At 39.5% G+C, this 72,089-nt stretch overlaps 2 non-coding genes across 2 annotated transcripts; one reads left to right on the top strand and one right to left on the bottom strand.

The window, feature by feature from the left end:
* Positions 1 to 30,817: 30,817 nt before the first annotated feature.
* On the top strand, positions 30,818 to 30,923 carry LOC121993381. Its single transcript, XR_006115242.1, has one exon. It is a non-coding gene; the product is annotated as a small nucleolar RNA R71 (small nucleolar RNA).
* A 6,935-nt stretch (positions 30,924 to 37,858) lies between these two features.
* On the bottom strand, positions 37,859 to 37,965 carry LOC121993851. Its single transcript, XR_006115443.1, has one exon. It is a non-coding gene; the product is annotated as a small nucleolar RNA R71 (small nucleolar RNA).
* Positions 37,966 to 72,089: the final 34,124 nt, after the last annotated feature.

The raw sequence follows: 72,089 nt of genomic DNA, 5'->3' as shown, positions 1-72,089 counted from the left end.
TTAGTCCGACATGATAATAAGGTTGAGTGGTACTACTCTTGGACTTAGATATTAATTAAATGAGTTGTCAGTAACTCACTTAATTAGTGGACATTCGATATCTTAAACACAGGGAGACTAACACACTCATAATAAGAAGGAGCCCAAAAATGTAATTTGGGATTGATGCGGTAGTTCAATGATAGTTCTCTAGTGGAATGAATTATACTTGATAAAATTAAGTTGTGTGTTCCCGGCGACCATGGGCTGCTTAATTTTATCGACCGACCCAAAACAATTCCTCCTCTCGGTCCCTATCGTAGCCTCTTATTTCTAGAGTACTATACCCACATATACCCACCTTCATACCCACCTAAGGGGCCGGCCAAGCTAGCTTGGGAACCAAGCTAGGGCCGGCCTAGGTTTAAGGTGGCCGGCCCTAGCTGAACCCAAGCTAGTAGGGCCGCCATAATTAATTAAAAAGAAAATTTAATTTTAATGTTTATTATTATGTGGAAGATTTAATTTAAAGAGAATTAAAATTAAAATATCTCTCTTGTAAAAGATTTACAAAGATTAAAGAAAGAGATTAGATCTCTTTCCTTATTTGTAGATTGGAGAGATGTTTTATTTTCTCTTTAAAATTATTCACATGTTAATAAAATTAAAATTATAGATATTTCCTTTTATTAACCATGAAGAGATTTTAAAGAGAAATTTTATTTTTTAAAATTTCCGGAAACAAATAAGGAAAGTTTTAATTGTTGATTGAAACTTGTCCAATTTGCTTCCTATTGATTTGGCCGGCCATCATTGTTTAATTGGGGAAATATTATTTTATTTTTCTCAATTAAATCATGTCAAGGAAATTAAGGAAAATTTATTATAATTAAATTTCCTAATTTACCTAGGCCAAGGAATATAAAAGAAGGGGTGAGGGTGCCTTCACAAGACACAACATCTATTATTTCTCTCCCTCTTTTGTTCCTTGGTGTGGCCGGCCAACCTTTTCTTCTCTTCCTCTTGTGGTGGCCGAACCCTACTCTTCTATTGGAGCTCTTGTGGTGGCCGGATACTACTCGGAGAAGAAGAAGAAGAAGGAGAGAAAGCTAGCATCTCTTGGAGCTTGGTTAGTATTTTGTTTTTCTTCCTTGGTGAAGCTTCCTTTTTGTTGGCCGAACCTAGCTAGGAGGAGAAGAAGGTGATTGGTGGTTTCTCGTCTCGGAAGATCGTTGCCCACACAACGTCCAAGGTTAGAAGGGGAATACGGTAGAAGATCAAGAGGTTTTTCTACAAGGTATAACTAGTAAATTTTATTTCCGCATCATGCTAGTTATTTATGGAAATAATACCAAATTCAAGAGGCTTACGTTCTAGAATTTCGAATATGTTTTTACGAAGTTATGTTCTTTTGTTTCTTTCTTTTCCTTGTGATTTGATTGTTCTCTTTGGTTAACCTAAAGTTATTTTAGGAAATTAAATATTAGCTTTCTATTAAAGGTTTTGTCTAGTCGGTGGTGGTTGCTCCCATATCCAAGAAGGTCATGTGCCTCGCCACGTCAGTACTGGGAACCTTTTATGGAAATTAATATTTAATGGATTTAATAACTTAAGGAGACTTGGGTCGAACGTGTTAAGTTCCGCAGGAGATCCAAGTCAAAACCTAAAAGAACAAATAGATTAAGTTTTGGATCAAACGTGTTAAGTTCCGCAGGCGATCCAAAATTTAATTTAAAAGAACACATGGTAGCTAGGAAAAGGTTCAGACCTTTGTACAAAATTTTTGTACAGTGGAACCTATAGGTTTTCTGAGTAGCAACCAACAATTGGTATCAGAGCTAGGGTTTTGCCTCTGTGTATTTGGTATTAGTTTAATTATGCACATGTCATATATAATTTAGGCAGGTTAATAGTAGGATGTGCTAACTTTGTGGATGCAGGATCCAACTATTATGGCTTTTAGTTATTATGTGTGTGATTGGACCCTTGGACATGTCAAGGGCATTTATCTGTGTGTGCATGATTGTATTAAAATACAGCAGGAGCTGTATTTAGTTTTATTAGGATTTTATTTTTGATCTAGATATATGTACATTCCTTTTATGGAATATAGGATCAAAATGTAAAATTCTATGTATGTCGCGGATCGAATCTTGCAAAGCGTGGAACCTTCTAAGGACCAGAGGCGCAGCGGAACTAGTAGCAAGATGGATGCGACAGCTAGACCCGGTGGCGGTGGCCAAATATGGCAGCAGCTTGGGATGACAACACACGGAGGACAACTAGAGATAAAAGCCATAATAGTTGAAAATTAGATTTTCTATTTATTGCTTTTATATTGTGCTGTGTGTGCATGTTAGTATACATGACTAGTAGACTAGCATAGTTAAAATTCCTCGTTTATAAATAACTAAGTGGGAGAGGATTTTTAAATAAATACCATGGTCTCCATTACTGGTTTGTAAGTGATGCAAACAAGCTTGCGTTGGCTCTGAGTGCCTTCCTCCATAACGGATGAGCTTGTTTGTGGATCACTAGAACAGACTTCCATTTTGGATGACTATAGGAAGTTAATTAAGAGCGTGTGATCTTCCCCAACGGAAGGGGCATAATCTTATTAATGGACTTAGTGTCAAGTAATGGTATACACTTAGACACATCTAATAGTATCCTCCCCATCGGAGTCACTGCTATTATTTGTGTGACCAAATGAAACCAACTATTAATTTGTCATAAAACTAGGTTGACAAGATAATAAAATTAAAGGGTTAAAACCCCTCTTACAAATGATTGATTTTGTATACGTCCACACTAACGTGGCATACAAAATTAACGGTGTTTGAGATAATTGTATTTGTCATAAAGATACGTTGACAAGATAGTTAATGGGTAAAACCCTCCTTTTACAAATGTTGAATTTGTATACGTCCACACTAACGTGGCATGCAAAATTCACGGTGTTTGAGGTGTTGGTGAATTTAAATAATATTGTTTGAGGAATCAATATTTTATTTTAAATTCAAAGAGTTTTGACCAAATATTTGATCAAAGACAGATCAACTATTAATTTTATTCGTCATAAAGTAAAGTTGACGAGATAATAAAATTAATGAATAAAATCTCTTCTTCGATTTTGTATACACAAAATTCATGGAGATTTTAAGGAGTTGATCTTGACCAAATATTTTTGTGATTCTTAGGATGTTTGTCAATCCCTAGTTGTTATACTATAGAAAAGACTTAGTAGTCCCAATTGTAATGATTGGAAATAGGACTTGGACATTAAGGTAGACTGTCTTCTTAGAACTAAGAACAACATAGGTGTATTTAATTCATTAGTTGAAACATGTTTAGTGGTGTTATCTACCAGAACCTGGAATTTAGATACAGATGCCATTAATCATGTCCTCAATTCATTGCAGGGTTCCAGGAAATCCGACAACTAAATGAAAAGTAAATCACCGTCCACATGGGCACTACTGTAAAAGTGGTAGCTGTTGCAGTGGGAGATATTTATCCTTTGATAAGAATAAAATATGGATTATAAGTAATTGTCTTTACGTACCAAGTTTAGAAAGAACCTGATTTCAGTTTCTAAACTATTATAGAATAGATATTGTGACTATTTTGATAACAAAGTTGTTATCAAGAAAAATAGGGAAGTTATCTATTCTGATGGTTGACAATTTATAATCCAATAACTCCCACGATGCAACAAATGGAAATTAGTAACACATCTTCTAATTTTAAGAGAAAGCAACCTTCGGAATTGAACCAATTATATCTTTGGCATCTAAAGCTAGGTTATATTAACTTAAGTAGGATTCATTGGTAGCTGATGAACTTTTGGGTTCATTAGTAGTGGAAATCTTTCCAACCTACGAGTCTTACTTGGAAGGAAAAATAACCAAGAAGCTTTTAAGTCTAAGGGGTATGGAATCAAAGATATATTGGAATTGGTTCATTCTGATTTGTGTGATCCTATAAGCATCCAGGCAAGAGGTTGTTTCAAGTATTTCGTCTATTTTATAGACAACTATTTGAGATACGGATATATTTACTTGATGTGCCGCAAGTCTAAGTGCTTTGATTAGTTCAAAGAGTACGAGGCTGATGTGGAGAAACATCAAAAGTAAAAGTATCAAGACACTACGGTGAGAATGTAGTAGCAAATACCTCTTGGGAGAATTTAGGAGTCATTTATCAGAAGTAGGGATTCAATCCCAACTAACTGCACCTGGTACACCCCAACAGAATGGTGTAGAAAAAGGAAGGTATAGGACTCTTATGGAAATAAGTAGATTGATGAGTTATTTAGAATATTACCAAAATCATTTTAAGGATATACTCTGGAAACGGAAGTGAATATAGTACCTTCCAAAGTCAGAACCCTCTACTCATATAGAATTGCTGAATAGGCGTAAGCCTATTTCGAAGCATATTCGGATTCGGGTAGTCCAGCACATATGCAGAAGAGAGACAATGATAAGTTGGACAGGAATTCACTTGTTTGTGGGTTATCCTAGTGAAATGAAAGTAGATTTATAGTCTTAAAAATCAGAAGGTCATTGTTAGCATCAATGATCGATTTTTAGAAAAGGACTATGTAATAAACCATGTGCCCATAAGAAAATTTGTTCTTAAGGAAATAATAAAAGACATGTCTAATCTAGTACCAACTGTACAAGATGAGATACCACAAGGAAACTGCAACACGTATCACAAATGATACACAATTACAGAAAGTGCCTTGATGTAGTGGGAGGGTTGTTAGGCAACCTAAATAGGTTCATGTTTTGGGAGAGTTTTTGGACTCGATCCCTGGAGGACATGAACTTGATCTCCGGTCATATAATGAAGCACTCCAAGATAAAGATGCAGCATCTTGGCAAAGAGTAATGAATAACAGAATTAGAATATTTGTATTCTAATAAAATCTGGAAGCTTGTAGAATCACCAAATGGTGTAAAAGCCGTTGGGTGTAAAAAGGTCTATAATAGGGAAAGAGGGATAGACAGGAAGATAGTAACTTTCAAAGCAAGGCTTGATGAAAAAGGTAACATTTTCGCTGGTGGCCATGCTTAAGTCTATCCGGATTCTTTTATCTATTTGGCAAGTGGATGTCAAGACAGCATTCCTTAATGGAAGTCTTGAAGAAAGCATCCATATAAAGCAACCAGAAGGGTTCATTGCAAAGGGCTAAGAGCATCTTGTATGCAAGCTCAATCAGTCTATGGACTGAGGCAAAGCTTCAAGGCCTTAGAACATCCGGTTTATCAAATTCTATGGATTTAGTAATCGGATAAGTCTTGTGTATACAAAAGGTGTGATAGAAGCGTGGTGGTATTTCTTGTACTATACGTAGATAACATTTTTGATAGTTGGAAACAATATCAAAATGTTGTCAGAAGTAGGGGTATGGTTGTCAAAATAATTCGATATAAAGGACTTGGGAGAATGTATATATTTTTTAAGATCAAAGTAATAAGGGATCACAAGAAAAAATATATTTATTCCAAGCTTGATACATCGAAAAAATCCTTGCTCGTTTTAAGCATGCAAAACTCCTCAAAAGGTTTCTTACCTTTTAAGCATGGAGTGTCTTTATCTAAAGAGATGTCTCCGATGACATTAAAGGAGATTGAGGACATGTAGGCAGTTCTTTATGCTTCGGCAGTTAGACAACCTAATGAATGCTATGCACGAGATCAGAAATCTGTTTTGCTAAGAGCATAGTTAGCAGATATCAAAGTAACCCTAGACAAGGACATTGGGTAAAGTATATATTAAAGTACCTTAGAGGCACTAAAGATTATATGCTAGCTTACAAGGCAGTTAATTTGGTTCCTATGGGTTGTATGGATTTTGACCTCCAATCGGATAGGGACAATAATAAGTCAACCTCAGGGTTTTTGTGTTTATTTTAGGAGGTAAAGTCATAACTATGGAAGAGTGATAAGCATAGGTGTTTTTCTGGACTCCACCATAGAAGCTTAGCATATGGCAAGCCTCCGAGGTAGCCATTAAAATGGATGACTCAATAACCTCAAGATAGACTTAGATATGATTTCGGTTTGTCCAAAGATTATTACAATTTATTGTAATAATGTTGGTGCGATAGCAAAGAAAACCATAAGTCTATAAGGCAAGTAAACACAATAGAGCGTAAGTACCACCAATACGAGAAATCGTATAAGCGAGGAGAAGTTGTTGCCGCCTAGATTGCATCGGTGATGACCTATTGATCCTTCCACCGAGGTCCTTAAGGCAAGAGATTTTGATGGGCATGTTGAAGGGTTAGGAATCGGATGTATGGCAGCATATAGCGACTTAGTCTTTTAGTATAAGTGGGAGATTGTTGGGTGTATACTAAAAGCCTAACTTTTGGTATAAACATTTATCTAGAAATAAGAATCACATTGGTCGAATGTCTACATTTATGATAAATGTAGTTGTTCAATTAATTTATATTGTAGATGACATGGTGTGTGGTGTCACACACAGAAGATCATGTTATCAGTACCTTATAAATTATAAACAGTAGCTCACGACCATGATGGAAAGGAACAAACCATTGGAAGGTCGTAGTGTAATTAGGTATTAGTTTATCTTGACTATATAATTACACTAGTACACTCAGAGTGTATTGAGTAGGACCATTTGAGGTCGTTTCTTTTATACTGACTTTATAAAGAAACAAAGACCTCGGTTATTATGGAAGTGTGTGCTCTTAATCCTAATGTAATAACAAGCACATATATTTGATATTTATTTCTTTAATTTATCAATGGGTGAGATTTAGTTCGTTGAATCAATAAACCCGATAAGTTGGGAAATGGTATCACTTATAGTGTGTGTTGTTGATTATAGAAGGAAAGCGTGTCCTAGAGATACTAGGTTGATAATGTCCTCAAGAGGAGCTCATAAAGATTGTCATGTTAAACCCTGCAGTGGACTTAGTCCGACATGATAATAAGGTTGAGTGGTACTACTCTTGGACTTAGATATTAATTAAATGAGTTGTCAATAACTCACTTAATTAGTGGACATTTGATATCTTAAACACAGGAGACTAACACACTCATAATAAGAAGGAGCCCAAAATGTAATTTGGGATTGGTGCGGTAGTTCAATGATAGTTCTCTAGTGGAATGAATTATCATTGATAAAATTAAGTTGTGTGTTCGGGCGAACATGGGATGCTTAATTTTATCGGAGACCAAAACCAATTCCTCCTCTCGGTCCCTATCGTAGCCTCTTATTTATAGAGTACTATACCCACATATACCCACCTTCTATACCCACCTAAGGGGGCCGGCCAAGCTAGCTTGGGAACCAAGCTAGGGCCGGCCTAAGCTTTTAAGGTGGCCGGCCCTAGCTTGAACCCAAGCTAGTAGGGCCTGCCATAATTAATTAAAAAGAAAATTTAATTTTAATGTTTATTATTATGTGGAAGATTTAATTTAAAAGAGAATTAAAATTAAAATATCTCTCTTGTAAAAGATTTACAAAAGATTAAAGAAAGAGATTAGATCTCTTTCCTTATTTGTAGATTGGAGAGATGTTTTATTTTCTCTTTAAAATTATTCACATGTTAATAAAATTAAAATTATAGATATTTCCTTTTATTAACCATGAAGAGATTTTAAAGAGAAATTTTATTTTTTAAAATTTCCGGAAACAAATAAGGAAAGTTTTAATTGTTGATTGAAACTTGTCCAATTTGCTTCCTATTGATTTGGCCGGCCATCATTGTTTAATTGGGGAAATATTATTTTATTTTTCTCAATTAAATCATGTCAAGGAAATTAAGGAAAATTTATTATAATTAAATTTCCTAATTTACCTAGGCCAAGGAATATAAAAGAAGGGGTGAGGGTGCCTTCACAAGACACAACATCTATTATTTCTCTCCCTCTTTTGTTCCTTGGTGTGGCTGGCCAACCTTTTCTTCTCTTCCTCTTGTGGTGGTCGAACCCTACTCTTCTATTGGAGCTCTTGTGGTGGCCGGATACTACTCGGAGAAGAAGAAGAAGAAGAAGGAGAGAAAGCTAGCATCTCTTGGAGCTTGGTTAGTATTTTGTTTTTCTTCCTTGGTGAAGCTTCCTTTTTGTTGGCCGAACCTAGCTAGGAGGAGAAGAAGGTGATTGGTGGTTTCTCGTCTCGGAAGATCGTTGCCCACACAATGTCCGAGGTTAGAAGGGGAATACGGTAGAAGATCAAGAGGTTTTTCTACAAGGTATAACTAGTAAATTTTATTTCCGCATCATGCTAGTTATTTATGGAAATAATACCAAATACAAGAGGCTTACGTTCTAGAATTTCGAATATGTTTTTACGAAGTTGTGTTCTTTTGTTTCTTTCTTTTCCTTGTGATTTGATTGTTCTCTTTGGTTAACCTAAAGTTATTTTAGGAAATTAAATATTAGCTTTCTATTAAAGGTTTTGTCTAGTCGGTGGTGGTTGCTCCCATATCCAAGAAGGCCATGTGCCTCGCCACGTCAGTACTGGGAACCTTTTATGGAAATTAATATTTAATGGATTTAATAACTTAAGGAGACTTGGGTCGAACGTGTTAAGTTCCGCAGGAGATCCAAGTCAAAACCTAAAAGAACAAATAGATTAAGTTTTGGATCAAACGTGTTAAGTTCCGCAGGCGATCCAAAATTTAATTTAAAAGAACACATGGTAGCTAGGAAAAGGTTCAGACCTTTGTACAAAATTTTTGTACAGTGGAACCTATAGGTTTTCTGAGTAGCAACCAACACTTGATCCTCGCGTGGAGCTGATTCGTTGTTTCTCCTTCCTGCATTTTTATATTAAAATTTTTATTTAAAAGCAGGTCTCGTTTTGTTACCTTAGCGTCGCTCGTTCCCTCGTGCAGCTCGATCAATTTGTCCCACAGTTCTTTAGCGTTTTTGTGTGGACCGACTCTGTTTAGTTCTTCTCTTGTTAGTCCGCACTGTAGAGTGTTGATCGCTTTATTTTCTGTTGACGCCTTCTTCTTTAAGTCAGCTGTCCAGTCTTCAGGATCCAGTATATTCCCGGCGGTGTTTGCTGGAATTTTGTAGGGTCTCGTAATGCTCATCCACTGGTCGAAGTCTGTTTTGAGGTAGACCTCCATGCGCTTCTTCTAGTATGGAAAGTCGTCCCCGTTGAAGAGTGGAGGTCGTACTGTGCTGAATCCTTCTTGTTGGGACATTCTGTGCACAGGTAAATAATCAAAAAAAAAATATCCCAAGACTTGGTCTTGGATTAGTAGTGCGGGAAGAAAAAATAGTAGAAAAAATCTAGATTGGTGTTGCACCAATTTAGCTCTAATTAAAAAAATGATAAACCAGTTTGGAGTTTGAGTGTAAAACTGAAGACCGAAAAAAAAGAATTTCACCCCCAGTCTGATTGGTGGTTGCACCAAATCAGAGCGGTACCAGCTCTGATACCACTTGTAGGACCGTTAGATTCGATAGAGGGGGGGGTGAATATCGATTCGAAAATTTAGAGTATAAACACAGCGGAAAAGTAAAATAGACACAAAAGGTTTTTTACTTCGTTCGGAGCCTGTGACGACTCCTACTCGAAGGCCCGTGGTCCTTGACCACTTTCGTTGGGCAATCACTAACAATTCGAATATAATTACAAAAATGAACACAGGAACTGCTAGTGAAAGTAAAGCAATACCGACAAGGAAATTAAATAAAAACCGAAGGAGCACTTTGTCGGAGCTTTGTTGGCGTCGCACTGAACGTCGAGCAGCAAGACCAGCAGTAAAAGAGTTCTCAAATTGATTGATGATGAAGCTCCTGTCTGGGGCTTCTTTTATATGCTGTTCCGGATGCCTGGAATGTGACGTAGCTGCACAAACCATGATGCTCCACGTGGCGACGACTCGGCTGGATATAATTTGCCTTCCGGGCGCCCGGATCCCTTCCGGGCGCCCGGACCACCTTGTTCCAGAAAACTCCCTTTTCCTTCAAAACAAAGTTAGTCCGAGGCAATATATAACCTGCAACATAAATTTTTAGCACATTTTATAATAGTATGAATTAGTGCAAGTTAGTATGACTTAGATTCCATCTTTCCGAGACCGGAATCTATTCACGATCTCGACTTAGATATCCGAAATGGATCTAAGCCGGATCGACGCCTAATGTTCCCTTCCCGGGAACGCGTCCTCACAGTCACTCCCTTCCAGTGACTTACCTTACTTACCTGCCAGACGTCCGGTCAGCCCGTCAACCCGTCTGGACTTCTCGCCAAGCGTCCGGTCAACCCGTCGACCCGCTTGGACTTCTCGCCAGCTATCCGGTCAGCCCGTCGACCTAGCTAGACTTCTCGCCAAGCGTCCGGTCAGCCCGTCGACCCGCTTGGACTTCTCGCCAGCTATCCAGTCAGCCCGTCGACCTAGCTGGACTTCGTGCCAGACATCCGGTCAGCCCGTCGACCTGTCTGGACTTCTCCTGCACACTTGATCAAAGTGTCCGATAACAACAAAAACTAACTTAACCTATTTGTCATTCATCAAAACCTGGGTTAGACCGTTAGTGCTACCTGCACCAACAGAGGCAATGTGAGATCTCGGAAAATTTAAATAAATATGGTTATTTGGGAAATAGCCTTATAGAATTTTTCCGGAATTTTTAGAAATTTTCTGGGAATTTTTCGGAGCTCGTACGGAGGGTTTTGAGGGGATCAATTTTGGGTTCGGATAAAGCCTGTTTAGGATACCCGTTTAAGTGAGGAAATGTGTTAATATATAAATTCATTTCCTTTATTTCTTTTCTCCCCCAAACCCCATCGTCGATCCTTCTCTTTCCCCGATCTCCTCCCCTCTCTGCCCCGACGCGATCCCGATCTCCCCTCTCTTCCTTCTCTGCTCTCTCTCTCGCGGACGAATCGGAGGCGATGGGAGTGGAGCTTCTCCTTTGGCGATCCTTCCTCTGCCGGCATCGACACCACAAGCTCAGATCCGGTCTTCAGACTGTAATCGGCCGAGGAGTTGCTGTTCGGTGGATCTTGCGGCCGATCACCGAAGGGGCTGCGGCTAGGGCACGGTAAGGGACCAGATCTCGCGTCGACTCCCATCCAATCGTCCACCGAAGCTTGGAGAGGTGCCCTAGTCCGGATTGGTGCCACTCGATCGCCGGCGTGGGTAAGCTAGCCTTAACCGAAAACCCCTCTTCCCGATTTGCCTCTTGATTCATCACTGGACACTTGTTGATTCAAGGGTCTAGCTAGATTAGGGTTCTTCTTTCAGCATTGTCTTCGGTCGATTGACCCTTCGCTCTTTCATCTTGAGCTATTCACAGAACAATCGGTGTCTCCTCTGGTTGGATCAAATTGGGCGACTTCTGGAGACAACCGATTGAAGGTAAGATTTGGTTTCATGAATTAGGTTGTTGAATTTGGAATGCTTGGTTGATCTGTGATCTCCTCATCTTGATCCGATCCAGTAGGTGATGAGGTTATGTTCTGTGGTGTTCTTGATCTCACCTTGAACCGATTGAGTAGGGAAGGATTTCAGGAGGATTATATTTTGTGGAATCAGTGAGGTGAATCCAGTGAGGATTTGTGAAGGTAATTTTGGTGTCCAGCAACATTTCTAGTTTTGGCAGCAACCTCATCTAGCAGATTGCTTGGTTTCAGCAATCTACAGCACCTTGATCGAGGTAAGGTGTGTAGGTTTTTGTTCTTTGTTTTAGATATGATGTGTTGATGAATTAGATTCATGTATTGGATTAGGAATGATTGGGGTTAGGGTAATTAACCCTAATCAACTATTGGATTTAATTTAGGTTAGGATTACTAATCTATTGGTGATTAGGGATTAGGTAACTAACCCTAATTGACCGTTAGATTTAATTAGGTAGGTTGAGATTGTATGGATTAGGGTTTTGCCCTAATTTAGTTTAGGGATTTTATTTAGCTATTCATTTGGATTTAGCTAAATAAAATATATATATTGTTTGATACAGGACTTTGATTCGAGACAGGCGTCTCGACGTTGGATTTGGCGTGATACTGTACCTTCTATTTGAAGCGGGTACCCTTTGACTTATCTCTTGATAGTGTCTTATGATATGTGCAGTTTATATATACTTACTAGTGATTGGTAGATTTATCACTTCCCTGGTTATAGTTTATTCGATACCTGCAGGCGGGTACCCTTTGACTTATCTCTTGATAGTGTCTTATGATATGTGCAGTTTATATATACTTACTAGTGATTGGTAGATTTATCACTTCCCTGGTTATAGTTTATTCGCTACCTGCAGGCGGGTACCCTTTGACTTATCTTTTGATACTGTCTTATGATATGTATAGTTTATATATAATTACTAGTGGTAGATGGTGGATTTATCTCTTACCTGGTCTTAGCTTAGTTGACACCTATCACATGCTTCTTCTATTAGTTGCTTTACTTTAGAACTGGATGCTTTTATCTTTTGCCATGTGTACATATGCTCATAGAGATGGATATTTATGATGCTTATCTACACTTGATTAGTTGCTGGAGATACTTGTTATATGTTGTTGGATTTGCATTGCTTATATCATTCTTATACATATGCGTTTGTTTTATTGGCACCTATGCATATGGAGGAGGATATGTTCAGGTATGACATACTGTAGCCGCACGCACCATATCGCATGATTGCATGCTGGGCGATTGACGACTCCATTGTTGTTGAGCTCGTCGGCCGGCTACATGGGCCTGCACACAACGTGACCACTGCATGGGTAGTGGCACAGCACTCAGGGTGTGTATGGCAGGTTGTCGGTGGTGCACCGCCGTGGTGCTCATGGGTAGCACGATACAGCGGGGTTGCAGCCGGGATCCCTCCCCGTCATCGTGTACCGGGAGTTGAGAGCATTGCGCTCCCTCACTATGTTTAAGGTAGGAGGATAGGTGTACTCCGACAGCATCCCGTCCACTCGGTCACTCTTCTGGGGTAGTGATGGCAGAGTGCACGGTGTCACAGCCCTACCCACTCGGTCTCACCATTGTGTGTGAGATGGCTGACTGGTTGATAGGGGTGACCATGTCATATTGCATCATATGCACAGATTGCATTTATTGTGATTGTTGCATATTGGATGATGCACTTGGGTGATTGCATATGATTGACATGCATACAGGATACATGCTTATTTGCTCTGACTATCTTTGTCTGTGTATGTCCACAGTCATTTGTCCAAGCCTCGCAGGTGAGTACAGTTTATTTCAGTTATGCATTTTCTTATTATTCTTGCTATAGACTGTACTTTATGCCTATTGCTGGTTATTACAGTTTATTTCAGCTATGCATATCTGTTATACTGTTAGGAGACCGTACCGTAGGTTGTACTGTTAGGAGACTGTACTGTAGGCTCTATGATTTAGTGTACTATACCATAGGATGTTACTGGTGGTTATATGTTGCTGTACATATCTATTGGATTACCTGCTGAGTTCTTTGAACTCACCCCGTTGTTACTATTTTTCAGGTTGAGGCCGTCGGGAGATATTCCAGTCGCTAGCCCCATTATCGCAAGGATTTTCTTTGTCGGATTATATTTTGCTTTTGCATCTTATATACTTGTATTGTGGGTTTGTATTGTGGACTTTATATCGAACATTCGGGCTTGTTACTTTGTTTTTCGCTGCGAATATTCCATTACTTCGTGGATTTCGTTTCTTTGTTGTAGTGGAGTAGGATGTGTACGTATATCTTCGTTGATTTCTATATCATCTTTTCTTTATACAACTGCGTGGATTGTTCATATTATATTTATGTAGAAATGTTGAATATAACTGCGTGGATTGTTTACTATTTGTGTGTATTGTTCCGGCCGAGTGTGGCCGAGGTATAGATATATGTATTCTGGTTTCATATTGTCACCCGTACAGGGGAGATGCTGCCAAAATTTCTTCGGACAGGGACTACCTGGGGCGTGACAATATTTTTGGTATCAGAGCTTGGCTCCGATTTCGGATTTTTGTTTTCTGGAGTTTGCGAGCGTATTTGGATATTTTTGGATTGTACCGATTTCCGTCGATTTTATCGTTTCGGAATTCCGAGGTATTTTGACGAGGTTCTTTATGGGGCTAAGCAGCGACAGGATATCTCTAGACGGCAAATAGGTAAATTAGGTTACTTTATAGTTTTTATACCTGTAGTGATATCTGGGTAACATTTTGTTTACAGATATGACACGTGCAAGTGTTCCGGTACCGAGACGTTGTCGTCCCCGTAAGAGGGCGATAGATTCTCCGGAGACATAGTCTCCAGAGAGGTCGGCTAGGGTCGAGCCTGTCCGTCAGGGACAGACTCGTCAGGATATTATAGGCACGTCGGATTATAAGATCCCGACGGATCTGACTTCAGAGGTATATACCTCGATTATACCATTAGTGGTATCACCTTCAGTATACCCGACCCCCTCCAGTCGTGCCTATTACTGCGTACTTGAGGTACGAGATGAGGCAGAGATCTGGTGGGACACGGAATTTAATCGGTTGGCTAGATTCTATCCTGAGTTAGTTGCCGAGGGAAGATCTCGTATGCTCTAGTTTGTCCAGGGACTGGACGGGCATCTTCAGGTGAAGATTGCCGATTTTGGTATTGCATTATACACAGAGACATTGGATAGAGCTCTTATGATTGAGTCTACTCATCAGAGAGTGAACGCAGACAAGAAGAGGAAGCAGACTGATTGGACTTCCGGACAGACCTAGCAGCCACAGACTACTGGACAGCAGCAGAGCAGTCACCCTCAGATGGGTCAGAGTACTTCTGGGTCATCTGGACGACCCCAGAAGTCAGGACGATCTTCATCTAGACGTTCCCGGTCCTCTTAGCAGAACCGGAAACAGTCCACCGATGACTCGCACTGCAACCCTCTGCATGTACTCTGGGACAGTCAGTTTGCTATTATTGCAAACTGCCTGATCACATGAGTCGAAACTGTTCACTGAAGGCTCGGCATGTAGCTTCTGGGATTTCTATTCCGGGAGGACAGTTTGGTCAGTCCGGGACTCAGCGAGGAGGGCCGAAAGCCCAATCTTCGCATCGTCAGCAGAGGACAACTCCTCCTGCAGAAGCTGCATATGGCATGCACGGGCAAGAGCATTCCGGTGTCCTTATGGAGAACCCCACGATATGCCGTCTTAGGATTCTCCTGTACTATTCGTCAAGAAGAAGGATGGTACTCTGAGGTTGTGCATCGATTATAGGCAGCTGAATGCAGTGACTATCAGAAATAAGTACCCCTTGCCACGGATTGAGGATTTATTTGATCAGCTCAGAGATACATCATTGTATTCTAAGATTGATCTGCGGTCTGGATATCATCAGCTGAGAGTTAGAGATTCTGATATTCAGAAGACAGCATTTCGCACCAGATACGGACATTACGAGTTTTTGGTAATGTCATTTGGGCTTACCAATGCTCCAGCAGTATTTATGGATTTGATGAACCGTATCTTTCTGGAGTATCTAGATCAGTTCGTTATTGTATTTATCGATGACATATTGATCTATTCACGTTCCGAGGAGGAACATGCGCAGCACCTTCGCATAGTCTTGGAGACTCTTCGACGACATCATCTGTATGCGAAGTTCAGCAAGTGTGCATTTTGGCTTTCCTCAGTTGGTTTTCTAGGACAGGTGGTGTCTAGCCGAGGTATTTCAGTAGATCCACAGAAGATCGAGGCTATTACTAGCTGGGAGCAGCCGAAGTCAGTCCAGGAGATCCGCAGTTTCTTGGGACTTGCTGGATATTACAGACGATTCGTAGAGGGTTTCTCCAGTATTGCTATGCCGTTGACACGTCTGACTAGGAAAGGCGTGAAGTTCACGTGGTCAGAGGCTTGTGAGACCAGCTTCCAGGAGATGAAGCGGAGATTAGTATCAGCACCAGTTTTGGTTTTACCTTCTGGTGATGACGGATTCGTACTTTACACAGATGCATCTCTTCAGGGCTTGGGCGCGGTTTTGATGCAACACGGTAGGGTGGTCTCCTATGCTTCTCGTCAGTTGAAGGAGCATGAGAAGAACTACCCAGTACATGATTTGGAGCTAGCCGCTATTATCTTTGCTTTGAAGATTTGGCGGCATCATCTTTATGGTATTACTTTTGAGATTCTTAGTGATCATAAGAGTCTCAAATATATTTTCACACAGAAGGAACTCAATCTCCGACAGAGGAGATGGATGGAGTTCCTGAAGGATTATGATTGTACTATTAGCTACCATCCGAGTAAAGCTAATGTGGTCGCTGATGCACTTAGCAGGAAGTCCAGAGGGACTTTAGCTTGTCATCGAGTTTTAGTCACGGACTTGATTCAGGGATTCTCCGAGCTGGGCCTTGAGGAGCAGGGACGGACAGAGCAGGGTATTCTGGTTACCATGGTTGCTCAGTCGTCGATCAGGATGAGGATTCGAGAGGCCCAGGCCGGAGATCAGCATTTACAGTTCATTAGCAGCCAGATAGCTTCCGGACAGCAGACCGAGTTTACACGAGATGAAGAGGGTATTGTTTATCTCCGAGGTAGATTATGTGTACCTCAGTCTCACCCGGTCATGGAGGAGTTACTTCAGGAGGCCCATCGTTCTAGATTTGCTATCCACCCAGGTGGGACCAGTATGTATCGGGATTTGAGGCGTTCCTATTGGTGGAACGGTATGAAGAAGGACATCGCGGAGTTTGTTGCTAGATGTCTTATCTGTCAGCAGGTGAAGGCTGAGCACCAGAGACCTGCTGGGTTACTTCAGAGGATCCCTATTCCAGAGTGGAAGTGGGAGCATATTACTATGGATTTTGTGGTAGGACTGCCTAGGACTCGACGAGGCCATGATGCGATTTGGGTAATCGTTGATCGATTAACCAAATCCGCACACTTTTTAGCGATCCGGAAGACTGATTCTCTGGATCGATTAGCAGAGTTATACTGTCGTGAGATTATTAGATTACATGGTGTTCCTTTGAGCATCATATCAGATAGAGACCCACGGTTCACGTCCCGATTCTGGCAGAGTCTGCAGCAGGCCTTGGGCACACAGCTTCGTTTCAGTACGGCATTCCATCCGCAGACAGATGGGCAGTCAGAGCGGACCATTCAGACTTTGGAGGACTTGCTGAGGTCTTGCGTTATGGATTTCGGAGGCAGTTGGGAGGACCACCTGCCATTAGTGGAGTTCGCCTACAACAACAGCTATCATTCGGCTATCCAGATGGCACCGTTTGAGGCGTTGTATGGTAGGCCTTGTCGGACACCCATCCTCTGGGAAGAGGTTGGGGAGGCCCAGTTGGTAGGACCTCAGAGAGCTCAGCAAGATGCAGAGTTAGTTCGCACTATCAGACGGAGGATGTCAGAGGCTCAGGACCGTCAGAAGAGTTATGCTGATCAGAGACGGAGACCCCTAGAGTTCTCCATTGGTGATCATGTATTTCTTAGAGTTTCACCCACGAAAGGGGTGAAGAGATTTGGTCTTCGAGGTAAGTTAGCTCCACGATATATTGGATCATTCCAGATCTTGGAGAGGATTGGAGCAGTAGCTTACCGTCTGGCGCTACCGCCATCTCTAGCTGGCAATCACAATGTATTCCATGTATCTATGCTGAGGAGATACGTATCCGATCCGGCACATGTTCTGTCAGATATATCAGTTCCCGTTCAGCCTGACGTTACTTACGAGGAGGTTCCGGTATGGATTCTGGACCATAGAGAGCGTCAGTTGCGGAACAAGACTGTCCGGCTTGTTAAAGTCGGATGGCAGCATCATTCTGACGAGGAGGCTACTTGGGAGCTGGAGGATACGATCCGAGCTCGATACCCTCATTTGTTTACTTGAGGTATGTGAGTTAGAGTTCCTTTCAGCATTTATACTGTTTGGTTATATTCTAGTGTTTGCTGTTGGTTATAGCGAAATTTGGGGACCAAATTTTTATTAGTAGGGGAGGATGTGAGATCTCGGAAAATTTAAATAAATAAGGTTATTTGGGAAATAGCCTTATAGAATTTTTTTCGGAATTTTTAAAATTTTCTGGGAATTTTTCGGAGCTCGTACGGAGGGTTTTGAGGGGATCAATTTTGGGTTCGGATAAAGCCTGTTTAGGATACCCGTTTAAGTGAGGAAATGTGTTAATATATAAATTCATTTCCTTTATTTCTTTTCTCCCCCAAACCCCATCGCCGATCCTTGTCTTTCCCCGATCTCCTCCCCTCTCTGCCCCGACGCGATCCCGATCTCCCCTCTCTTCCTTCTCTGCTCTCTCTCTCGCGGACGAATCGGAGGCGATGGGAGTGGAGCTTCTCCTTTGGCGATCCTTCCTCTGCCGGCATCGACACCACAAGCTCAGATCCGGTCGATGTTTCTCCTCTCCAGACTGTAATCGGCCGAGGAGTTGCTGTTCGGCGGATCTTGCGGCCGATCACCGAAGGGGCTGCGGCTAGGGCACGGTGAGGGACCAGATCTCGCGTCGACTCCCATCCAATCGTCCACCGAAGCTTGAAGAGGTGCCCTAGTCCGGATTGGTGCCACTCGATCACCGGCGTGGGTAAGCTAGCCTTAACCGAAAACCCCTCTTCCCGATTTGCCTCTTGATTCATCACTGGACACTTGTTGATTCAAGGGTCTAGCTAGATTAGGGTTCTTCTTTCAGCATTGTCTTCGGTAGATTGACCCTTCGCTCTTTCTTCTTGAGCTATTCACAGAACAATCTGTGTCTCCTCTGGTTGGATCAAATTGGGCGACTTCTGGAGACAACCGATTGAAGGTAAGATTTGGTTTCATGAATTAGGTTGTTGAATTTGGAATGCTTGGTTGATCTGTGATCTCCTCATCTTGATCCGATCCAGTAGGTGATGAGGTTATGTTCTGTGGTGTTCTTGATCTCACCTTGAACCGATTGAGTAGGGAAGGATTTCAGGAGGATTATATTTTGTGGAATCAGTGAGGTGAATCTAGTGAGGATTTGTGAAGGTAATTTTGGTGTCCAGCAACATTTCTAGTTTTGGCAGCAACCTCATCTAGCAGATTGCTTGGTTTCAGCAATCTACAGCACCTTGATCGAGGTAAGGTGTGTAGGTTTTTGTTCTTTGTTTTAGATATGATGTGTTGATGAATTAGATTCATGTATTGGATTAGGAATGATTGGGGTTAGGGTAATTAACCCTAATCAACTATTGGATTTAATTTAGGTTAGGATTACTAATCTATTGGTGATTAGGGATTAGGTAACTAACCCTAATTGACAGTTAGATTTAATTAGGTAGGTTGAGATTGCATGGATTAGGGTTTTGCCCTAATTTAGTTTAGGGATTTTATTTAGTTATTCATTTGGATTTAGCTAAATAAAATATATATATTGTTTGATACAGGACTTTGATTCGAGACAGGCGTCTCGACGTTGGATTTGGCGTGATACTGTACCTTCTATTTGAGACGGGTACCCTTTGACTTATCTCTTGATAGTGTCTTATGATATGTGCAGTTTATATATACTTACTAGTGATTGATAGATTTATCACTTCCCTGGTTATAGTTTATTCGATACCTGCAGGCAGGTACCCTTTGACTTATCTCTTGATAGTGTCTTATGATATGTGCAGTTTATATATACTTACTAGTGATTGGTAGATTTATCACTTCCCTGGTTATAGTTTATTCGATACCTGCAGGCGGGTACCCTTTGACTTATCTTTTGATACTGTCTTATGATATGTATAGTTTATATATAATTACTAGTGGTAGATGGTAGATTTATCTCTTACCTGGTCTTAGCTTAGTTGACACCTATCACATGCTTCTACTATTAGTTGTTTTACTTTAGAACTGGATGCTTTTATCTTTTGCCATGTGTACATATGTTCATAGAGATGGATATTTATGATGCTTATCTACACTTGATTAGTTGCTGGAGATACTTGTTATATGTTGTTGGATTTGCATTGCTTATATCATTGTTATACATATGGGTTTGTTTTATTGGCACCTACGCATATGGAGGAGGATATGTTCAGGTATGACATACTGTAGCTGCACGCACCATATCGCATGATTGCATGCTGGGCGATTGACGACTCCATTGTTGTTGAGCTCGTCGGCCGGCTACATGGACCACTACATGGGTAGTGGCACAGCACTCAGGGTGTGTATGGCAGGTTGCTCGATGGTGCACCGCCGGGGTGCTCATGGGTAGCACGATACAGCGGGGTTGCAGCCGGGATCCCTCCCCGTCATCGCGTACCGGGAGTTGAGAGCATTGCACTCCCTCACTATGTTTGAGGTAGGAGGATAGGTGTACTCCGACAGCATCCCGTCCACTCGGTCACTCTTCAGGGGTAGTGATGGCAGAGTGCACGGTGTCACAGCCCTACCCACTCGGTCTCACCATTATGTGTGAGATGGCTGACTGGTTGACAGGGGTGACCATGTCATATTGCATCATATGCACAGATTGCATTTATTGTGATTGTTGCATATTGGATGATGCACTTGGGTGACTGCATATGATTGACATGTATACAGGATACATGCTTATTTGCTCTGACTATCTTTGTCTGTGTATGTCCACAGTCATTTGTCCAAGCCTCGCAGGTGAGTACAGTTTATTTCAGTTATGCATTTTCTTATTATTCTTGCTATAGACTGTACTTTATGCCTATTGCTGGTTATTACAGTTTATTTCAGCTATGCATATCTGTTATACTGTTAGGAGACCGTACCGTAGGTTGTACTGTTAGGAGACTGTACTGTAGGCTCTATGATTTAGTGTACTGTACCATAGGATGTTACTGGTGGTTATATGTTGCTGTACATATCTATTGGATTACCTGCTGAGTTCTTTGAACTCACCCCGTTGTTACTATTTTTCAGGTTGAGGCCGTCGGGAGATATTCCAGTCGCTAGCCCCATTATCGCGAGGATTTTCTTTGTCGGATTATATTTTGCTTTTGCATCTTATATACAGTATTGTGGGTTTGTATTGTGGACTTTATATCGAACATTCGGGCTTGTTACTTTGTTTTCCGCTGCGAATATTTCATTACTTCGTGGATTTCGTTTCTTCGTTGTAGTGGAGTAGGATGTGTACGTATATCTTCGTTGATTTCTATATCATCTTTTCTTTATACAACTGCGTGGATTGTTCATATTATATTTGTGTAGAAATGTTGAATATAACTGCGTGGATTGTTTACTATTTGTGTGTATTGTTCCGGCCGAGTGTGCCCGAGGAATAGATATATGTATTCTGGTTTCATATTGTCACCCGTACAGGGGAGATGCTGCCGAAATTTCTTCGGACAGGGACTACTTGGGGCGTGACATGCAATGTGAGGAAAAGGGACAGTAGAAGCAGGAGGAGCAGAGTGGGAACTAGAGGGAATAGAAGGTAGTAGTGTAGGAGGGGTTGTTACAATTGTGGAAACACTAACGGCTGAAGGGCTGACAATGGGAGAAGATCTCCGGCAAGGTGTTCGTTTTGCTCGAGGCCTATAAGCCAAGGGAGGCAAGGTCAATGCCAAGGATGTAGAAGGCACAGGAGAGATAGCGGCCATCTCAGAGGCAGGAGCAAGAGAAGCTGAAACAATAGAAGAAGAAGAGATAAGCAGACCAGTCCTCATCATTCGAAGAGCAGGATTGGAGATGATATTGGTGGGAGTCATCGGTGCCTTACCTCTTTCAAAAGAAATAGGCGCCGGAACAAGAGGAGTTTGTACAAAAGTACCAAAGAAATCACCAAAGGGAGAATCCTTGGTAAGATTTGGCTTTTTAACTAAAGTAACAAAAGACTCTTCTTCTTCCTCTTCCATGAGTGCGACACCCTCTGCTTGTCGTTCTTCTTCGGAAAGCAAGCCCAAGGTAGAGGGATTGGAATCGGATTGGCGAGCCAGTAACCATTTATCTCCAAGATTATTGATAAAGGACTTGGTCATAGCAGAATTCCTGTACATAAAAGCCGGAAGAATAGCATCGGCTGAAAAGCAGAGTATAAACATCATTGTTATAGAGATATACTAACCAGCAAAGGTGGAGTAACATAATTATACTCACCAAAGGAACTATCCAAAGGAGTGTTAATGTTGCCTATCCCGAAGGGAAACATTAAGCCCTCTTCAATTAGGTGTGGCAAACTGAATTTTGCTCCCCGCAATTTAGGTAAGGCAGAGGCAACAGAGGGATCATTGAGAAGACCTTGAGTGTTAAGAAGCGGGGGCATATCATGTAACCATTGGATGGGAAATGGAGGTGGAGGAGGTAGACGCATATAGAAAAATGTATGATACCATTCGCCTTGAGGAGGAATGCGGTTAAATAGAATGGCCTTAGGACGAGACTGAAATTTGAAAACACCCACATCTACTCGGCGAGGAATGAAGAAGTGATGAAAAAGACGTGGAGACAAGGGGAAATCCAACAGTTTTGATACCCCAATGAAACCCATTAGAATAGAAAAGGATTGAGGGACGAACTGGTTGAGCGGGATAGCAAAATACCGGCTAACCTCACAAAAGAAAGGGTGAAGAGGGAATCTGAAACCTTGCAAGACTTGGTCCCTAAAGATGGAGATACATCCTAAGGGAGGAAGGTGAGGACCCTCATGAGGAGCAGGACGGACAATGTAAGAGGGAAAACCATAGGTTTCCTGTAAGTCCACTTCTTCTGTATCTGTGAGGTCGGAAGAACATGAGAGGAACCAGGCCGGAGAAGAAATCGCCATGAAGAGAGAAGGTTAGAAGAAAAGGAATTGAGAAGCGAAAAGATGGACGGAGGGAAGCAGAATAAGACTCCGTAAACCCTTGTCCCTTTTCTAGTCCTGTGCTAAAACCTCTAAACACAAGAGACGAAAGGGAAATAAAAGGTGCTCAGGATGTCAATCGTCATAAAAGGTAATAATATCATAGAATAAAATCAAGGGAAAGAGATGAAGTCAAATAAGCTACCTCAGAAAAGACGTAAAATTTCCTTAGAAATAATTTTTGAAGAAACTTGATGAGACAAAACAAAAATTAGTACTACAAATATAGATTCAAAGCACGGGTCAAGCCTTGAATATTGATTAATGGAAGCAACCTGGTTAAATCGAACCATCCTAATAAATCGACCGATAATTGGGAGTACTCTCGAAATATCAGACGGTACTTACCAATATTTTTACTTATATTGGCCGAGTCAATGGAGAATGGGGGTAATTGGAAGTATCTTCGAAGTATCGGACGATACCTACCAATGCTTATACATATATCGACCGGGTCAATGAAGAATGGGGAGAATCGGTCGATTAAGATAAATCGATCGATATCGGAAGTCCCATCGAAATATCGAACGGTACTTATATATCGACCGGGTTACTGAAGAGTGAGTCATAGGGAAAGATTGAGCATTGAGAAGCCAAGTGACATTTGGTACATTTACATGAAACCGACAAATTATCCAAAGATAAAGTAAGATTAGCAATCCAGAGATACCATTCAAAAACACATAAGTTTGCTGGAGGATCATGGCAAAGTCTCGATCCCCCTTTTCTACAATAACCGAAAATTAAGTTAGAGTTAGCTTTGGGTACAAATCAGGAGGTCTTTCTTCAATGAGTCTGCGACGATTTAGGAAATTGAGAGGAGGAACGCGCGCTAAGTAGCCCTCCTCTTCCAATTGTCGAATTGCTCCTTTGGCCCCTGCCGTAAAAGCAGACAAGATGGATCTCACAATCGGCCGGTTGAACTCAGTAGACTCAATCATGGCGTTAGCTCGTTCTTTGTACCGAACATCTTCGTGCTCCTTATAAACCACTAACGCCATCTGAGAGGTTTTTAGTTCATTCTCCCTAGCAGTGACTTCGCTTTTTGTTAAATCGAGTGAATTGGTTAAAGAGGCCACCTCATTTTCTTTTAGTTGCAAGGCCTTCAACTTTTCGCTCAATTCTGCTTCATAATTCTCTTTGAGTTCGCCAAGTTTTGAGGTCAGCTCTTGATTAAGGTCCGTAACCAATTTGAATCGGGCCTCAAGACTCTCAATTTGAGTTTCAAATTACTTCTTGGCGGCCGCAGAAAACTCAGCAGAAGACAGTTCGGTAACTTGCTGTCGCAACCCTTTGTTCTCCGATTTCAACTTTTCGTTCTCAGTGTATAAGATGTGTAATAGTCGGGAGAAACCCATATTCTCGAGCCACCGCTGGGAGCATATTCAAAACTGTGAGAGGATATCTCAAAAACAGAAGGCAGGAGTATATAAGCATACCTTATTCTCTTTATGAGAAAAGCGGTCAATTGCTTCAGGAATGGAAAGTCCCTCGAAAAGGGGACGAACCTCATCCCAAGAACTAGCAAAAGAACCCCCCCAGCAATATGGGGAGAACAGGAATGGCAGAAGAGCCAGCTGAGAAGGAAGAAGTAGGGATAGATGGTGGAGCAAAAACCAAGTAAGAAGAAGGCGGAGAGGGTAGAGATCCTGAAGTCGGAATAGACAAAGGAAAAGTAAAAGAAACGTCATCAGAAGTACTAGTTTTAGGAAAAGGAGAGATGGGAAAATTCAAGGAAGGATAAAGTTCTGCTAATGTGGGCTCATCGGAAAGAAGATCAGGTGACACAAAATCTGCTGAAGTTAGCTCCTCGGCAGAGAGAATGAGCCTCCTCTTTGGAGGAGGAGCCCTGGTTAGCTTGCGTCCCGGACGCTTGCCCGCAGAAATCTCAGTTAGGGGTTTATCAAAGCTACCAGGGGATGTAAGCTCAATAAGAGGAATAGAGGCAGATGGAGAGACAGTGACAGTTGCGGGAGACGTAATAGCGGGAGCAGGATCGAGGAGGATCTGCGCAGCAGGATCCCTAGAAGAACCTCCTGGAGTCTCATGAAGCCCAGAAGAGATAGGTATTTCGGCTAAGGGAGCCATCCCTTCAATTGACGGTGGAGGGGCGATAGCGGCCAGAAATTCGGCCTCCTTGGCTCGAAGCAATTCTTCTTCCACGCGTATTTCTTCATCAATCAAAGCATCATAAAAACTCTCCACTGTATAGAACAGAGAAATAATTTAGGCAGTTATAAGCAAAAAGAAAGGAACAAGACGTTACCTAAGGAAATGTGAGTATCGGGTTTGACGGGGCTTAAACCAAATAGGTATAGAAGCTCGACCTTCAACCATCTCTGGATCGAGAGCCGGTGACCTAATAACCTCTCACAATAAATAGGAAAAGTAGGAAGGAGATGAAACTCTCTAACATAGGGTAAGGGAGGCAAGAAAGATTTCCAAGCATGAGACCAAGGAATAGGCCCCGGAAACTTTAAAAAGAAAAAACGAGATTTCCAGGCTTTAAGAGACGATGGCATATCTTCAAAGAGGACCATTTTAGTTCTCGACTGGAATAAGAAGACACCGGGTTCCGAGAGCTTGGGGTAGGAAAACATGAAGAAATTTTGAGGAATAGGAGGAATATCTCATAGACGAAACAACATATAAGTACCGCATAGATAACGAAATGCATTGGGAGCAAATTGTTGCAAAGGAATATTAAAATATCGACTTATTTCAATTAAGAAAGTGGGAATGGGGAACCTTAAGCCCCCTATCAACTGGTCCCTGAAAAAAGTCACGCAGTTATCAGGGGGATGATGAGGTCGATCATTCGGTGTTGGGAGTATGATTTTATATTCCTTAGGAATTTCATATTGGCGACGGATGGATACTCTAGCATTCTTATCAAAGATAGAAGACATATGGACATACCAAGGAGCAATTGCTTCTTCAGCCATGGACAAAGGTATGGGCTAGAGCAATAATGGATTACTTACTGAAGACAAGAAAGGGGATCGTCGTAGAACGGCGAGCACGAGGACTGGTTGAAGACAACAACAGGAAGAGAGCTCTAGAGAAGGAAAAAGGAAGGACGAGGTTTAAAGAGGAGACGAAAGGTTTAGGGTTTGAAAAACGCAAGACGGTCGTCAGATTAGGACGTTGGTATCTCAACAGACGCTGAGGATCGCAATAGAAAGGCAAAAGGCTTATGTGACGTGGCGGCCAGCAAAGGTAAGTGTCAGAACATCATAAAAAGGAGAGTAGGTACATCGGATGGGACAAATCGGATCGCGAGGGGATTGGTAATGCTTCGAACATTCTCTCACCCGAGGGAAAGCCAATCACCGATTAGAAAATTTTGAAAGAAGACGTGATCAGCTGGGCCTAATAAAATAGAAAGGACATAACTTTTTGACCATACGCAGGCTAAAGACAAGAATATTTTAAGAGTAAAAGGTTTAGAAGAGTGATAAATGTTAAGCTATCCGTGCAGAATATAACTTGGTATTTGTTCGCTCTCCGCAAGTGTACGGAAATGTCGCAAGTAATATAAAAGATTATCGTATCCACAGGGACTGGAATAAGCACTAGAAATGTCTCAATGCGAATTAGCCAAACAACTATCCAATCGTTTCAAAAGCAAAGTAAGGTAAACAAATCTAATCTTAAAGATCAACAAACAAGAGTTTAGTGTTTTGGGTTATGATAAAGGGAGATTCTAGGAGTTTCGGTTTCTTTGTAGGATTTCTCGAATGTAAATGGTTCACCAATTCTTATCCCTCAATTGCCAAACATGTAGAAAGTTGCCAGTTCTCTCTTGCAATAGACAACCGGCTAAGGACTGAGAAATGTATCTACATAGGATTAATTAGACATGAACCTATGTTGTCCTTACACAGAAGTGCACCTATTACTATGCCTTCCTCGGATATCAACGTAGAAGCCCACGACTTATCAATCTATCAAGATACAAGAAACTAATCACAAAATCCATCCTACTCTCTTGAATATTCCTATTTCCTCTTCAAGATTGTCTCTCAAACGTCCTTACACGGGCTTGCACCTGTCACGTGGATCCCTCGGATGATCGAGTGAGAGTTTATCTTTACAAAGTCCATAAGAAATTCAAACAATTAATCAAGAATGAGAATTAAGCACGAATCATCTTTAATCGTTCAAGATCTAATTGATACAAGCAAGATAATGTCATTGAAACAAGAGAATGGCAAATCCATAAGAGATTACATCAATCCATCATACAAATACTCCCTTCATCCTAGAATACAAGATCTACTCCATGAATCGAGGAAGAAAACCCGAAGAAATAGAGAATACAAGCATTCCTTAAATCCCCAATCCAAGAAACCAAGAAAAGGGGGAAAGAGAAAACTTATCTACGAAGAAGCTTCGTCTTCGGATCCAATCCTCGCTCCGGAGCCGGAATCGCCAAGAACTCCCCTTGAATCGCCCAGAAATCCTCCCAAGAATGGGAGGAAACCACCAAATCTTGCCTTCTCCCAAAGGGGGAGAGATCCCCTTTCAATTCATGAAGGAGGGTTTAAATAGAGGAGGGAATCGGGCGCCACACGGCCCCGTGACACGGCCGTGTGAGATTCACACGACCATGTCCAGTTCCTTCTCTGCCAAAACTGCACGGCCGTGTGGTGCACACGGCCACAGCCTGCTTAGTCTCTGGAAATGCTACACGGCCGTGTGGTGCACACGGCCACAGCCTGCTTAGTCTCTGGAAATGCTACACGGTAAGGCTTCTACTCTGGTTGGCTTCAAATCTTGACACGGCCGTGTGAAGTTCACACGGCCATGTCATTCTCCACTTCTGTTGGTGCCAAACTCCACACGGCCCGAGCTCCATACCAGTGCAGGGCCGTGTGAGGTACACGGCCCGGTGCTTTCTCCCTTTGTTTCCTCCAATGCTTGCCCAAGGATGTAGATTCTTCACCAAATCGACTCCTGTGTACAGAAAATGCACAAAAAGCATATCTCCGAACCAAAAGAGTAAATATGCTAAAAGGAAAGCTGGAAGTATAAAAATGCATAGATCAAGCATGCTCAAAGTATGTAAATGTGCGTAAAAACATGCATAAAAGAGTATATAATCTACGCACATCACACCCCCAGACTTAAACCTTTGCTTGTCCTCAAGCAAAATGCCGCAGTCTAAATTCATATGTTCTACAATACATTCATAAAACCTAGTGCACTTTCCTAACTCTATCAAAAAGTTTCATTAGAAAGCATGATCATAAAAACAAGTAAAGTATGGTTCAAGCATAAGAATCTTGTGCACAGTGTAAAAGTAACTCAACACTCTTCAAGTTTCAATCTATGTCCTAGTCAAGTCGTCATCAAATTTGAATTCCTAGTGTTTCCAGTGAAAGACAAGTAACCAGTGATAGGCACTTACTCACCATTCACTTGGTTCATATTTCTCAACTAACCCAAGGTCTCAAAGGTGTGCTCAATCTCAAGAGAAGCTAAACAGTCATTTCCCCAGTAACCTAACTCGGTCTCAAAGGGGTGACTTGCTAGATTCCACTCATTACAACTGTTTTTTATATCCCTTATTTCCTTTTTTTTTTTTATAAGTGTTTGCATTGTGCAAAACTTATTCACAAATGTAATTTTTAGCACACATGTTGGGATATTTTGATTTTTCCAAATGAGCTTTAATGATTTGAGCCTCATCCAGTAACCAAAATGAAAATTGAGAAATCACCATGGAAACCAAGTACTAAGCAAACAAGATGAATCATGACTATTTCAATGACATCAACTATTCAAGCATCAAGCACAAGTGTAGTGAAGATAAAATCCTTAAGGTTGAACCAAAACTAAAACTCATCACCATAAGATTCTTAGCTTGTTTCATGCTACCCAAGATAGAGAAAAGAAGTACATAAAGTTTACTACTAGCATCATTCGAACATCATGAATCAAGACAATAATCGTGCTAACATTTCACTTGAATCCAAGAAAGCATATAAGTGAAGATTTGATGTTCTCAAAAAAAAAAATTTTTTGCCATGATTATTTCAAAAACAAGCAAAATAAAGCAACAAGCAATGAAAATAAGAACCAACATGAAAAACTAACAAAAACAAAAAACTGAAAATGAAAACCAAACTAAACAGTACATGACACCCCCCCAGACTTAAACTTTTCATCGTCCCGATGAAATCTAAAAACAATGTGGAGGAGATTTTAAGAGAAGTTACCAAGTGATGAGCTCCAAATGGTTGACATTCATGTTTTTAAAGATACTCCTTCATTCAATACTCACATTCCTCCACAACTTTGAATTCTACAACAATAAGATAGATAAGAAAAATTAAGTAGAGGATACATGTTTATTATAAAGAGAGAACTAAAGACATAAAAGAAAATAAGGAAAATGAACTTGGGTTGCCTCCCAAGAAGCGCTTGTTTAAAGTCATTAGCTCGACCACCTCATTAGATTCATCTAAATCTTGCTCTTGGAGGGGTAAGATATTTCAGAACCCTCCTACCAAGGGCTCTTATTATGAAGAGAGCTTTCATCAAAGGAGCTACAAAGTAAAGTATAACTCTCTCCATCTTCGTCTTCTTGGAAATTTTTTCAAGTGGTCGAAGACGGTTCAGATTGAGCTTCCAATTATTGGCCCATGTGAAATCTGCACATCCAAAAGAAAAACAAATCTCCCACAAGCATGTTATATAGTATAGAGCTAGAACCATATCAAGATAAGATGAATAAGTAATAAAAACTGAATCACATCCAACAAAGTCAATGATAGGTACCTCTATAAAATTTTTCAAAAGATCACAAGAAATACTAACCTTACTTTGCTGAGAGATACTTGAAATTTCTAAACATGTAGATGTGACTTCCTCTGAATCAAATGATGGTTCTAACTCTGGCTCAAGTGTTGATGATATCAATGATGGTGATTCTTGAGACTCTGCTAGCTCTGCAAAAGTCCCTACACATTGTTCCACAACATGATCAATTCTTACAACCTCTAAGGGTTTTGTGGACAAAAGTGGTGATCCTTGAGATGCTGCTTCCACAACACAGCTCCCTACATATTCTTCCATATCATCATCATCAACACATACATCAAAAAATAAACCAACATCTATATCCTCAATAGGAGAATCAATAACAAGAGGATCAATAACTTCACTTGCAGTTTTAAATTGATCTACCACATTACATTCATCATCTGAAAATTTAATGTCACTATAACACCCTATAAAATTTAAAGGCAGATCTGAAAACTTATTTACCACTACATTATCAATAAAATCCTCATCTGAAAAATCTTCATCTTCATATATATTCAAATATCTACACTCAACCATATTAGTGTCACAAGATTTGCCGAAGTCTTTATTTTCATTGACCCCCACTAACCTTTGTGGAAAAGGAACCCTTAGTGAAGGTCCTGGGAAAGACTGAACTCCCTTTTTCCCAAATTCCCTTTGAGCTTTTGGAGGAGGTCCAACTTGCTTATCTAATGTTGGTGTGATTAATCGTTGAGGGAAAGGTACTTCTGGCCTTTGGGAACTTCCTAGAGAAATGGAATTGAGTTCTTGTGATCTTCTATTATTCTTCTCCTCAATTCTAAACATGTCATTCTTCAGAAGTTCTTCATGATTTTTGCCACTTCTCAACCCAACATCATCACACTTTTCATTGGATCTTGACTGTGAAGGAGGGGGATCTTCTTTAAACCATTTTGAAACAATACTATCAAGCTTTGCCCCCAAATGTGTGAACTCCTCACTCTGTGACTTGTGAATTTCAACATTTTTAGGTGGTTGAATTTCATTTTGTTTGACAGGCTCTCTTACATTTATGGCTTGCACTTTTTGAATATCTGAGGGAAATTCCATCCTACTTTTGTTCGAACATTCATGGAGGTTCAATGTCACTTGATCAATTAATGAATAAGCTTCATCTACACTTTTGTCCATAAAAGAACCTCCAGCTGATGAATCCAATAAACTCTTGTCTGAGAAAGAAATTCCCCCATAGAATATGTGCAAAATCAACCATTTTTCAAAACCATGATGAGGGCACTGTCTTTGAAGACTCTTGAATCTATCCCATGCTTCAAATAATGATTCTCCATATGCCTGAGAAAAATTTGTTATGCAATTCCTCATATACACCGTTCTACTTGGAGGGAAAAAATGATTCAGAAATTGCTTCTCCAATTGTTCCCAACTTGTGATGCTTTGAGGACAGAGAGAATATAGCCAAGTCCTTGCTTTATCCTTGATACTGAAAGGAAATGTCATCAATCGAACTGCATTTGCTGATACTCCTTCACATTTCACCAAATCACAAATCTCTAAAAATGTTTCAAGATGCAGATAAGGACTTTCTGATACTTCTCCTCCAAATTTGTGACCTTGTATCATGAAAATTATCTCTGGGTCTAGTTGGAAACTTTCTGCTTCAATTTGAGGTTGCACAATGGGAGATAAAAATCTTGCAGAAAAGGGTGTAGAAAAATTTCTCATGGTCCTGCTTGACATGTTAGTGCTCATGGATATTCAAGAAGAAAAATAAAATTATCAAGAATCAAAAACAAGAAATAAAATGCAATATGAAAAGCAAGAAAGCAAATGCAGAATTTAAATTTCAAGAAAGAAAGTGCATAATGAAAACAAGAAAGAAAAGATAAAAGGAAAAAGAAAAATGTCTAGAATAATTCATATGCTAAAAATTGCAAGATATGTTTACAAAAGAAAAGAAGAAAGAAACAAGATCAAAAGAGAAAACAGAGAAAAGTTAGATTAGAGTACTAGAAATCAAGAATGCAAAGTTAGAATTAGAATTAGAATTGCAACAAAAAGAGTTGTCAAGAATGTTATTCAAGAAAGGAAAAACTTACGAAAACAGAATTCTAACAATTAGTTATAACTATGCAAATCAAAGGAAAAAAAAGGAAAAGTTATGTTTAGTCTAACTCAATTGATAATTCCTAATGTTATAGCGCAGTCCCCGGCAACGGCGCCAAAAACTTGTTCGCTCTCCGCAAGTGTACGGAAATGTCGCAAGTAATATAAAAGATTATCGTATCCACAGGGACTGGAATAAGCACTAGAAATGTCTCAATGCGAATTAGCCAAACAACTATCCAATCGTTTCAAAAGCAAAGTAAGGTAAACAAATCTAATCTTAAAGATCAACAAACAAGAGTTTAGTGTTTTGGGTTATGATAAAGGGAGATTCTAGGAGTTTCGGTTTCTTTGTAGGATTTCTCGAATGTAAATGGTTCACCAATTCTTATCCCTCAATTGCCAAACATGTAGAAAGTTGCCAGTTCTCTCTTGCAATAGACAACCGGCTAAGGACTGAGAAATGTATCTACATAGGATTAATTAGACATGAACCTATGTTGTCCTTACACAGAAGTGCACCTATTACTATGCCTTCCTCGGATATCAACGTAGAAGCCCACGACTTATCAATCTATCAAGATACAAGAAACTAATCACAAAATCCATCCTACTCTCTTGAATATTCCTATTTCCTCTTCAAGATTGTCTCTCAAACGTCCTTACACGGGCTTGCACCTGTCACGTGGATCCCTCGGATGATCGAGTGAGAGTTTATCTTTACAAAGTCCATAAGAAATTCAAACAATTAATCAAGAATGAGAATTAAGCACGAATCATCTTTAATCGTTCAAGATCTAATTGATACAAGCAAGATAATGTCATTGAAACAAGAGAATGGCAAATCCATAAGGGATTACATCAATCCATCATACAAATACTCCCTTCATCCTAGAATACAAGATCTACTCCATGAATCGAGGAAGAAAACCCGAAGAAATAGAGAATACAAGCATTCCTTAAATCCCCAATCCAAGAAACCAAGAAAAGGGGGAAAGAGAAAACTTATCTACGAAGAAGCTTCGTCTTCGGATCCAATCCTCGCTCCGGAGCCGGAATCGCCAAGAACTCCCCTTGAATCGCCCAGAAATCCTCCCAAGAATGGGAGGAAACCACCAAATCTTGCCTTCTCCCAAAGGGGGAGAGATCCCTTCAATTCATGAAGGAGGGTTTAAATAGAGGAGGAATCGGGCGCCACACTGTGAGATTCACAGCCATGTCCAGATTCCTTCTCTACCAAACCGCACTACTGTGGTTCACACGCCACACCGCTTAGTCTCTGGAATGCTACACGGTGTGGTGCACACGCCACACCGCTTAGTCTCGGAAACCTCACACTACTGTAGATCCACACGGCCATGTAAGGCTTCTGCTGGTTGGCTTCAAATCTTGACACGTCCGTGAGTTCACACGGCCATGTCATTCTCCACTTCTGTTGGTGCCAAACTCCACACGGCCTGAGCTCCATACCAGTGCAGGGCCGTGTGAGGTACACGGCCCGGTGCTTTCTCCCTTTGTTTCCTCCAATGCTTGCCCAAGGATGTAGATTCTTCACCAAATCGACTCCTGTATACAGAAAATGCACAAAAAGCATATCTCCGAACCAAAAAAGTAAATATGCTAAAAGGAAAGCTGGAAGTATAAAAATACATAGATCAAGCATGCTCAAAGTATGTAAATGTGCGTAAAAACATGCATAAAAGAGTATATAATCTACGCACATCAGTATTTATTGAAAATATTTTTATTAATGAGGGCAATTGTGGTTATGTTAGATAAATATTGTGGTTATAATATCAAACTATACTAATAGTTAAGATAACCTTAGCTATGATAAATGATACATAGAATACATGAAGAAATGATGAACACAACACCACATTGTAAATGATAGAGGGATTCAATAAAAGCCTTTGATTAGATACAAAATTTTGTCTTTACACTTAGAATCTGATCAAATACATAGTGTCACATTTCCTCAGGAACAGCAGACCTCAAATAGATAACAAATATTACAAGCATAAGCTCTTAGGGCACTCAAAAAATTTTAGTCCCACTGGATTCAAACTTACCATGGAGCAGAGATAGAAATAGCCCACTTCGTCCGAGCTTGTCAAGGCTCATAAGAGGCAATATTTTGCCCGAGACGAAGAAAGCAACAAAAAACAAAAGCTCAAGGGCAACAAGACAGGGAAACATTGATTCATTCCATGATGGAAAAATAAATGTGAAAACCACTTCCACTCTCAAGCCGTATGAGCTCAGCAAGTGGAGCAACCAATCTTAGCCCAAGGGTATCATGTGCTGTGCCCTTCACACAACACCCATGGGTCATTTGGCTACCCCCCTATAAGTAGAAAAAAATTCTCTGAAGTTTCTTGGGTCCTTCAGAGCGCCTGCATCTTTGGATACAAGATATGAACCGTGAAGCTTCATCTCTTAAGACGATCCCTTGAACCCCTGAAGTAGCCGGAGCAAAAATCCCAATAAAATCATATATAGATCTCACCTGGTCCAACAAAAGTTGCCACCAAAAAGGAGGATCCACGACCATGGCCTTAGCAACAAAAAGTGGTAAGGAGGAAAAAGAACTGAGAGGGGTTGTGGGTGAAGAGAAGGTTGTAGCCCTATTTAAAGGCGAAAAAGGCTTACAGTATGGCCACACTTAATTTATTAAGATAGTGGTACACAAAATCTGTGAGGTCATTTCAAAATCTAGAGCAGATTCACGGGTAGGAAAAGACAAGATCATACTTATGTCTAGTCAGTCGTCTACACCTCCTTCGACTAGACTTGAAGGGAAGTCTAGTGATATGGGTTAGGTTTTGTGGGTCTTCAGATGAGGAAAGAAAAGGAAGAAAGAGTCAAAGGAGGTAGGCCAATATCGGTCGATACAGGCTTGCCGTATGAAGGTAGGCCAATATCGGTCGATACATGCCTGTCGAACGAAGGTAAGCCAATATCGGTCCATACATGCTTGCTGTATGGAGGTAAGTTAATAACGACCGATGCACACTCCAGAGCAAGGATAACCCAAAATCGGTCGATACATGCCTGCCGAACGAAGGTAGGCCAATATCGGTCGATACATGCCTGCCGAATGAAGGTAGGCCAATATCGATCGATACATGCTGGCCGTATGAAGGTAAGTTAATAACGACCGATGCACACTCTAGAGCAGAGATAACCCAATATCGGTCGATACATGCCTGCCGAACGAAGGTAGGGCAATATCGGTCGATACATGCCTGCCAAACGAATGTAGACCAATATCGGTCGATACATGCCTACCGAACGAAGGTAGGCCAATATCGGTCGATACATGCCTGCCGAACGAATGTAGGCCAAAATCGGTCGATACATACCTGCCGAACGAAGGTAGGCCAATATCGGTCAATACATGCTTGCCGTATCAAGGTAAGTTAATAACGACTGATACATACTCCAGAGCAAAAGTAGACTAATATCGGCCAAAAGGGTTAACGAATACCTCAGAAACATGTTGGATAAAATATTATTACAAATAGAAGTCACATGAAGAAGAATCATACATGAATATATCGAATAGAATAATTCATGATGGAGAATATATATTTTGGCGGGAAATATGCTTTCAGATTGTCTTGCAGGCGCTAAATGACAAAGAAGGTACATCTGGGGTACAAAAAAGATTCCTTAAAAATCATCTTCCCCAAGTACGCAGCTGATGTCATAACGAACTCTAACAAACCGGGGTCCACTTCATGACTACGGAGGTTATATGAAGTGGTATAAAAGGGGGAATCCTCTCCGTTGGCTAGGTAAGTTCACCAGTTCACAAGTTCACATCCCTAATTTTCTGGCTACTGTTCATCTTCTTCCTTCCTGGACATCAAGCGAGATCACTAACTTGAGCGTCGGAGGGCCTAGCCAGGGATTCCCACCCCGGTCTTAGGTCACTGACGATAGCGTTGGTTGGTCTTTTGTGCGCAGGGAGCTTCGAGAGCTTGAAAGTTCGGTTTTCTCCTATTTGGACGGGGATTTCTTCCTACTTAGCAGATTTCCTTTGGTGATTCTGGTTTTCTTCCGATCCGCTTTGGGTTTCTCGGGTCGAGGTTTCACCGGCATTAGTCTTCATCATCACCGTGGGTTTCCTTCTTCCGAATCTCCTTCACGGTTAGCTTCTCAGACAAGATCAGAGAGCTTTGGCCATGCCTCTCGGCACGACCAAGCTATTTGAGCCAGAGACAACTTGGCTTTAGGCACGGCCAGGTAGCCAAGAGATGGTTTGGTCATACCAAGAGGCACAGCCACCTCTTGCCTCACCCTTATAAAAGGGGCACTTCATCTCCTTCCTAAGGGGGGAAGCTTGGTGGATGGGAGGAGGCCATCTAGGTCAAATCCCTACATCTGGAGTCATCATCTGGATGATCGAGGCCATTTTACTGCTCCATCCTCATCGACATTCCAAGATTTGCATCAAAAGACTTCACTCGACATCCAAGATAAATTTCTACTCCTTTTCTTTAGGGATTTGGAAATTTTTATGTATTTGAGTCTTTGGATTGTATTTCTATCTGTTATGGAGTAGATCTTTACTATTTTAGGATGTAGGTAGAAATTGTAATATGTGAATGTTATAAACTATATCGAATTATCGATTCCCTAGTTTGATGAAGTTTGCATGTACTTGTTCTATTTGATGAAATGCTTGTAAGAAGACTACCTTTTATGGACTTGAATTTGTATATCTAGATTGCATTTTTGTATGCATAGATTTGAATTCTATACTAGATACATTACTGTATGTCTAGAGTTGAGCATGAACCTGAACTTTCATTAAATAGATGCATAAATTGTTGTCTCGTTTGAGTGTGTGATCCGATATATCTCGGCATGGCTTTAGGATGCTTGTTTCAAAGTTGAGTATCTAAAGTAACTATCCTTCTATATAGGTCATAACCTCCTAGGGAAGAATAATTCTATGTATGGATCAGTCTTTTACTTGACCTAATGGGCTTTCCCTAATCATATGCTATGAAAGTGACCTATGTAATCTAGAGACGTATACCCGGGGGAGATCTTGTGATAGGAGGTACTCTACTAAAAATTCAGACTCTCTAAGTTACTTCTTCACTTGATGGAATACCTGGTTACTGGCAGAGAGAGTACTCTGATACACCATCGCAGGGTGAAATTCGATAGTGACTTAGATTGTCCTGCAAACATATAAGTGAGAACTAGGGAAGGGCGAATTCATAGCATAACATCCACCATTACAACGAAATCAACAGCCTAGAACACTTTCTGAATTAATGACTTCCTCGATTTTCTTCCTTTTACTATACGGTATTAGTTGAAAATCTCCAAGCAAACACTTATCGATCTTGTTTAGTTAAATTCGAAGTACAGAACTGACTTGCACTTAATCCTCAATCCTCATGGGATCGACATTTATAAATTTTATTACTTGATGACGACCGTGCGCTTGCGGTTAACACATCAAGTTTTTGGTACCATTGTTGGGGATTGAGTGTTTTAAGTCTAGTTAGTTTATATCAGAGATTGTTTAGACAAATATCTTCAATTTAAATTCTTTAGTTCATTAATTCTTATCTTTTCTTCCTTATCTTTTCTTATTGCATTTTAATTCTGTAATTTTAATTCTATAATTTTAATTCTATAATAATAATTAAAAAATAAATTTCAGTTACTTTTAGTTTGCTCCTTGTTTGTGTATGCGAAGAAATACTGTAGATCTTTTACCCATTGATCCTGAGATCGACCGAACATTCCATCGAAGACTAAATCTACAAAAGAACCAACAAGAGCAAGAGCAAAGAACCATGGCAAACAAACCATTAAAGGGTTATACAACGCCTTATTTAAGAGGGCCAAGATTTAGTATCTCCAGACCTACAGTTGAGGCAAATCAATTTGAGTTGAAGCCAACTTTTATTTCCATGGTTCAACAACACCAATATGGCGGTGGTCCAATGGAGGATCCAAATCATCATCTTGATAATTTCAATGAACTATGCAGAACAACGCATATCAATGGAGTTCCTCCAGAAGCCATAAGATTATTATTGTTTGGGTTTTCTTTGAGAGACAGAGCAAAAACCTGGTTGAATTGCTTGCCTCCAAACATCATCACCTCCTGGGTCCAATGTGAGCAAGTCTTCCTGGAAAATTCTTCCCACTGAGCAAGACAACACACCTCTGAAATCTTATTCTGAGTTTCAAGCAGACAGACTTTGAATCCCTCTATGAAGCTTGGGACAGATTTAAAGGAATGCTAACAGACTACCCACATCATGGATTGGAAAAATGGCATGTGATTTACACTTTCTACAATTGAATTAATTATCAGACAACGATCTCCTTGGATTCTACCGCTAGAGGCGCATTGATGAACAAAGGACTTGATGAAGCAAAAGGCATCATTGTAAGTGTGACTCGGAATCATCACCAATGGGTCTCAGAAAGGAGCTCAAGAGAGATCAAAATACCATAAAAATACAATGTGGATGCCCTTGATTTGATTACTACAAAACTTGATTGTCTATCTAAGCAGTTTGAGAATTTAAATACATGCCCTATAAATGCAATTTCTATATTTTGTGAAGTATGTGGAGCCTCAGAACACTTTAAAGATTCATGTCCTCTAGGAGATATCAGTATGTAATTATCTCAAGTGGAATAATGCGATGCTATTTTGTGTACACAGGAGTCGAATTTGGAGAAGATTTTGACACTTGAGCAAGGAAGGAAGGCACAAGCACTGTGAGCCACACGACCCTGCCATGGGGGGTTGCCTTGGCCGTGTGTGGATCACTGCCCATGTGACTGCAGCAGGAAAGGAAGTGACCTCAGCCGTGTGAACCTCACACGGCCGTGCCAAGATGGGAAGCCAGAGGAAGTCATGTCGTGTACACTACACGGTCGTGCAAGCCTTCCAGAGCCGAAGAATGCCCTGGCCGTGTACTATACACGACCCGTGCAACAATTCTAGAGGCCAAGGATGCCCTGTCCGTGTGCTTCACACGACCCATGCAGGGGTTCCAGAGCCGGAGGTAGCGCAGACCGTGTGGATCTACATGACTGTGCAAGGAGTGCAGTGGCAGAGCCAGACATGGCCGTGTCTCACACACGGCCGTGTGAGACAGGCAGAGAGGGAAGTGAGCCTGGCCGTGTCCCACACACGGCCAGGTCCTAGGGTCGTGTGGCGCCCGATTTTCCCCCTCTATATAAAGGCTTCTTCTTCATTTCAAAGGGGATCTTCTCCCTTTTGGGGGGGAATTGAAGATTTGGGTGTTCCTCCCCCTTCTTGGATGGATTCTAGCGATTCTGAGGGCGGATCTTCAAAGTTTCGACTCCGGGGAGCAAGGATTGGATCCGAAGATGGTCTTCATTGTAGATAAGCTTTTCTTCCCTATCTTTCTTGGATTTGGGATCAAGATGTTTGTCTTTTCTTATTCTTTGAGATTCTTTCCTTGTTCCATGGATTAGATCTAATGTTCTAGGATGGAGGGAGTATTTGTAATAGAGATTTGATGTGAACTCTTGTGGATTTGCCAATATTTCTATTTCTATAATTTTGCCCTATTTGTATCTATTCTTTCTTGTGTGGATTGTTGTGATTAGTGTTAGAGTGTATATTAAAAGCCTAGCTTTTGTAAATATTTATTTTTGAAATAAAAGAATCACATTGGTCAATATCTACATTTATTTGTTAAATGTAATTGTTCAATTAATTTATATAGTAGACAACATGGTGTGTGGTGTCACACACAGAAGATCATGTTGTCGGTTCTTTATAAATTATAAACAGTTACTCATGACTAAGATGGAAAGGAACAAACCATCGGAATAGTCGTAGTGTAATTAAGTATTAGTTTATCTTGATTAATAAATTACACTAGTACACTCTAAGTGTATTAAGTAGGACCATTGTAGGTAAGTTCTTTTTTTACTGACTTAATAAAAGAACTAGACCTTAGTTATTATGGAAGTGTGTGCTCTTAATCCTAATATAATAACAAGCACATATATTTAATATTTATTTCTTTGACTTATCAAAGGGTGAGGTTTAGCTCGATAAATCAATATGTCCGATAAGTTATGAAATGATATTACTTATAGTGTGTGTTATTGATTTTAGAAGGAAATTGTATCCTAGTAATCTAGGTTGAGAATGTCCCCAAGAGGAGCTCATAAGGATTGTCATGTTAAACCCTGCAGGTAGACTTAGTCTGACATGACAATGAAGTTGAGTGGTACTACTCTTGGAGCTAGATATTAATTAAGTGAGTTGTCAGTAACTTACTTAATTAGTGGACATTCGTTATCTTAAACACAGGGAGACTAACACACTCATGATAAGAAGGAGCCCATAATGTAATTTGGGATTGGTACGGTAGTGCGATAATAACTCTCTAGTGGAATGAGTTATTATCGATGAACTTGAGTTGTGTGTTCGGGGCGAACACGGGATACTCAAGTTCATCGGAAGGCCAAAACCAATTTCTTCTCTAGGTCCCTGTCATAGTCTCATTAAAGCCTCAAGTCAATCCAAAGAAAGGCCCATCTTGGTGTCCAAGAAAGGGGCCGGTCCATTGCTTGGTGACCAAGCAATGGTCGGCCACCATATCCTCTTAAGGGGTCGGCCCCTTGCTTGGTGCCCAAGCAAGAGGGGGACGACCACAATAATTCAAAGAAGGAGGGGTGTTTTGAATTTTTAAAATCTTCTCTTTGTAGAAAACTACAAGTTTTAAAAGAGATATTTTAAATTTTAAAACTTTTCTTATTTGAATTAGGCCACATGTTTTAAAAGAAAGTTTAAAAGTTTTAAAACTTTCCTTTTTTAACCATCTTCATGGTTTAAGAAAAAAAGGAAGAGAAGTTTTAAAATTTGAATTTTCTATCACCATGTTAAAAAAGGAAATTTTATAAGAGAAGTTTTAAATTTTAAAACATGATTTTAATTTTTTTAAACTTTCCTTTTTTAACTCCTACTTTAGGAAAGAGAGCTTGTAAAATTTTATAAGAGTTTTTCTTCTTGTAAAATTTTATAAAAAAAAATATATTTTCTTCCTCTTTAAGGGGGTCGGCCACCCTTGCTTGGTGCCCAAGCAAGAATTAAATTAAAATCATTATCCAATGATTTGGTGATTGATTCAATCAAGAGGAAAGAAAAGGAAAATAAAAAGGGAAAAGGAAAAACAAGAGGAAGATTTTAATTTTTGTAAAAATTCTTCCTTTATTTGCCTTGGGCAAGTAATATAAAAGAAGGGGTGAGGCGGCCTCATGAGACAACGATTCTTATTCTCTTGAAGGAGTTTCTCTTGGTGGCCGACCCTCCCTCTCCCTTCTTCTTTTCCCTTTTGCTCTCTTCTCCTTGGTGGTGTTGGTGGCCAGATTTTAGAGGAAGAGGAAGAAAGGTTTTGGGTGGTGTTCATCTTGGAAGATCGTCGCCCACACGACGTCCAAGGCGAGGCGAGGAATACGGCAGAAGATCTCGAGGTCATTACATACAAAGAGAAGGTATAAATAGCAATTATTTTCTGCATCATGCTAGTTATTTCTTTTTGTAAGAATTCCAAACATAAGAGGCATTAGATCTAGTTTTTCGAATTTATTTTTCGAGTTTGTGTTTTCTTTATTTTTTGAATTTGTGATTCGATTGTTCTTTTTGGTTAACCTAGAGTTATTTAAGGAAATTAAATATTAGCTTTCCTTAAAAGGCTTTGTCTAGGCGGTGGTGGTTGCTCTCATATCCAAGAAGGCCATGTGCCTTGCCATGCAGTCCTGGAAGCCAATTTTGGAAATTAATATTTAATGGAATTAATAACATAGGTGGATTTGAATCAATAGTGTTAAGTTTCGCTTGCGATTCAAATCTAAACCATTAAGAACAGATAAGTTAAATTTGGAATCAATGATGTTAAGTTCCATCTGCGATTCATAATTTAACTTCTAAAGAACACAATAGGTTATTTAAGGAAAAGTTTGACACTTGTATAAAATTTTTGTACAGTGGAACCGGTACAATTTTCCTAGGACTAACTAACAATTAGGGCTTAATGATCATGCTTGATTGAATGTTTGAATATCTTGTAGATCTTGTAGAGGTAATTCCTCATTCGATTTTCCGAGGGACGTTCGTGACAGGAACATGCCAGTGTAAGGATGTTTGAGGGGTAATCTTGAAGGGAAAATTAGGTATTTCAAGAGGGTAGGATAGATTGTATGCATTAATCTTTATATCTAATGAGGTTGAGAAGTAGTGATTTCTATGTTGATTTTTTGAGGGGCGCACATGACAAGCAAGGACAACATAGGGTTCATTCCTAATTGATCGCATTTAGATATATTTTAGTCCTAGGCTGGTTGTCTATTGCAAGAGGGAACCGGTAACCTTCTACAAGTGATGGACAATTAAGAAATAAGATTTGGTAGATCATTACATTGAATAACATTACAAAGAAACCAAAACTCCTAGAACACACCTTTATCATTGCCCTTATTCTTGTTTCTTATTCTTTTATTTCTTTGTTTACCTTTCATAGTTACACTTAGATTTCGTAAATCAATTGATTGGTGGTTTAGCTAACTCGCTTTGAAACATCTTTAGTGCTTATTCCAGTCCCTGTGGATTCAATATCTTTTATTATTAATTGCGACATATCCGTACACTTGCGGAGGTCAACAAGTTTTTGGCGCTGTTGCCGGGGACTGCGCTATAACATTAGGGATTTTCAATTGAGTTAGACTAGACATAACTTTTCTTTTCATTTGCAAAGTTGTAACTAACTTTTAGAATTCTATTTTCATAATTCTTTCTTGTATACCTTACTGCTTCTTCATAATTCCTTCTAATTTCGGTAACTGTAACTTATATCTCCTATTCCTCTTTTCTTTTGCACATCGAATATGGTATTCAGGTCATTAGGAGATTATGGAGCCCTAAAGTCTGCCAAGGGATTAGGGCCAGTTGTTTACCCTGAAATTCAAGCAAGAAATTTTATGCTTAAACCTTCCTTCATCTCAATGATTCAGAAAACTCAATTTGGGGGCCTAGAGATTGAGAACCCTTACTCACATCTCATGGAATTCTATAGATACTGTTATACTTTGAAATATGAGGAGGTTCCATCTGATGTTATACAGCTATTGGTTTTCCCCTTTAGTCTGAAAGATGTTGCAAAGAGATGGTATAATTCTTTGAAATCTCAAAGTATCAAAACCTGGGATGAGTTAGAGTAGAGATTCTTGGGCAAGTATTTCCCCCCTCATAAGACTACTTATTTGAGAAGTTAAATCTTGAATTTTAAGCAACTTGTTGGGGAGGAGTTACATCAAGCTTGGGAAAGATATTCATCTCTTCTACAGTTATGTCCACATCATGGTATTGAGAGATGGTTGATCATGCACTTATTTTATGTGGGGCTTTCTTTCTCAAATAAAAGTCAACTAGATATAGCCTCTGGAGGATCTTTTTTGAAGAAGAACTTAGAGGAAGCCAATGAGATAATTTACAGGATTGCATCAAATCTTAATGATTGGTCAGGAAAGAATAACACAACTCTAACGTCTAATACGGTGGAAGAAAAGGAAAATGGGGAGAAAGGAATTACTCTGAATCAGAATGATCTTCAAGTATTATTGCCTTGGTGTTATGAGTCTCTTTTAAAAATATTTGATGAAGAGGTAGTTTCAACGGAGGAAAAGAAAGGGGATGATACTTTTCTAGAAGATGAAGAAGATTTGGAGAAGGGATCTCAAGAAGAAGAGATTAAGTTGATAGATCAAGAGCTAACTGTGCCAGAAATAGTGCCACCTTAACTTGAACTTAAGCCATTGCCATCAACCCTAAAATATGAATTCCTTGGACCAAATTCCACTTTCCCAGTTATAATCAATGCCAGTTTAACTGAGTCTGAAACACAGAGATTGGTTGAAGAGTTAAAGCTGCACAGAAAAGCAATTGGATATACTATTGATGATATAAAAGGGATTAGTCCTTTCCTTTGCATGCATAGGATTTTACTTGAAGAAGGGTATAAAAATTCAATTGAACATCAGAGGAGGTTGAACCCAAATCTGAAAGAGGTAGTAAAGAAGGAGGTGCTCAAACTCCTTGATGTTGGGATCATTTATCCAATTTTAGATAGTGAATGGGTGAGTCCAGTACACGTAGGCCCAAAGAAAGGGGGAATGACTGTTATCAAAAATGAGGAAAATAAACTGATTCCAACACGAACAGTAACAGGTTGGCGAATGTGTATTGATTATCGAAAGTTGAATAAAGAAACTAGAAAGGATCATTTTCCCTTACCTTTTATTGATGAAATGCTTGAGAGATTAGCTAAGCACTCGTATTTTTGCTTTCTGGATGGATATTCAGGATTTTTCCAAATTCCAATTCATCCTCAAGATCAAGAGAAGACTACTTTCACATGCCCCTATGGCACTTTTGCTTATCGTCGTATGTCGTTTGGGCTTTGTAATGCTCCAGCCACTTTTCAGAGATGTATGATGATAATTTTTTCAGATTTAATAGAGAAAATTATGGAGATGTTCATGGACGATTTCTCAGTATATGGGAATGACTTTGACACTTGTTTATCTAATCTCTCTATAGTTCTTCAAAGATGTGAAAGGGCAAATTTAGTGTTAAACTGGGAAAAATGTCATTTCATGGTTAAAGAATGAATTGTTCTGGGGCATAAAATATCAGAACGCGGGATTGAAGTGGATTAAGCAAAAGTGGAAGTCATAGAAAAGCTACCCCCACCTATTAATGTAAAAGGAGTGAGAAGTTTCCTGGGGCATGCCGGATTCTATAGGTGTTTTATCAAGGACTTCTCAAAAATCGCTAAGCCTTTAACAAATTTGCTAATCAAAGATGTTGAATTTTTCTTTGACAAAGACTATATGGAGGCTTTTAATAAAATTAAAAGTTCCCTCACTTCAGCTCCGGTAATCCAAGCCCCGGATTGGAATCTTCCATTTGAGATAATGTGTGATGCAAGTGGCTTCGCAGTAGGGGCAGTTTTAGGACAAAGAAAAAATAAGATTTTACATGCAATTCATTATGCAAGTAAAACACTTGATGCGGCTCAAATGAATTATTCCACTACCGAAAAAGAACTCCTAGCCGTAGTATTTGCATTTGATAAGTGTAGATCATATCTGGTGGGTTTAAAGGAAATAGTTTATACTGATCATGCAGTCATCTGATATTTACTAAGTAAGAAAGATGCTAAACCTCGGCTTATCAGATGGATTTTATTGCTTCAAAAGTTAACCTCGAGATTAGAGATAAGAAGGGAATGGAAAATGTAGTGGTTGACCATTTATCCAGAGTATGGCAAAATAAAGAAAATGATGCAGATTTTGACTTACCTATTGATGCTATTTTTCCTAATGAGCACCTTCTAGCTTTGTCAAGTGTTAAAATACCATGGTATGCAGATTTTGTCAATTTCCTGGCAAGTGGAGTCTTACCCCCAAATTTCTCCAATCAACAAAAGAAAAAGTTTTTTTTCCGATGTGAAGAATTATATTTGGGATGAACCTCTCCTTTATAGGAAATACAATGATGTGATTTATCGAAGATGTGTACCTGAGGAAGAAGTCAGATATATCTTATTTCATTGTCATTCTTCTTCTTATGGAGAACATTTGGGGAGTTCTAAGACAGTAGCGAAAATTCTTCAAGCAGGCTTTTACTGGCCAACTCTATTCAAAGATACTAAGAAATTTGTACAATCATGTGATCAATGTTAGAGGACTAGAAATATTACTAAGAGGAATGAAACACCACTGAATTACATACTTGAAGTAGAATTATTCGATGTATAGGGAATAGACTTCATGGGGTCATTTCCTCTTTCATATGGGAACAGGTTTATCCTTGTGGCAGTGGATTATGTATCCAAATGGGTAAAAGCTATAGCCTCTCCTACAAGTGATGCTAGAACAGTCATAAAATTGTTTAGAAGCATAATTTTTCCAAGGTTTGGTATGCCTAAAGTAGTCATTAGCGATGGTGGATCACACTTTATAGAAAGACAGTTTGAGAATTTACTTAGAAAATATGGAGTGAGCCACAAAGTAGCAACGCCATATCATCCACAAACTAATGGGCAAGCTGAAATTTCTAACCGTGAAATCAAAGCCATATTAGAGAAAATAGTATCTACTTCACGGAAGGACTGGTTATTGAAGCTAGATGATGCCTTATGGGCATATCGTACTGCCTACAAGACTCCTATTGGGATGACTCCATTTCGGCTAGTTTATGGAAAGTCTTGTCATCTTCTAGTAGAATTAGAACATAAGGCTTATTGGGCAATTACAAATCTAAACATGAATCTCAAGGAAGCAGGAGAGAAAAGGAAGCTTCAGTTAAATGAGCTTGATGAATTAAGATTGGATGCCTATGAACATGCTAGATCTTATAAAGAAAGGACAAAGAAATGGCATGATCAACACATTCTCCGCAAAAGTTTCAAGGAAGGAGATCTAGTTTTATTGTTTAATTCAAGGCTAAAGCTTTTTCCAGGAAAGCTTAAATCAAGGTGGATGGGTCCATTTGAGGTTAAAAAGGTTTATCCTTTTGGAGCGGTAGATATTTAGAATAAAGAACTTGGAATAATTAAGGTAAATGGCCAACGGTTGAAGGAATATGTGCACAGTATGAAATTAAAGGAGAAACAAAGGTTGTACTTTTTTGAACCTCGTCCTCCGGATTGATTATGTAATCAGTTCCATTTTATGTTTCTATTTTTCGTTGTAGCATTTTCACTTGATTTTTGTTTTGTTTTCAGGTTGAAATTTCACTTCCATGAGCTGACCATGACTTCTTCATGGGCATGGAAGTGTTGGAAGAGCTAGAAAGGAAAATTTTCATCAAGTGGAGCAAAATAGAGCATGGTCGTGTGCTGTACACGGCCAGGCTTATGGTGCAGAAAAGGGAGATGCTTGGATCGTGTCTACATGACACGGCCGTGTGGAGTCTCCAGAGAAGAAAAGGTGCATGGTCGTGTCCCAGACAAGGCCGTGTGAAGAATCCAGAGGAGGAGAACTTCTTGGTCGTGCCTCACACACGACCATGCGAAGGAACCAGTGTAAAAGCATGCACTGGCCGTGTCATTTGACACGGCCGGGTGCTGATTCCAGAGAAGGAAATCGATGAAGTCGTGTCCTAGACATGGTCGTGCAAGGATAGCCGAGGAGAATAAGGCTATGGCCGTGCCAATTGGCACAGCCGTGTATGACATCTCGAGAAAGAGATGGGTATGGCCGTGTCTCAGACACGGCCGTGCGAAGAAAGTTGAACTAGGTTGTGCAATGATACACGACCCAGTCTACACCCTTAAAAGAGGTTAGGGCACAGGGTGTGGGCGGCACACGGCCGCACACCCCCTTTCCTCTTCCTTCTTCTCTCTCATTTCCTTATCTCTAGGGTTTCAACTACCACTTCTAATTTCTTCCTCTCATTCTTCCTTTTTTTTTTTTTAAGGCTCGAATCTCTTCTACTATGGAAAATGTGATAAAGGGACCTCCTTCTACAAGAAAAGGGAAGGAGAAGATGGTTGCAACAAAGGAGAGAAATTCTTGTTTCAAAGGTATTTCTAATGATTTTGGTATTATTTTCTCTAGCAAGGAACAACATCTTAGGTATTCTTCTTTATGTAAACATACCCTTGGGAGTACCAAATTTATGGATGATGAAACTTCGGAAACATTAGGGTTTAAGGATGATTTAAATTGGTTATTTGAAAGAATAGGTTGGAGTGGTTTAATGAATATGAAATATCCTGCTTACCCTAGAATTGTTTTTGAATTTTTAAGTTCTATAATGGTTGATAATGTTCAAGGTGGGGGTAAACTAAAATTTTGACTATTTAATGAGGATTATGAATAGACGTTAAGCAATTTTAATACTTGTTATGAATTGACAAAGAATGATATGTGTATGATCTTACCCAACTTTTTGAATTCAAGATTTTAGCAACAAATTTCTGAACAATCACATTTTAACCCTCACAATTCTAGAGCTTCTCATATTATTAATCCCATTTTTAGGTATGCTCATTCGGTTATGAAAAATACTATATTTTGGAGAGAGGATAAAGAGGGATTAGTAAGACTTGTGGACTTGTATTGTTTATGGGCAATGGTCGAAAATGTTGAAATTAATTATGGTTTTTTCTTTCTTAAGCATTTGGTGAAATTGGGAAGATCGGATTCTACTACACCCATTGTTTTAGGAGGACTGTTAACTCAAATAGCTTTGGTATTAGGGTGTGATTTAAGTGAATTAGAAACGATTGATAATTCTTGTAGATTAGACTTGAATTCTTGTGTGACAACAAGGATGGTAAGATGTGAAGAACATGGATATAGTCTTCTTATTAAGAACAGTTTCCCTTTAAGATTGCCCAATCAGGATCTCATTATTATTCATAATAAGGAAAACTGGCGGTTGAAATTCGCAAGTCAACATTCTAAAAGATTGTCAACTTTAGCTTCAAAAAGAGTTCCTTTGGTTAATCGTGATGTTCATAGTTTTAATTTCCAAGAACTTCAGTTTGTTCTGGACAATGTTCATAATGATTTAGATCTGACTAAAAATTTTCTCTCTAGTAATGAACCCATGGAAGAGAAACAATTTAAAAACTGCAAGAGTGTTTCAAAAGTGAGAGAGAATTGTGTGAAAACATTTCTTGATTTATGAATTCTTATAGAGCTTACATGGAATTTAATGAAGATTTTCAAGGATATATGAGATTTTTCCAAGATGATGCTGATAAACTGTTTGAGTATCATATATTTTTTAGAGATGAAGTAAGGTGGTTTATTAATTCCTTTCCTTTTCCTCTTCCTAAATTTCCTGATTTACCACCTCCTCCACCATATTGATTTCATCGGGACGATGAAAAGTTTAAGTCTAGGGGGGCGTCGAACCTAATTTTTCTTTTTGCATTCTAGTTTTTAGTTTTTGCTTGTTTTCTGCATGTTTAGTTTTTATTCTGCATTTTATTTTAATTGTCTTGCTTGATTGCTTGTTTTGATAGTCACTTGACTATCTTTTGGAATTCTTGTGGCATACATCTTGAGAACATCAAAACTTCACTTATATGCTTTCTTGTCTTCAAGATTAAATGTTAACACGTTCATTATCTAGATTCATGATGTTTTAAGTGATGCTAGTAGTATGCTTAATGTACCTCTTTTCTCTATCTTGGGTAGCATGAAATAAGCTAAGTATCTTATGGAGATGAATTTTAGTCTTGGCTTGACCTTAAGGATCTTATCTTCACTACACTTATACTTGATGCTTGAATGGTTGATATCGTTGAAATAGTCATGATTCATCTTGTTTGTTTAGTACTTGGTTTCCATGGTGATTTCTCAAACTTCATTTTGGTTACTAGATGAGGCTCAACTCATGCAAGCTCATTTGGAAAAATCAAAATATCCCAACATTTGTGCTAAAAGTACATTTGTGAATAAGATTTGCACAATGCAAATACTTATGAAAAAAAGAAGAGTGAAAAAAAAGTGAATAAGGGATATAAAAAATAGTTGTCATGAGTGGAATCTAGCAAGTCACCCCTTTGAGACCGAGTTAGGTTACTGGGGAAATGACTGTTTAGCTTCTCTTGAGATTGAGCACGCCTTTGAGACCTTGGGTTGATTGAGAAATATGAACCAAGTGTGTGGCAAGTAAGTGTCTATCACTGGTTACTTGTCTATCACTGGAAACATTAGGAATTCAAACTTGATGACGACTTGACTAGGACATAGATTGAAACTTGAAGAGTTTTGAGTTTTTTTTGTACTGTGCACAGGGTACTTATGCTTGAGTCAAACTCAATTTGTTTTCATGATCATGCTTACTAATGAAACCTTTTGATAGAGTTAGGAGAATGCATTAGGGATATGAGAGCATTGTAGAACATATGAATTTAGATTGTAGCATTTTGCTTGAGGACAAGTAAAGGTTTAAGTCTGGGGGTGTAATGTGCATAGATTGTATGCACTTGTTTAGCATGTTTTGACGCACGTTCACATACTTTGTACATGCTTTATCTATGTACTTTCGTACTTCCAGCTTTCCTTTTGAGCATATTTACTCTTTTTGTTCGGAGATCTATTTTTGTGCATTTTGTGTACACAGGAGTCGAATTTGAAGAAGATTTTGACACTTGAGCAAGGAAGGAAGGCACAAGCCCTGTGAGCCACACGGCCCTGCCATTGGGGGGTTGCCCAGGCCGTGTGTGGATCACTGCCCGTGTGACTGCAGCAGGAAAGGAAGTTGCCTCGGCCGTGTGAACCTCACACGGCCGTGCCAAGATGGGAAGCCAGAGGAAGCCAGGACGTGTGCACTACACGGCCGTGCAAGCCTTCCAGAGCCGAAGAATGCCCTGACCGTGTGCTATATATGGCCCGTGCAACAATTATAGAGGCCAAGGATGCCCTGGCCGTGTGCTTCACACGGCCCGTGCAGGGGTTCCAGAGCCGAAGGCAGCGCAGGCCGTGTGGATCTACACGGCCGTGCAAGGAGTGCAATGGCAGAGCCAGACATGGTCGTGTCTCACACACGGCCGTGTGAGACAGGTAGAGAGGGAAGTGAGCGGGACACGGCCAGGTCTTGGGGTCGTGTGGCCCCGATTTTCCCCCTCTATATAAAGGCTTCTTCTTCATTTCAAAGGGGATCTTCTCCCTTTTGGGGGGAATTGAAGATTTGGGTGTTCCTCCCCCTTCTTGGAGGGATTATGGCGATTCTAAGGGCGAATCTTCAACATTTCGACTCCGGGGAGCAAGGATTGGATCCGAAGACGGTCTTCATCTTAGATAGGCTTTTCTTCCCTATCTTTCTTGGATTTGGGATCAAGATATTTATCTTTTCTTATTCTTTGAGATTCTTTCCTTGTTCCATGGATTAGATCTAATGCTCTAGGATGGATGGAGTATTTGTAATGGAGATTTGATGTAAACTCTTGTGGATTTGCCAACATTTCTATTTCTATGATTTTGCCGTGTTTGTATCTATTCTTTCTTGTGTGGATTGTTGTGATTAGGGCTTAATAATCATGCTTGATTGAATGTTTGAATATCTTGTGGATCTTGTAGAGGTAATTCCTCATTCGATTTTCCGAGGGACGTTCGTGACAGGAACATGCCCGTGTAAGGACGTTTGAGGGGTAATCTTGAAGGGAAAATTAGGTATTTCAAGAGGGTAGGATAGATTGTATGCATTAATCTTTATATCTAATGAGGTTGAGAAGTAGTGATTTCTATGTTGATTTTCCGAGGGACGCACGTGACAGGCAAGCCCGTGTAAGGACAACATAGGGTTCATTCCTAATTGATCGCATTTAGATATATTTTAGTCCTAAGCTAGTTGTCTATTGCAAGAGGGAACCGACAACCTTCTACAAGCGGTGGACAATTGAGAAATAAGATTTGGTAGATCATTATATTGAATAACATTACAAAGAAACCAAAACTCCTAGAACACACCTTTATCATTGCCCTTATTCATGTTTCTTATTCTTTTATTTCTTTGTTTACCTTTCATAGTTACACTTAGATTTCGTAAATCAATTGATTGGTGGTTTAGCTAACTCGCTTTGAAACATCTTTAGTGCTTATTCTAGTCCCTGTGGATTCGATATCTTTTATTATTACTTGCGACATATCCGTACACTTGCGGAGGTCAACACAATACAACCCTTACTCCAATACTTACAACCCAGGGTGGAAAAATCATCCCAATTTCTCATACAAGAACAATCAAGACTTTGGGAAGCAATCTGAGCAACAATCAAATCCACAACCAAGCCAATTTGAGAAGTTACTCGAGAAGATTCTAGCTAATAAGAATGAGATGAAGGACAACTCAAAAAAGCAGACTAATGCAAGAATGGACAATCAGGACAAATATATCAAGATGCTTGAAAATCAAGTAGCTCAAATAGTTAGTTCTTCTTCCTCAAGAGTACAAGGCAATTTCCCTAGTAAACCTGAGTTGAATCCCGTGGAGCACTGCAAGGCAATTGAGCTAAGAAGCGGATGGACCTTGGGCAGTCCCCAAGTGACCACTATAGTTGGAGATCGAATTGACTATAGTGAAGAGTCATCTACTTCTTCCTTCGATCCAGAGCAAGAGAAAAAGGAGGAAGAGATTACTGAGGAGGTTGGAGAGTTCTCACCTGCAACTAAAATTCAAACAGTTTCATTCCCTCAAAGATTGCTTAGAGTACAAAAGGATGTAGAGTTTGAGAAATTTCTTGAGAAGATCAAAGAGATTTGTCTTGACATACCATTGTTGGACGCTTTGCATCATATTCCTAAATTCACCAAGTTCATGAAGGACATAATTTCTAATAAAAGAAGGAAGGAAGGGTTTGAGATGGTTGCTTTAACTGAGGAGGTAAGTGCATTACTTCTTAACACATTACCTCTTAAGCTCCAAGATCCAGGTAGTTTTTCAATACCTTGCAAAATTAAAGATACTATTATCAACAAAGCCTTTTGTGATCTAGGAGCTAGCGTCAGTCTCATGCCCTATTCAATTTGTAAGAAGTTGGGTTTAGGTGATCTAAAGCTGACCACTATTGCACTTCAACTAGCTGACTCTACATGCAGATATCCGCTAGGCATAGTTGAGGATGTGAAGATAGAGATAGGGAATTTTTATTATCCCTATAGATTTTTTGGTCCTAGACATGGAAGAGGACCCAAAGATCATCATACTTCTAGGAAGGCCTTTTCTTGCCACAGCTGGAGCTAATATAGACATGAAGAATCACAAGTTATCATTGAAAGTTGGCAAGGAAGAGTTGATTTTTAATTTATCCCCAACCTAACCTTATCCTACTTTTGAAGTAACTTCAAACTCCCCTTTAAATACTTTGATGCTTATTAAATATGATCACAAATTTGGAGAAGAAAAGCAAGAAAGATCTTTACATCATCTGACTCAACTCCCAAACATAACAGTTAGTCAGGAGAGGAAAGACTTGGTGTTGGTTGGAAATCATTTTGTTATGCTTCACCATCCCTCCATACCATTGGAGACTCAGTTGATAGAGGATGCTGACACAATTAGCAATGGAGGGGAGCATCTCCCTTTCAAGGCTAAGGCTCCTAGTTGAGTCGTGTTAAGGGTCGAGTTAAGGACCTAAAACGAGCGCTCCTTGGGAGGCACCCTAAGAGATTTCATTTCTTATTTTGTTTCTTTATTTTCCATCTTGTGGAGCTTAATATTTTAATCTTTTTATTTCTCAGGTCATGGATGAATAAACAATGAAGACCGATGACTACAGAAGCTCCAGGGCATGGCCATGAACTGGGTCATGCTTCATGCTTGAAGAAAAACAGGGGCCATGTCTAGGTTTCTGGACCTGGCCGTGCCTTTTGGCGTGGCTATGGCACTGCCCCTGTAATTTCCCATGGCCAAAGCCCAGGTTTTTTATTTTTCCCATGCCAAATGGCACAGACACCAAGTAATAAAGGGAGCTAACTTTGCCAATTGGCATGGGCACAGGACAAACAAAACAGAGCCATTTTGGCTTTGCCCGTGCCAAAAGGCATGACCTCAAGGGAGAAAATGTGGGATGTCAGTGCCAATTTGGCACAACCCATACCATTTGGCACGGGTCATGCTAATAACACATGGTTGGGTTATAAACCCAGCCATGGTCGTGTCCTAGGGCACGACAGTTGCCCCAACTATCTCCTTTTCTACTATTCACCTCTCTTCTTCTTCTATACTCTTTTCCTTATCAAAATCTCTTCTTCTTATATGAGATATGTTCCTCAACTCTCTAAATCTCTCCTTATTTTAAATAAAAATGGATCTCAAACAAAAAAAAAACCTCTTTTCTTATCTTAAGATCAAGATCTCTTTTTCTTTTCTTGCTTAGAATTAGTTTCTTTACTTGCAAATCATTCTCCCCAATTTGGATATGTCTAACATCATGAAGAGAATTCACAGGTTGGCTATATCTTATGGAGGGGAAGATCCAGACAAGGGGGAAAGGAAGGGCAAAACGCCCATGAAGGAGAAGGCACCAACGAAAAGAAAAGGAAAGCTTCCTACTGTAGATGAAGGTAACACTAACAAATTCGGTGTTATGCTTAGAAATGAAGATCAAAAAATCTAGATTTGATAATTTGTTTAGCCATAAGTTAATTTGTACATGCTACATGGACAGTGCCACTATGGAGTGTTGAGGAATTAAAGATGATGTGGATTGTTTGATTGGTAATCTAGACTGGAGTGACATGATGTATACTAGTGAACCAACCTACCCACGATTTGCCCTTGAATTTTTGAGTACTTTAGAATCTAATTTCACTTTTGATGATGATCATGATGGACAAATTAGTTTTAGATTAATGAATCATGATTATCTTTGGACTCTGTATGAATTTAATAGTTATTTTGGATTACCCATAGGGGTGCCTCGCAAGTTTGATTCTAGATATAATGCTAACTCCTTTTGGAGTTTAATCACCGGTCTGAATGAACCCCAAGACCCATCTAGATCTAAAGCCTCCCAAATACAAAACCCCATCTTTCGTTACCTCCACCGTGTTATGAGCAAGACAATCTATGGTAGAGTTAAGAGTCACAAAGTGGTAAGGAAAGTGGAGCTTTACTCTATATGGGCAATGGTTCACCAAGTTGAATTTGATGGAGAGTTCTACTTTTTTACAAACTATGCAGAGGGAGGGTAAGGCAAACTCGGGGGCAATTGTATTTAGGGGGTACATTACAACCATTGCTAAGAAACTCGAGCTAGATCTCTCGGGACTAGAAGCTATACATGGCAATATCAAAATAGATATTGACACATGCTTAGCAATGAGGCTGATTTGTCCGGACAAAAATGGGTTTAGTTTTCCTAGAATGGATGGGCTCCCTATCCCTTTACCAAATCTTGACTCCACAATAATTCACAACCGAAATAATTGGATTATCAAAGATCTAGTTCTCGGTTCCTCAGCATCCCCTAGAAAGCATCATGAATTTCCCTCGTCTAGAGGCCCGTCGTCAGTCAGATTTCTTGACCCGGTTAGACATTCATTTGCTTATGGCAGTACGGGTCCTTCTAGTTTTGATTTCTCTACTTTCCATACATCATTGGACTCTCTTTATGAGAAGTGAGATATTTCTCATAAGATGTTAGAGGATCACTATGACTTCACTCATGATCAATTCCAATATGTACAGGATCAATTTCAGAAGAGGGATAATTTCTATAGTAGGGTATCTAATTTTGTGGGAGACTATTACACTCACCAAGAGAGAATGAATAAATTCATGGACTCCATGGATATCACTAGTCAGTAGGTGACCTCGATATACCGTTACCATGAGAACATAAGTCACCTCCCTAGAGTCCCTAGATATCTCCCTGGGCAAGAGAGCAGACTTCCTTCAGGTAGTCAGTTTTCAATGAGTGATAGATCTACCCAATTCCCTCCCCCTTTAATTACCCACCCCCATAGTTTTACTTTCATTGAGGACAATGAAGTATCCAAGTATGGGGGGGTATGTATGGTTGCACCTTATTTTCTCTCATGTTTTGAGGCATTTTAGTTACGCTATTGACATTATTACTGTTGACTTGTCTAAGAGTAAACTTCTAGCATGTTTATTATCTGAATTTCATGAGTTACATTTTTTTAATGCTAGTATATGTAGTGATTAATTTTTTCTATATTTAATGAATCAGAATGAGCATAGCATTTGTTTAATAACAAATTTTTTCGCACGTTTATTGCTTAGATCCATATGATCGGTAATTAGTGCTAGTATGTTTGGTGATCTATTTTTCTCTATCTTCAATACCAGGACATGAACATTGGATTTCATCGAAAAGATTTGATTCTAGTCTAGCTTAAGGATCTCTTTACACTTTGCCTTATTTTGATAGTTGACAGTTTTGAAAATAGTCATGATTCATTAGACTTGATGAGTACTTGAATTTTCATGGGGATTTTTTAACTACATCTTGGTCATTAGATTGATGCTTGAATTATTAAAACTCATTTGGAAAAATGTAAATCCCACCAATTGCATCTTTACAAATGTGCAATTGATGGGAAAAAAAAGTTTATGAAATAAGGGATTGAAAAATTTATTATTGTGAATGGAAAATAGTTGTTTGCCCCTTTGAGACCAAGTTAGGTTATTGAGAAACGAATACTTGGTTTCTCTTGATATCAAGCATATTCTTTAGACCTTGCATAGATTTAGGATAGATGAACCAAGCAGTGCTTCTATTGGGAATGAAAAGAAAAGATGGTTTAGTGATGACTTAATTAGGATTAGGAGTTAATACTTGAGGAATTTAGGCCATGATCTACACTGAGCACGGAGAAATTATTCATAGGCCAAGATTAAATCTATTTATGATCATGCTCATTATTGATATTGTTTGATAGAGTTAAGTTGATTCACCAAGGATTATGATGCACTTATTCCTATATATGTTTCTAGACTGCAGAATTTTGTTTGATAACAATCGAGTGCTTTATTTTAGACCATTCTTGATTATGCTCATTGGTTTTGCTAGTTTGATAGAAATGGATAAAATTATTAGGTATACACATTTTAACTCATGAATCTAGATTCCAGAGTTTGCTTGAGGACAAGCAAAGATTTAAGTATGGGAGTGTGATGTGCGTAGATTATATATGTTATTTTGTAGGGTTTAACAAACATCTTCTTGCATTCATTGTCTATGATCTATACTTTTGCACCCTGTATCATATTAATTTTAGCATAATTACTATCTTGCATTTAGAGATATGCTCAGAGTCTGTTTTCATTTTCAGGAGTAGCCTGGAGTGGAAATGGATTCTAAAAGCACAAAGGAATATCATTTGTGAAGACTGGGACCTAGCTTTGGCCACCCATCAAGAGAAAAGCCAAGGAATGGAGTGCTCAAGGCAAAGGAGCAAGCAACAACCATTATGGAACCAAATTTGACCTGGCCATGCCTTGAGGCATGGCCTGGGGGGGATGGTCGTGCCATTGGGCACAGCTAAGGAACAAGAAAGGAAGGCTACCGTGTCAAATGACAATGCCAAGGAAGAGATCCAAAGCAGGAATGGATCTAGCCGTGCCAAAAGACACGACTAGAGAGCTTGCCCATGCAACATTCTAGAGCTAGAATGGGTTTGGCTATGCCTTGAAGCATAACCACGTCTCCGGATGTCCAGTTTTAAAGAACAGGCTATGCCAAATGGCACGACCATGAAGGCAAAACAGGGCAACCTCTGCCCGAGCCATGCTAAAAAGCACAGCTAAGTAGCCAAAGGAGAGCTTTGGTCATGCCTCTTGGCACGACTAAGCTATTTGAGCTAGAGCCAACTTGGCTCTAGTCGTGCCTCTAGGCATGGGCAGGTAGCAAGAGATGATTTAGCTATCCCTAGAGGCACGACCACCCTATGCCTCACCCTTATAAAAGGGTCACTTCATCTCCTTCCTAAGAGGGGGGGGGGAGCTTGGTGGACGGGAGGAGAGCATCTAAGTCAAATCCCTGTATTTGGAGTCGTCATCTGGATGATCCGAGGTCATTCTACTGCTCTATCCTCATCAGCATTCCAAGATTTGTATCAAAAGGTTTCACTCGACATCAAGGCTAAGTTTCTACTCCCTTTTTTTTAGGGATTTGGAATTTTTATGTATTTGAGTCTTTGGATTACATTTATATCTATTATTGAGTAGATCTTTATTGTTCTATGATGTAGGTAGAAATTATAATGTGTGGATGTTATAAACTCTATTGAATTTTCAATTCCCTAGTTTGATGAAGCTTGTGTGTACTTGTTCTGTTTGATGAAATGCTTGTAAGAAGACTACCTTTTATGGACTTGAATTTGTATATCTAGATCGCATTTTTGTATGTATAGATCTAAATTTCATACTAGATACATTGCTGTGTGTCTAGAGTTGAGCATGAACCTGAACTTTCATTAAATAGATGCATAAATTGGTGTCTCATTTGAGTGTGTGATCTGATATAGTTCGGCATGGCTTTAGGATGCTTGTTTCAAAGTTTAGTATCTAAAGTAATTATCCTTCTATATGGGTCATAACCTCCTAGGGGAGAATAATTCTATGTATAGATTAGTCTTTTACTTGACCTAATGGGCTTTCTCTAATCATATGCTATGCAAGTGACTATGTAATCTAGAGACGTATACCCAGGGGAGACCTTGTGACAGGAGGCACTCTATTGAAAATCTAAATTCTCTAAGTTACTTCTTCACTTAATGGCATATCTAGTTACTGGCAGGGAGAGTACTTTGATACACCATCGTGGGGTGGGATTTAGTATTGACTTAGACTGTCCTGCAAACATATAAGTAGAGAACTAGAGAAGGGTGAATTCATAGCATAACATCCACCATTACAACGAAACCAACGGCCTAGAACACTTTCTAATTTAAAGACTTCCTCGATTTTCTTCCTTTTACTTTACGATATTAGTTAAAAATCTCTAGATAAACACTTATCGATCTTGTCTAGTCAAACTCAAAGTACAGAACTGACTTGCATTTAATCTTTAGTCCTCATGGGATCGACATTTATAAATTTTATTACTTGATGACAACCGTACACTTACGGTTAACACATAATTCTCGATTTTAGCAGAGTCTTCAGAAGCCATGGGTACAGAGCTTCGTTTTAGTACAGCCTTTCATCCTTAGATGGATGGACAATTTAAGCGCACTATATAGACGTTAGAAGATCTGTTAAAATCGTGCATTTTCGATTTCAGAGTTGGTTGGGAGGATCATCTATACTTAGTTGAGTTTGCTACAATAATAGTTATCACTCGGCGATTCAGATGGCACCATTTGAGGCATTGTATGGCAGAGCATGGAGGCCTCCCATCTTATGGGAGGAAGTTGGGGAACCGCAAATCTTGGGACACAGAGCATTCAGCGTGACACGGAGTTGGTTTGCACTATTAGACGTAGAATGTCAGAAGCCCAGGATCGACAGAAAAGCTATGCTGATCGGAGACGAACCTCTAGAGTTTTCTGTGGATGATCATGTGTTCTTGCAAGTGTCCCCCACCAGAGGGGTTAAAAGGTTTGGATTGAAAGGTAAGTTAGCTCCTCGTTACATTAGACCATTTCAGATACTTGAAAGGATAGGTGGGGTAGCTTATCGACTGGCACTGCCACCGTCACTTGCTAGGGTGCATAATGTATTCCATGTATCTATGTTGAGGAAGTATGTGTCACACCCTACGCATATTCTAATAGATGTGTTGATCACACTTTAGCCAGATACAACTTATGAGGAGGTTCCAGTGTGGATTTTGGATCACAAGGAGCGTCGATTGCGAAATAAAACAATCTGACTAGTTAAGGGATGGATTTGAATTAGGATTTGGCTTAAATCTGATTTGTTAATTAATCAAGGTTTAACGAATAAATCAAGGTTTCTTGGAATAAATAGGAAGTTTGCTTTAGCCATTTGTTACACATGTGTGTGTGTGTGTGTGTCTGTGTGCGCGCGTGTGTGTGTGTGTGTGTGTGTTGTTACAGGACTTTGATTTACTACAAGCCGCTTGACATGGGGATAATATTCAACACGTGCTACATTTGAGGCGGGTACTTTCTGTTTTGTCTCTTTAGTTATTCGACCTTAGTACATGAGCTCTATTCATATAATTGTTAAGTTTACCTTAACTCCACTCGTATTATTTTCCTGTGCTTGATACTTTATCCACTCAACCTTTGAGATAATTAATTTGATATCTATACAGTCTCACGTTGCTATCCATGACATTTAACAGATACTAGATACCATATTTACTTGCTTGACTGCTATTTATTCATGTATTTTATTGAGCATGCGTGCTTTATGTAGCATACCTGATCTCTGTTTATATATTAATGACTATTGCATCTTACGCATCCTATCATTGCATGTATACTGACTACCATTGTCTCCTTTGTAGTGTGAGAGAGTCGTCAGTCAGGACCACACACTAGGTCACTCATGGGTAGTGGTAGCTGGAGTGTGTCACTTGTCCTGTCATGCCCCACTCACTCACTCATGGGTAGTAATAGTTGGAGTTACGTGCAGTAGGACTACTATCGCTACGTAGCTAGTTAGCTACTATGCAACTGTCCCCTCGGTCACTCGAGAGTAATGGTAGCTAGAGTGGTGTATAGTTTATCATTGACCTGACCTCTCGACCATACAGGGGTCATGGTGCAAAGGGGTGGGCGGGAGTGATCATCCGTGCATACGCTGTTATTACTTTATTTAATTATGCAGTTGGTAGTTTAATTATGCATTTCTCCTATTATATCTATGTGATATACTCATATATGGGGAGATATATACCTGTTGCTTGTGTTAGGCGCTGTCTTACTTATTGGTAGTTTGTAATTACCTTACATGATACCTTTGTAGTTATGAGCAGAACCTCACTACCCCTAACCTCATAGTACTAGCCTAAGATATGGTTTTAGGTATGGACATTTGCTATGCTATCACTGTAGTATCTACTATTGTACCCTTAAGACTGTATACCTTTGTATCTCTAGTTCTTTATTATGCTCATGCACTATTTGTCTATTACCCGCTAAGTCCCAACATTCACCACCCCATGATCTGGTTTATCTTTCACCAGGGAACAGGTAGATGATACATGGACACTTGGAGGATTCCTGACTGTCGATCTCACGTCATATTCGAGGATGGTTTTTTGGTTTTATTTTCTGCTTTGAATTTGTGAATTTGTTATTATAATAAAACAATGCGGATCTGGAGTTCAGTCTTGTGGTTGCGTGTATTTTGGTTTGTTGGTATTGTGTCAAGCTAGGTCGACTTGCAAGTGGTTATTTTGTGGCTTTGTGATGGTTGTTTTGTGACTTTCGCTGTTCTTTTGTTTTGGGCATGTGGGTTGCTTATAAACTGGGTGGTTGTGGTTATATCCAGCCATGTGAGCTGCTATTAGTTTGTGGATAGCCTTGTGGCAATGTATACTGGTGTAACACCCCAAATTTCAATATTTGGAGTCCTAAAAGTCCTTATAAAAATTTAGAAATACTATAGAAATATTTTAGAGATTTTTAGAATATTTTTATGTAATTTTTGGAGGTCGTTTGGTATTTTTACTAAACGAAAGAAGTTTCAGCAAAAATGTGGTCCAAGCCGAGATTCGAACTGGAGACCTCCGATTAAGCAGAACCTTAAGCAAATTTGGCTAGCCAACTGTTCCACCAGTGGTTTGTGAACATATATGGAACGAAATATATATAAGCTCTATTTGAAACAGAAATACCTTAGGTTTAAAAAGGTTGCAGAAAATTTCCTGATGCCAAGGCTTGACCCGACAACCTACGGCCGCAGCAAATGCTTTAAGCGGAGCGGCTAACCAAGTGTCCCAGCAAGCATTGCTGATTAATAAGGGAATGAAATTTATTTAAGTAATAGTTAATAGGAAACGGAATAGGAAATAAATTGGAATAAAAAGGGGGTTCGGCGGGATTCGAACCCGCGACTCCAACCATGAACCAAACACAGCCAACCAACTGGGCTACGCGTGAGTTGTTAACCAAGTATGAAGCGAGATGTATTTAAGTTATAGTAAGGAGCAGAAATAAAACCTAGGTTATAAAGGGTTAATTTCTTATTCCCGAAACCTAAACTTTTCCTCACCCTTCCCTCGCGACGGCGCCGGCTCTCGGGCGGAAACAGAGCCGAATCTAGGGCTCATCTCCGGCGGCCGACGAGGACTTTTTCCGGCGAGATCTCCACACCTTCGTGATCCCCTCGTCGAGAAGAACAAGTAGATACCAAGAGATCTTTGAGGAAACAACTTCTCCGAATCCTAGCAGCCTTTTCTCTCCGGTTGTAAGTCCAAGAACAACGAGGTGAGTTGCTACTCACCTGCAGTAGGAGTTGTTCCGAGCTTTGATTCGTTCTCATGGCTTTCGGATTCTTGTTTTCCGTGATTTTCTTCCTTATTGCTCTAAAGGTTGAAGTAGCCATAGAACCCTAGTTTTCAGATCTAAAGCTTTGGTATTCAGCTTAAGTCTTGTTGAGGTTTTGGTTAGCATAGTAAGTTTCGGATCTTGTTTCCCTTGAATTTGAAGCCATACAGCAGTGATTTCCGTTTAGTTTGTTGCCTTGGCACATAACAAGAAGAACAATCATGCTTTGGTTCCTTGTAGGTTCTAGTGTATCATCATATCCACGTATCAACTTTAGATAGCAGCAGAATTATTTTGGTAAATGGCAATTTTTAGCAAGCCTATATGCAGAAATTCATTGGTAGTATGCAGATTATCTTGTGAGCAAATTTTGGATCGGATTCAAGGTTGTTTATGTTCCTTAGTGATGCTTTCAGATTTTGGAACAAATTGTTTTATTTGTTTATGTTCCTTAGTAGACTTATTCATTTGTAGCTTAATTAGACATGCCAATTTGATTTCCTTTATAGCTTACTGGACCAGCATGTGTTTATTAAGCATTTAAGTTTCAGTTTTGATGTATATACATATATATGCACATTGAGTATTATGAGTTAGTTTAATCTGTTGGTTTCCTTAATGATAGATTAATGGATTTATTTAGAGCAGTGTACAGGATTGACTGTACTTAATTCCTTGGGTATCTAAAGCAAGCTATTAATTCTGTATCTTTTGGAAATGAATAAGTTGATTAGATGTTAACAGCATTGTGAATTTAGTTTATATAGATATACATGAGTAGATCTTTTAGTTCCCATTTGCTATTGATTTCGGGTTCTTTTCTTTTGCTGTTTTCAAGCATGAGCAGTTTTAGTTTTCATTGTTGTTTAGTATTTCCTGATGAAGCATGATATTCTGTTAATTCCATGCAGCAACGATTCCTTTATTTTCTAGATTCTATTGCATGCCTAGTAGTTGAATTGGTTTTACTTTCACAGCATGCTTAAGTTGTTCTAGTTTCCTATTTGCTATTGGAATAACATGAGCAGTTCTATTTTTATAGCATGCAGATTTTTATAAGTAAAGTATGCAGATTTTAATAGGCTTTATTTTTATTTTTATGTAAGCATGCTTAAAGTATCGCAGTACAGATTTTCATTAAGTAGAGCAGTGGGTGTGTTCTAGTGCACACCAAGTGCTTGATAAAATGCTTAGCTCAATATAATGCTACAGTAGGCATTTTAATAGCTCAGTTAATGCAGTAGAAGCATTTAAAATAACTTATTTAGTCTTGCTTCAGCTTATATAGGACTACGGTCCAATGGGTGGGCTCCCACAATCACCTCTAGGTTCAGATAACCTAGTTAAAGCAAGGTAAGAAAATTAGCTATGAAATCAGTATTTTATTTTCAGCAGTGGCACTGTACTGGATTAGATATCCATTGGGTTGGGCTCCCATAGTCGTCCCTAGGTTTAGATAACCTAGTAAACCCTACTAGACTCGGAACTTGCAATCCCGGGTTTAGTTAGGGATGCGCGCACAGCAAGTACAGTTGCCGGGCCCATCAGCAGCATGATTACTATTTTGATCTATTATGTAAATAGTTTTCAAAACTTCACAAATTAGTTATGTGAATACAAGTTAGACTCAGTTTAGCATTAATTAGTTCAACTTAAGTATCAGTTCAGTTTCCTATTGATACACATGATAGTTCTATGATTAGTTGTACATGTTTAGTATTTCAGTTAGTATGATTCCTTTGCTATTTATGAGCATGATTAGCTATACATGTTTAGTATTTCAGTTAGCATGATTCCTTTGCTATTTATGAGCATGAGTAGCTATACATGTTAGCTTTTCAGTTAGTTGATTTCTTTGCTATTTATGAGCATGAGTAGCTTTACATGTTAACATTCTGTTTTAGCATGTTTTTATTTATATACATGCATATCGAGTTTTTGTGAGTAGGATAGCGCTCACTAAGCTTTTAGCTTATAGATACTATTTTCCTCCTACTGCAGATAAAGGAAAAGCTAAAGTATAAGGAAGAAGGCGACAAGGAGATGCTGTGACGGTGTGTGATGTGTGGACTATGGAGATCCTTGAGACTTAGCTAAAGAACTCACTTAGTTTAAGAATTTGTTTAGCTTAATTTCTTATTAAGTTGATAAGAAAATTTTGTAGTAGGAAGTTATGTTTCCGCTTTTCATTACTTGCATGATTTGATTTATTAAACTGCGTGGTTGTGAAAATATATGTTCCAGCCGCCTGTGGCTGAGTATACTCTGTATGTATTTACGGATATGGTCACCGGTACAGGGGAGACTCTGCCGAAATTTTTCGGTAGAGATTCCTCGTGGTTTCGATCACACCAGTTAAGTAGAGTTAGCAGTTAAGTAGCGTCCACCTCTAGAGAGTGATAGTAGTAAGGAAGGTGGGTCGTTACAACTGGTTTCATTTGCCACTGCTATAGGAGAGGTGTTGTTCGATTTTTTATTGAACAACCTTACCCTCGAGGCGTGACAAGAAGAGTTAAGGATTAGACATTCATCCCGTTCTCCTGAGCTAATTCAAGAACTATCTAGTAAGAATTTTATGCTACTACAACAACAAATGGAATTAGATGCACGAGAATCTTAGATAGAATCCCTCCAAGCCCAGTTGGACACTGCAAAGACTGAAACAAATGTCGCCCGGGCTGAATTATCTACTTACAAAGCTGGGGAGGAGGAATGCATAGATGTAGGGAGAAGAGCTTCTTTAGACTCCCTAGATTTTAAGAGAAAATTAGCTAAGAGATTTTCCGGAACACTAGACCATGCTATGGGGGGAGTGATTCAACAATTACAAGAGAGCGGTCACCTATCCTTAGAACCCTCTCATCAATGTATAGACCAATATCGACTCCTTAGAGAGCTCCCAGTGGATCTCTTGAGCAAGTTTGATTGAAGTTTTTTTTTGTTATATGGGGTCATGTAACTATTAAATACTAGGCTGTGTATGAGATCGATATTATTGAATACTAAGCTATGTATGAAAGTTGTGCATGAAAATCATTATTAAATACTAAACTGGTATAAAATATTATTGGATACACCTGTTCTCTTTATGTATCATCAGAACCACCAATGTTACTGATAAGATTATATCCCTTGTGTGTTCCTTGTGCAGTATAGTTTAATCCATATAAAATGCCAGGAGCGGTAAAAACACTGAGTAAAATAACTTAACTTCCATATATTACCAAGTAATCTTCATAATGAATCCTTAGATGAAATAATGAGCCTGACAGATACATAGTGCTAAAAGAAATAAACCAATTGAACTTTTATAAGTACTTTTCATAATAAATTCCTGGATTGTGTAATAAGCTAGGCAAAAACATAAGGCTGAGCGAAATAAACAGGCTAGACATTTATAAACAATTTTCATAATGAATCCCTAGACTGAATGATAATCAGTGTGAGGACATAATGTTGAGCGAAATAAACAGGCTGGACATTTATAAGTAATTTTCAGCATGAATCCCCAGACTAAATGATAAGTTGGGTGATAACATAATGTCGAGCGAAATAAACATGCCGGACTTTTATAAACTATTTTTATAATAAATATTGGGACTCAATGATAAGCTGGGCAAGAACATAATACTGAGTGAAATGAGCAGGCTAGACATATATTAGCAGCTTTCATAATGAATTTTCGGACTGAATGATAAGCTAGGTAAGAACATAATGCCGAGCAAAATAAGTAGGTCGAACATATATAAGCAGCTTTCATAATAAATTCCCAGACTGGATTATAAGCTGGGTGAGAACATAATGCTAGCAAAATAAATAGGTCGGACATCTATAAGCCCTTGATGTTAAAATCCGTCCATGATGAATACTTGTTTATAACCTGAGTTTAAAATCACACTTGACTATATAGAGTTTAAAGTCACCATTCGACTGTAAAGAGTTTAAAGTCACAGTTCAACTGTGTAGAGTTTAAAGTCACAATTTGACTGTATAGAATTTAAAGTCGTCGTTCGACTGTATAGAGTTTAAAGTCAAGTTTGACTATGTAGAGCTTAAAGTCGCAATTTGACTGTGTAGAGTTTAAAGTCACGTTCGACTGTGTAAAGTTTAAAGTCGCATTCGACTGTGTAAAGTTTAAAGTCACAGTTCGATTGTGTAGAGATTAAAGTCATGTTCGATTGTGTAGAGTTTAAAGTCATGTTCGATTGTGTAGAGTTTAAAGTTGTAGTTCGATTGTGTAGAGTTTAAGGTCTCGTTAGACTGTGTAGACTTTAAAGTTGCATTCGATTGTGTAGAGTTTAAAGTCATAGTTTGACTGTGTAGAGTTTAAAGTCGCATTCGACTGTGTAGAGTTTAAAGTCGCAGTTCGATTGAGATGAGCCCAGCTACACTTTTTATTGAATGTATAAAAGTTGAAAAAAAAATATAGAAGTAAATTATAGGCGTACTTGTTAAGCTTTATAAGGTTGTAGATGATTAACACTCCAAGGTCTGTCCAATCTCTGGCCCTCAGCATCTTCAAGATAATAAGAACCAGAGGTGAGCTTTTTTATCACCTTGAATGGTCTTCCCATTGTGGCTCTAGTTTATTAATGTCCCCGACCAGCTTGATGCACTTCCAAACCAAATCTCCCACCTAAAAAAATCTAGGAATAACCCTTCTGTTATAATTCTGCCTCATCTTTTGATGGTATGACATAAGTCAAGTTGTTGTCTTATCTCGAACTTCTTTCATCAGGTCAAGCTCCATAAAATGTCAGTCGACATTATCTTCACCATATAAACATCTGTGATCAGATTCTATCCCTATCTCGACCGGGACCACTACCTCACCACCATCAACTAAGTGGAAAGGAGTTATACTTGTTGATTCTCGAGGAGTTGTGCGATATGTCTATGACACACTAGGTAATTCATCCACCCAATTGCCCCCAACATGATCTAATTTAGTCTTGAGCCCTTTGATAATTTCTCTGTTTGTTACTTCAGCTTGTCCATTGCTCTGCGGATAAGTTACAAAAGTGAAGGTCTGTGTAATGTCATACCCCAGACACCATTCTCTAATTCGTCTGCCTTGGAATTGCCTTCTATTATTGGAAACCAGCTTATGTGGAATATCAAATCTGCAGATAATATTTTGCCATAAGAATTTAATAACCACGTGCTCAGTTATTTTAGATAAGGGCTTAGCTTTCGCCCATTTTGAGAAATAATCTACTACTGTGAGCAAAAATCTCCTTTAAGCAGATGCAATGGGAAATGACCCTACTATATCCATCCCCCACTAATCAAATGGGCAAGAAACCATTGAGATCTTAAGCAATTCTATGGGATGATGTGAAATGTTTTGATGCTTCTGACAAGATAAACATGTCCTTACTAATTAAGATGCATCAGCTTGTAGAGTAAGCCAAAAATACCTAGCCAATAATATTTTCATGCAAGTGAACAACCTCCTGCACGACCTCCACAGGAATCCTAGTGCACTTCTTACAAGATGTACTGCACATTGTTTGTCCCGATGCATTTGAGTAAAGGACAAGAAAAGACTCTCTTATAAAGATGATCCCTAATCATAGTAAATTGATTAGCTCTTTTCTTGAGTACCTGTACTTGCTCCTCGTCAGTGGATAGAGTCCCCTGTTGTAAGAATAAGATAATTAGTGTTCTTTAGTCACTCTGTAGCTCCAGGTTAGCTTGTCGCTCAATGCAAGCCACTAATAATGTTTGCTCCACAAGCTTATGATGATAGAAGCTAATTTAGTTAACTTATATGTTATTTGATTATCTGATTAGGAAATCTTCTGTATAATCACTTCCTAAAATTCAACTTTTAATTTGTCAAATGCTTCTGCATATAACTTAAGTCGCACATTATTAATCTCAAAATTATCAGACAATTGTTGAGCCACCAATTGAGAATCTGAGTAGATTAAACTCGGGTGGCTCCTACGTGTCTTGTAGCCTGCAGTCTGTTGGACCCCGTGGTTATTTTGATGTGATCAACCAAGTTAGGTTAGGTCCTGTTGTTATTTGATCCCTGTGTCTAAGTGTGCAGGAAGTTAGGAGCGCAGGAAGTCGAGCGGAAGACGCAGCTAGCGAGAAGGATGACACGGGAAGAGAGCCGACGGGCTTGGTGTGTGCGAAGGACAAGAGAGCTGCGGAAGAGTACACCAGTGGGTGAGAAGAACGTGTGCGACGTTCGAGGAACGTAAAGCCGGGACGGAAGCATGCTCGAGGAGAAGGCCGGGAATTAGGTTCGGGTGAGCCCTATTTCGGTTGGCCAAAATCACCCAAGCGATCAGAGCTTCGAAAGAAGAAAAGAAGACAAAGTGAGCTGACCTCACAGCTCAAGGCGCCTCCAACAAGTGTTGAAGGCGCCTTCAACAATGGAGGCGCCTTCAACACTACTTGAGGCACCTCCAAGCTGGTCAACTCGACCGTTTGTGCACGGATAGAGTTTTATCCACTTGACTTGGTTGGAGGCGCCTTGAACCTTGTTGGAGGCGCCTTGGACCCTCAGGATAGACTTTCCAGGAGCTATATAAAGGCCCCTGGAGCTAGTAAATATTCATTCATTCAAGCAATCAACTCTGTAATCATTCCTAGCAACTTCTGAGCGTTCTAAGTATGTAAAAAGGCTTCTCCACCTACAGTGAAGGAGATATTCTAGTAGAGTTGTTTGACCGCCTCGGATTAATAACCGTCTTGGTTGTAACCAAGTTAAAATTCTGTCTCCTCTTTTATTTCTGCTTTTTATTTTATTAGTGTTGCATTTTTAAGTTGAAAGTCTTGAGGAGGGTATACTTTAATTTTTCAGGCAAGTCACCCCCCTCTTGCCGACCCCACTGCACCAACAAGTGGTATCAGAGCTCGACCGTCTCAGAAGGACTAACCGCCAACTGAAGCACAAAGATCAAGACGATGGCTGGAGCGAATATTCATCCCCCGAAGTTCGACGGAGACTTCACTACGTGGAAACGTAAAATGGAGGTATTTTTTAAGACCGAATTCGATATTCTTTTAGTAATGAAATATGGATATACAGCGTCAAAAGACAGAGAAGAATGCAACTGGACGAAGAAGGAGCAGGTCGATTTCGTGGCCAACGGAAAGGCGAAATTTCACCTACTCAGTGTTCTGCCGCCCCAGGAGGTAAGTCGGATCGGAAGCTACGACTCCGCCAAAGACCTCTAGGATAAATTCCTGGAGCTCCACGAAGGCACCTGAGAAGCAAAGCTAGCGAGGCGTGATATTCTCCGGACTCAGCTGACGAATCTCCGGATGAACACCGGCGAGAAGGTAGCGCAACTCCAAGCGAGAATCAAGGAGCTGATAACGCAACTGACAAATCTCGGCGAATCGGTAACAAATTGAGATTCCATCCGGTATGCACTCAACACCTTCCCAAGGACTCCAAAGTGGGCTTCCTTAGTAGATGCTTACAACATCTCTAAGGACTTTGAGGTAAGTAGCTTAGAAAGTTTATTTTCTACCTTCGAACTTCACGAGTCTCAACTTGCAGAGCCTCAACAAGTAGAAAAGTTGAACCTCAACATTGTCCTACAAGCCGAAAAGGACGATCCCGACTCCGAAGCGTCGATTGACGAAACTGAAGCGGCTCTTTTGGTAAGAAAATTAAATAAGTTCGTTAAGACTAATAAGTTTAAATCGCAGTCAAGGAAACATCAACGCAACAGAAGGACGATCCGATGCTACAACTGCTACAAGTAAGGACACATCAAGGATGACTGTGCCAAGTTGAAGAAAAGGCACAAGGAAAAACCTCAAAGACCGACGTCCTCTACACGCAAGAGTCTGAAGACCACATGGGATGATTCTTCATCCTCCGAATCAGAAGCCGAAGTCTTCTCAGGATTAGCACTGATGGCCAACCATCTATTCGAAGATGACTCAAGCTCAGAGATGAGCATAGATGAAGGGGGAGGAATATCAGAAGAAGAAGAAAACTGCGACGAAGGGGGAGCATCACCGTTAAGGTAAGTAAGGTACGTGATCTCACTCCTACTCAGTCCTTTCAATTTATCAAATTACTTACGAAAGATCTAGCAAAATTAGAAAAATAAAATACCGAATTGAAAATGAAATTAGCAAAGGCATGCCCACTTGAGATGTACGACAATCTAAAATCAGAAAATGAAAAATTAAAAATTGAAGTTGAAAAATTAAAAAATAATGCATGCTTAAATAAATTTCCCAAATCAAAAATTAGAATTTATGGAAAATTGAATTGGTATATTAAAAAATATCAGGGTCAACTTAGAAAAGTGCCCAAAAGTTATATACCCCCTAAGTTTTTAAATAACCCTGTAGGAAGGAACCTCTATTGGGTTCCAAAATCCGTGTTAGACTGATTATTTTTAAAATTATAGGCTTTAAGAGAGAAAATTAAATAATGAGTTTCCTTATGCGGCTTTGACTAGAAAGTGGTTGTTTCTCTAATAACCAAAAAGGCTTAGTGCCTCGCCACTGCCTGGAAGCCAAATATAGAAATGGAATATTTAATTAACTTTCTGGTAAAAACGTTAAAATAAGAATGGAATAATGCATTGAAAAGTTTTTTTAAACATATTTTTGAAATTAAAAAGACTAAGTTTTTTAAATGATTTTAAATATTAAACTTTTACTTAGAAATGTTTTCAAAAGACTTAGAAAATTTTTTAAAAGACTTAGAAATCTTTTAAAAATAAGTGTTTTAAATGATTTAAATATTAAACTTTGACTTAGAAATTTTTCCAAAGACTTAGAGATTTTTCACATCTCTACTAAATAACTTTGAATTTATTTTGAAAATATTTTATACCCCGATTTTTTCTGTGATCAAAGGGGAGAGTTAGGTACAAGTCTAGGAGAATTTAGGAAAATTGAGAATTTTAAATTTTTTTTTGTTGCCAATTTGTATTACAATTCTTATGCTTAAACTGTTAGTTAGTAATTTCCTTAAAATTACTATTTATTTTTATACTCTAACTTGACTTGGGTTGATGCACATCAAAAAGGGGGAGATTGTTGGACCCCATGGTTATTTTGATGTGATCAACCAAGTTATGTTAGGTCCTGTTGTTATTTGATCCCTGTGTCTAAGTGTGCAGGAACTTAGGAGCGCAGGAAGTCGAGCGGAAGACGCAGCTAGCGAGAAAGACGACATGGGAAGAGAGCCGATGGGCTCGGTACGTCCGAAGGATGAGAGAGCTGCGGAAGAGTACACCTGTGGGAGAGAAGAACGTGTGTGACGTTCGAGGGACGGAAGCCTGCTCGAGGAGAAGGTCAGGAATTGGGTTCGGGTGAGCCCTATTTCGGATGGCCGAAATCACCCAAGCGATCGAAGCTTCGGAAGAAGAAAAGAAAACGAAGTGAGCTGACCTCACTGCTCAAGGCACCTCCAACAAGTGTTGAAGGCGCCTTCAATAATGGAGGCGCCTTCAACACTACATGAGGCGCCTCCAAGCTGGTCAACTCAACCGTTTGTGCGCGGATAGAGTTTTATCCGCTTGACATGGTTGGAGGCACCTTGAACCTTATTGGAGGCGCCTTGGACCCTCGGGATAGACTTTCCAGGAGCTATATAAAGGCCCCTGGAGCTAGGAAATATTCATTCATTCAAACAATCAACTCTGTAATCATTCCTAGCAACTTCTGAGCATTCTAAGTGTGTAAAAAGGCTTCTCCGCCTATAGTGAAGGAGATATTCTAGTAGAGTTGTTCAACCGCCTTGGATTAACAACCGTCTTGGTTGTAACCAAGTTAAAATTCTATCTCCTCTTTTATTTCTGCTTTTTATTTTATTAGTGTTGCATTTTTGAGTTGATAGTCTTGAGGAGGGTATACTTTAATTTTTCAGGCAATTCACCCCCCTCTTGCCGGCCCCCTTGCACCAACATAGTCCTACTATTAATCCCTCATATTCTACTTCATTATTAGTTTCTCGGTAATTTAATCAAATAGATAATTACATTCGATCTTCCTTGGGTGATATAACAAGAATACCTATCCCACTACTCTACCGAGTAGATGATCCATCTACGTATATCTTCTAAGTTTCCTCGGTTTCAAGGCCGTGTACTTCTGTTATGAAGTTAGCTAAGGCCTGAGCATTGATGGCTACACGAGGTTGGTATTATATATTATACTCACTAAGTTCAGTTGTCCATTTGATCAATCTTACAGATGCTTCAGGGTTAATAAGCACTCGACCTAAAGTGTTGTTAGTTAATACGATGATTAGGGGTGAGCATTCGGTTAATTTGATATTAATTTTATATAAATTCTTTTTATTGTTATTTTAAACAAATTTAGTTAATTCGGTGTTAACTGAAATAACTGATTCAGTTAATTCAGTTTTAGTAAAATTTTGATTTGATTCGGTTAGCCAACACTAAATCGGTTTTCGGTTAATTCGGTTAATTTATGGACCAAATTAA

This window comes from Zingiber officinale, chromosome 1B (assembly GCF_018446385.1).
Source record: "Zingiber officinale cultivar Zhangliang chromosome 1B, Zo_v1.1, whole genome shotgun sequence".
Taxonomy (NCBI): domain Eukaryota; kingdom Viridiplantae; phylum Streptophyta; class Magnoliopsida; order Zingiberales; family Zingiberaceae; genus Zingiber; species Zingiber officinale.
This window is presented reverse-complemented; position numbering and strand designations above follow the sequence as displayed.